The sequence below is a fragment of the Bactrocera neohumeralis genome, unplaced genomic scaffold (genome assembly GCF_024586455.1).
Source record: "Bactrocera neohumeralis isolate Rockhampton unplaced genomic scaffold, APGP_CSIRO_Bneo_wtdbg2-racon-allhic-juicebox.fasta_v2 cluster10, whole genome shotgun sequence".
Classification (NCBI taxonomy): Eukaryota; Metazoa; Arthropoda; class Insecta; order Diptera; family Tephritidae; genus Bactrocera; species Bactrocera neohumeralis.
In genome coordinates this window covers 28,004,983-28,077,071 of record NW_026089623.1, presented here as the reverse complement: position 1 = coordinate 28,077,071, position 72,089 = coordinate 28,004,983, and the positions used below count along the sequence as shown (strand labels likewise).

Sequence of the window (72,089 nt, the reverse complement as noted above, 5' to 3'; positions counted from 1 at the left end):
AATGTGGGAACTTACAACTTTATCGTAAAGTTTGACTTCTTTGATGGATTACATACATGCTTAGAACATTTTGACATACGAGGGCTATTTGTGTTGGTTAGAGTAACTTCAAATATTCATATTTTTTACAATATTCGACGTGGATTAACTGAGCAGCAGCGCATTGATGGACTTAATTAAATTTTTGGCGATGAAGATCAATCACGGACCAGTATTCAATAGAAGTCGAAGATTACTCTAAGATCAATTTCGTCAAGGCCATCCAAAATCAATTGTTGTTCCTGAAGCTATTGATGGTATGCGCAAACTGATATTGCAAGATCGTCTTGTGACCCATAGTAAGATTTAGGCAACTAAATGCATTAGTAGGAGCATTCAATATTGCATGAACATTTGACTGTAAAAATATTTGTTCACGTTGGATCCCACATAATTGCTCAACCGATAGAAGTCGATAGAAATGTTAACAACATACAATAGCGGTGCTTCAAAACACGTCTATGACATCGTAACAGCTAATGAATCGTGGATTTGCGCAAAAGTAAACAGCAGTCAACTGAATGGGTGTTTCAAAATATTTGCCTGCTTTTTTGGAAAGTCTGAACATGTCACAATCATACCACTAGAACAACGCAGAACAGTAAATTCTTAGTGATATACAACCATTCGTTTACCAGTTGTCTAGAAATCTTGACCCCGACAATGTTAGCTTTCACACAACGACTAAACATCTGTGCCAAATGTTACATCAAAATAATCATTAATGTTTAGTATACGTTTGTCTTTCTGAAGAAAATAAAGTGCATTTGGCGATATTTATGATGAGCGAAATTATTCAACATAGACGTTCCATTTTTTTGGGTGCGGAATCAAATTTCTGATGCCGAAACGTTCAGAATATTGGAAAAGGCCTTCGGTGATAATTGTTTGTGCGCGAGCAAGTGGTTTGATTAGAACTAATTATTCAAAGGGGGTCACGAAAGCGTTGACGACGAACCACGTCCAGGACGGGCATCAACATCAATCGATGATCAAGAAGTCAATTAAATAAAGGAATTGGTGCTTGAGAATCGATGATCTACTGGCATCGTTGGAATATCGGAAGGATCAGTGGAAACTATTGTGAATGATCATTTGGGTCTAAGGAAAGTCGTATTATTACTGGCGATGAGTCTTTGATCTCGCAAAGGCGAGCCAAACCAAAGAAAAAACCACGTAAAACAGGTCAAGAATCAAGGCTACATATGTTAACAGTTTTCATCGATTATCGAGGTGTGATGCACTCCGAACTCCTTCCGAGTGTTATGCGTGGTGTACGCGAAGCTATTCGTACGAAGTGATCGGAATTATGAGCCGTTAACTCTTGATTTTTGCACCACGATAATGCACCGTCGCATACTGCATTGATTCGTCGTTAGTTTTTCGCCAACTGTTCCACCGTATTCACCCGATTTAGCTCCGTGTGACTTCTGGCTATTCAGCAAAATCAAGTTGTCAAGTTAATGCGTCCAGAACGCACGTTTTATATGTAGATACCTCACTCCCAGTGGCAAAAAATGCTTCTATAATTGGTTCAAGTTCATTCAACAGTGTATAAATCTCAATTGGAAATATTTTAAAAAAACTAAAGGCGGTTTTCGGTAATAATAATTTGTTTTATTCTCTAACAGCGAAGTATAAAAATTAATCTTTACGTAGGATAGTTGAAGTTTAATTATAACATTACAACACACTTTTTCAAAGCGTACAAATATCGTTGAAAATGTACAGAAACTTTTGTTCAATTGGAGTATTTTTAAAACTATAAAAATTTAATACAATAATCGAATTTTATTTTAGCTTAGTCATCATATACTATAGTGAAAATATTCAATTTTTTTAATTTTAAATTCTATTCCCTAGGACGGTCCCGTTGTTCGCATTTTTTAAGTATTTGCTTCCTCGCCAGTGCTATGTTCAAACATAAAAAATTTGTTGGCGTTTCCTGCCCAAATGGCTGTAAAGAAGGGTCTCAACATATTCCGGTTAGTGCGAAAAATCCTTTTGGAGTTGTTACACAAACGAAAGAATATAATATTGGCAATGATGCCCCTGACGAGTATGAATTGAATGAATTTTTACTTTTAATACACATTTAAACATGTTAATTATCTTTCAAACACAGCGCGAGAGGTTGCTACTGCATCGACATGCCGTTTGTAAAACATTGCCCATTCAATGACTAGGATTCGATACAATCATCGATGTGTGCATGTATATAATATTATACTTATTTAAGATAATTGTACGAAATTAAGACTTTAATAACGTTATTTATTTAATAATTTACGTTAATTACTGTAAAATAAGGATAGTAATTTTGCAGGAATGTGGCTATAAGAAATACATAAATATAACCAATTCTAAGTACAAAAGGAATTTCCGTATAACAATTGTAAATGATTGATTTTACCCAAAATTCTTTTATTAATATTATATTACAGCTTTTATCTATTTACTTATATACACCACGCAAACCTTACCACTACACTTTCTTAATTTTTTTTTCAGTCATTTAATTTCATTTACACTATAATTGAAATTAATATTTTATTTTATTGCTTTTGTATAAGCACAGAAAAGCTAATTTGTGTTTTACTCATTACACGTTATAAATTAAAAACTATAATTATAATTAGATAATATAATTTAGTTTACATAAAAAAAGCCAAATTGAAAAAATTCCGAACGAACGAAGAAGACGGAAAAAAAATTGAAGAAAATATAGTGGTAAGGTTTGCGTGACCACGAGTACAGTGGTGGTCTTATAATTAGAAACGACTTTGCTGCATATAGTTTTCTTAATTTATTTTAAAAATTTAGATTGCCACATTAAAAATATAAATCGGAATTAACAAAGTAACACATTTTATTTGAGTTTTACATAAAAAAAAACAACAACATTAATTATATTTTTAAGAAAATGAGAAAATGAGGTAAACACAAAGAACACCAAATTCAGTTTGGTCATATAATTAGAAACGACAGCAACAACTGAAAAATATTTATATAAAATTGAAAAAACTGATAAAAGTTTTTAGTATTTTGTTGGATACACCTTATTTTTAACAACATTGTCTAGCCTTCGCGGGAAATTTTGAATTAATTGTTGGCATATTTGCACTGATATGCTGTTGCCAACTTTGTTGAACCATTTAAAACAATTCGTCAATATTTCGCGGTTTTTTCACAATTGCCCATAAGTTTTCAATTGGATTGAGATCAGGTTTTTGCGGAGGCCAATTCAAAACATCAATATTTTTATCCGAAAGCCAGCTTTTCGCTAACCTTGAAGTGTGTTTTGGGTCATTATCGTATATACCAAATTTCGTGAATATATCTTGCTAATGTGAAAGTTGTCCATACAAGAACTTGATACCGATCGTTCAGTTTGTATGGCAGCTATATGTTATAGTGATCCGATATCGACCGTTCCGACAAATGAGCAGCTTCTTGAAGAGAACATGACGTTTGCAAAATTTCAAAACGATATCTTAAAAACTGAGGGACTAGTTCGTATATATACAGACAGACAGACGGACGGACAGACAGACGGACATGGCTAAATCGACTCAGCTCGACATACTGATCATTTATATATATACTTTATAGGGTCTCCGACGATTCCTTCTGGGGTTTTGGGGTGTTAAAAATAATATAATAAAAGTAATTGAATATATATATAATAGTAGACATATATATATCATTCTACATAGTCATTTGAAAAATTGTAATTTGTTGTTTTCAAAGCAATCTTTCTGCCGACGATGTATGAATATGTAAAATAAATGAATACATTAGTCACTAACAGCGTTGCCGTTTTGATACAATTGTATCTTTTTTGATACTTTTTTTTCTAAATTTTGTGATTTGATACTTTTTTGTTCACAAACGGCCTATTTTGACACTTTTCTGCTGATATAATTTAATTTTTTGAAAATATGAAAATGTTAAACTAAAAACAAACTTATTGTATCTGGATAGTATTAAAAAGTTGTGGGAATGTAGGCCAATTAAAAAACCCAGAAAAATATAAACTGGACAGAGACATTTTTTTAATTTGCTTCAAAGTAATGAGTTATGAGTAATGAGATGATGCCTTATAACTCTGTGGCTGCTGAACTGGATTTTTTTTTTATTTAAGAGGAATTGTGAGTCGAAAATGGACTTCTTTTAAAAATTAGTACTGAACTGAAAAGTCACCAATAAGGTTTCTATTATTTTTTTTAGAGTTTATTGTTAATCATAATACAGGAAAAATAAAAACTCATTTATTATGACTTTCAGTTTTCGTTCCATGAGCAAACTGTTGTGAAATAAATTTAAATTAAAAAAAAATTATGCTATTTGCAAAAAAATACTTGAGTGTCTTAACTAAAATGTCTATATTTTTAATAAAAACAACCAGAAAAAACTGGTCTGAATTAGATACACAACTTTACTTATTATTTGTTTTTCAAATGAAAATTTTTAAAACAACGCTTGTGTTTTTGATACTTTTTGATACTTTTTTTGCTTGGCAACATATACTTAATTTTTCTAGCTCGCGGCAACACTTGTCACTAATGATTAGAGCGTGAATGAGAATAGAACAAATGAATTATGTGCGTACGTGCGTACTTAAGCCAATTTTTGCATTATCAAAACACATAAGCCTATGTTTGCAGCAAATAGACTGTGTTTTGAGCAGCTGCGTTGCTTATGCAAATAATTTGTATGCTGAAATTAGTGAAATGCGTAAGGATTCTGAACAATCGTTTAAACTAATTTTTGAATCAGTTAAAACAATAGCCGTAGAATTAGATTTAGAAATCAAAATTCCGCGTTTGGTGAAACGGCAAACTAATCGCGAAAATTATGAAGGCGAACCGGAAGAATATTACCGCAGATCAATTTATATACTGTTTTTAGATAATTTTTTGGACCAAATCAATGAACGATTTTTAAAACATCGAGAGCTGCTTTCCAAAATTGAAAACATTTTGCCAAATAAATGCATAAATCTTGACGTTATTGAGATGCAGGAGACTGTTCGTGTTTTAGAAAAGCAATGGTCCGCTGATGTAGAAGATCGCGCTGAATTTAGAATGTGGAAAAGGTTAAAAATCTTTTCTTAAGATTATATTTTCTAACTAAAATTTTGAATATATTTTCAGGAACTGGTTAAATCAAACAAAGAGATCCAAAACTTTTTAAGACGCGTTGAATTGTTGCGATGCAAAAATTTTCAAAACGGTGCATCGTTTTTTAAAGATTGGAGCAACAATCCCTATATCTGTCGCTTCAAGTGAACGCTGAAAATAAAAGAAGATTAGACTTCAATTTGTGAATAAAATAATGAAACCTTGTCTTTTTACCTAAAACCATTCTGAAATCGATGGTGGCCCCTTGATATTGGAAGCTCATGTAACTTCATTCAAAATACATCCACTTTCTCGTTATTTTCTTTTTAAAAGTATTTACTTTATCAGGATTTTTGACATCACTGCTGACCAAAAACGTCAACTGTATTTTGATAAATGGACCTTACTTCATGCAAAAAAGTTTTTAAACCCAATTAAATAGTGAATAAAGGTTGCTAAAATTTTATTGATATTTGTCCCCAACTAACAATTTTATAAATAAATTTCGTGTGAAAAAGAAATATATTTCCGATCAGAGGAAATTTTCGAATAAAGGTAATTTTTACAATGAGAATTTCACTATAAGAAAAACACAAATTTGTGACTTTTACAAGGGGAGTGGCGTTCAGGCGAAGTTTACGAAAAGGTTAAATGCTGTTCATTGCACACTGAATGCAATCGGCCTATGCGGATTACAAAATTGATCTCAAGAACTTTATTGAACAAATTTACAAAAATTCGCTTATCTATTATAAACTTACATATCTACATATGTACGAGTTCTTAATTGCTATTACTTGTTTCTATATATTCAAAAATGATAACGTAAACAATAATTGGAGTGAACTTCGGGTTGATTGAAAAACAGTCTACATTGTGATGGCACTATGGTTTAGTGCCGACGAAATGTGTTGTTGCTGTTACAGTCGACGCTAACAAATTAGGATTTTCAGTAATTAGAATTTCCAGAAATTAGTGATGTCTGAAAGCAAACCTCACAATGAAAAATCGGTAGTATTTGTTTTGTTAATTTCAACACTTTTAAAGAAATTTGCAATTATTTTATTAAAATAGAAAGAAGGAACTTTTATTTCAAACGCGTTATCTGTTACAAATAAAAGTATTTGTCTATTGCAATAAATATAGTTACATATTATATATAAACGGTCTTTGTACATTTTATTTCCTTCTAAGTATGAATACAAGTTAGCACCCCATACATTCAAAAAGTATCATATGATGCTTTAATATCATATGATACAAAGTAATATAATATGACACCACTAAATCGCTGAGAGTGCGACACGTGTAGTGGCAACCTGTGGGAAGCGCAGCGTCAGCAAACTCCGTACCCGTTGCAGCGGCAAACATAGGTCTAGAGTTAAGTAATAGGTTGTCAAAAAAGTCTTGCGGTATTTTCGCTAGTTGGCGCTGAAAGCGCGTAGTTCTAGTTTTTGGAAAGCTCATTTCACGCGCTAACACGTGTTTGATTGATTGTCGTTTCTTTTAAATCGTTCGTGAGTTATAGCGTCGCAAACATGGAGCAAAATAAAGAGAAAATACGGCATATTTTACAGTACTACTACGATAAAGGCAAAAATGCATCTCAAACCGCCAAAAAAATTTGTGTAGTTTATGGACCCGATACAGTTTCCATTTCCACCGCACAACGATGGTTTCAACGTTTTCGTTCTTGTGTAGAGGTGGTCGAAGATGCACCACGCTCCGGAAGGCCTGTCGTCGAAAATTGCGATAAAATCGCTGAATTGGTCGACAGAGACCGGCATAGTAGCAGCCGTAGCATCGGTCAAGAGCTGGCCATGAGTCATCAAAAATTCATTTCAATTTCAATCAAAAAAAAAATCAATAAAAATACCGCGAGACTTTTTTGACAACCCATTATAATTAATTGTAAATTTTAGTTCTTAAGCGGAATTCAATAAAGGAGCATAGCATTTTTTTAATTAAAACTAACTAAACGTTTTTTGACTGGCGCCCGAACAGGGACCAGCGCGCGTAAGTAGTAATTGCCTGAAAACCAAAAAGTAAGGCTACGCGAGTGGCGAACGGTAGTGATTGTGAATAAAAAGGAAAAAAGCCTGAAAATAAAAAGTAAGGCTACGTGAAAAGTGAAAAACTAAAATACTGTGCTAACGAGCGGCTACAACGCACAACGTGGGATTTGGAAACGCCGAGGGACCTCAGTACTGGTAGAGAAAAGGGACAACCCTAGAAACACCTAGTGTAAGCTCTATAAAATATTTTTAAAACTATTATAAGGAATATTATTATTATAAAGAATACGGAATTTGTATTGAAAGAAATTAATTATCGGACACATAAAAGGAACAAAAAGCCTTAAATTAACGTAAGCTTTACAAAAAGATTCCAATATTGTCAAAGAAAGTACTATTACAAAGGATTTTTTTTTTAACTAATTAACTTAAAAGAAAAGATTATTATAATGCCAGACACAGCTGAAGAACTAATTGAACAACTAAACCAAATGAGGATAGATTATGGGCAATCCACCCATCCTACAAATCCTTCCAACCATCCTTTAAACCCTCCCACCCCTAACCCAACTTTCATAACGACAATAGTTCGAGAAGTACTCGAACGAATGAGTTCTCAAACTATAACTGACTTTACCGAAACCGACCACAGCGTGACGCTGAACGCGAACAACACAAACGAACTAGATAAAATTCCGGACATGGTTAAATGTCTTAGAGAATTTTCAGGACGACCAGGAGAATTTAACTCCTGGAGGAAGAGCGTAGACAGAATTTTTAAAGCTTATGAGGGAGTCAAGAATACCGCTAAATACTTCGCGATACTCCATACGATCAGGCATAAAATAATTGGCGATGCCGACACCGCATTAGAATCGTACAATACTCCACTCGATTGGAGTCCAATTCGAAAATGCCTTATGATGCATTATTCGGATAAAAGGGACATAGGTACCCTCGAATACCAGATGACCACTCTGGTCCAACGCCACGACGTTATTCCGACCTTCTACCAAAAAGTTTACCAACACCTTTCCCTTATATATTATCAAAATTTCATGTCTCGAGTTAAGCGACGAGTCTATACGGACTATGACAAATTCATATAGGGACAATGCCCTTGACACATTTTTAGAGGACTAAATGGCGATTTACCTCGTCTTCACAGCATGAGAGAACCGACAACCCTGCCCCAAGCATTACATTTATGCAGTGTTACCAACTCTCAAAAATATTTATCCCTAAATTTGTGTCAAAACCTCTAAAATCGCCTTAATTATTGAGTTGTCCCCCTAAAAAATATTTACAGTAGACGCTCTATAAAGTTACGCTTTCGGGAGTAGCGTAACTTTCAAAAACGGACTTTTACAGGTTTGGTTAAGAGATTTGTAACCAATAGCCAATGATAATGTGCATTTCCTCTCAATTCCTTCGAGTGTATGAAATAGAGTGGCGAACTAATTTGAGGGGAAGGAAACTTTTAAAAACGTAACTTTATAGAGCGTCTACTGTAAATATAAATACATAATGATGTAGAAGTAATATGTTTCAAAAGTCTTTTTATTGTTAATTATTTAATATATGAAATATTTCTTCTTCATCTGAAGATTCACATTTTTTGAAATCGTACATATTGACATTAAACAATTTTAACATTTTATTGGATGGATTAAATGTTGTACACGATCCACCATTTCGATTTAATGTAAATCGGACCATCAAGATGCTTTGCAACATTTAAAGGGATAGTCTATTCCGCAACTTATTTTTTATGACATTACATATAGACGGAGAATGCACGTTCTACACTAGCTTTTGAAAATGGAACAGTGGCAAATGCTAATCCGAATTTTGAGATATTTTCAAAACGTTTATACACTTCAAAATAAAAACCAGCTGAAGAAGAGGTATTTGTCCATATTTTATTGCTTAATTGGTGCCACTCAGACTCGATGTCATTTTTTTACCATATACATGTATATATATATATATATATGGTATATGAGTTCGCTGAATGTAATTTAATATTGGTTTTATATCGGGTTTGACTTGAGATGTAGCAACTCTTGGGTGCAAATAAGCAACAGTTTTCAACAATGATAAATTATCCGGAAGCCTTTTCTGAATCTGCTTGGCCAGAGAACATAAAAGGTCTTGCATCGTTCCCTGACATCCAACAGATCCTTTTCCTCAAGTTCTTGAGATATGGTATGAAAATCAAAACCAAAATACATTGAAGCTGTATGCATCAGATGTTCCTGGAAATTATATTCTACCAGTTCAGAGTCCACTAATTTTTCCAATTGTGAAGGAACAACAATTCGTTTAAGCAAATTTAAACAAAAACAAATCCTCAAACAATTTGACAGGTTCAGCATGGTTACTTTGAAAAAGTAAGTTTAATTGCGTCACATGTTTTTAATTAAAGAGTCAAAAAATCCCTGAAAATACCTCTAAAAATTTTAAACACCTAAAAAAATTCCATCTCACTTATTTTCCCCCTAAATCTGGGGGGAAAACCCCTAAGTTGGGAACACTGCATTTATGTCAAAAACTTGACAACATGACGTATAGAATTAATCATGCAAATAATACGCACAAAGCTAATATCCAACCATCACCACGACCTCCCCGAAATAATAATTTTAATAATAATAGAGCTTTTTACCCCGAATTAACATATTCCCACTCCCCCCGACGAAATTTCGACCAACATACATTCGGTCGCCAACCAAATCGATATCCTCAACACTCTCCCAACTATATGCAAAATAACCAAGGATTCATGCCGAGGTCCAGCAATTACCCGAACAACCCCCATATTGCTAGAGAAAATACCTCCTTTAATAACAGACCGAATCTACCACCCAAACCACCGACCCCAATGGAAGTAGACCAATCCATACGGTCAAGACAAATTAATTATCAAAATAGGCCCAATATATTCCAGAACAATCGACCACCAAAACGTCCTAAAATTAGACCCGAACGGGATATACGATGACAATTCCCATAGCAATTATGATAATGCAGGTAAAAATGAGCCTGATACTATTATTTTTTTAGAGTAGCGCCGTCTTCGCTGCCTTATTACGAATTTAGAACAAGGCGCGGAGACACAATAGATTTTCTTATTGATACCGGATCCAATAAGAATTACATCCAGTCAACTAGAATTAGGAATCCAATTCTGAACGAAAAGCCCTTTACAGTAAAATCTGTTGCCGGGACAATCGAAATTACCCACCACACCTTTGTCGACATTTTTGGACCAACAGTAGGGAAAATAAAATTTTTCATATTACCAACTTTAAGGTTGTTCCACGGCATAGTAGGCAACGACACACTTAAAGAATTAAAAGCAATTATTCATACCGATAAAAATTTAATGACAAAACAAAGTTAATAATATTATTGATAAATGCCCAAACTTTTTTTCTGATTCTGATGAAAAACTCACATACACTACTCTCGTAAAAGGGGAAATCCGGACAACAACCGAAACCCCTGTTTACTCCAAGCCATACCCGTATCCGATGGCATTAAAATACGAAATCGAACGCCAAATTGAAGAACTCCTAGATAACGGAATAATAAGGAGATCGAAATCTCCGTATAACTCCCCAATATGGATAGTTAACAAAAAGTCAGATGCCTCTGGCGAAAAAAAGTATAGAATGGTTGTTGATTATCATAAACTTAATTCAGTTACGATCCCCGATAAATATCCTATACCAGAAATTAACGAAGTTCTTGCAAATCTGGGAAACAATAAACTATTTACTGTTATTGACTTAAAAAGTAGGTTCCATCAGATTCCACTTCGCGAGTCAGACATTGAAAAAACCGCATTTTCCGTAAACAACGAAAAATATGAATTCCTCCGCTTACCCTTCGGTCTAAAAAATGCTCCAGCCACATTCCAAAGAGTACTAGACGATATCCTACGACAACATATAGGAGTAAGATGCTACGTTTACATTGATGATGTAATTATATTTGGAAAAAATGAAGAAGAGCATTTTAAAAATATAGAGTTAGTATTCCAAACATTAGAAAATGCAAATATGAAAATCCAATTAGACAAATGCACATTTGCTAAAGAGGAAGTAGAATTTTTAGGATATGTAATCAGTTCAAATGGGATAAAAACCAACCCCGAAAAAGTAGAAGCGGTAGCTAAATTTGCAGTTCCACAAACTCTCAAAGAATTAAGATCCTTCCTAGGTATGTCAGGTTATTACCGATGATTTATCCAGGATTACGTAAAAATAGCTAAACCATTAACAGCACTATTAAGAGGAGAAGCCGGTCATGTCTCCAAACGGAACTCGAAAAAAATAGAAATGGAATTAGACAACGAGGCCTTAGAAGCATTTAATAAAATAAAAAATACTTTAGTATCCAAGGATATAGTTTTAGCTCACCCAAATTTCGATAAAGATTTTGAACTAACGACCGACGCCTCAGATTTCGCATTAGGTGCCGTGCTATCGTAAGACGGTCGACCAATTACTTTCATATCGAGAACTTTATGCAAAGCCGAAGAGCATTATGCTACCAATGAGAAAGAAATGCTTGGTATAATATGGTCACTTAATTCACTTAGAAATTACCTCTACGGTTCAAAAAAAGTTAAAATTATCACCGATCATCAACGTCTTACCTATGCCTTAAGCCATAAGAATACTAATAGTAAAATGAAGCGATGGAAAGCCATTTAAGAAGAATATAACTACGAACTAACTTATAAACCTGGTAAAACAAATGTAGTTGCAGACGCCCTTTCAAGGATACCAATGCAAATAAATTCACTCACACCTACGATTCGTAGCGATGAAAGCTCAAGTCACAATTTAATCCCTTGTACAGAAGTTCCAATTAATGTTTTCAAAAACCAAATTTTTTTCAAGATCGATGAAATATCTTCATATCAATTTAAAATAATTGTTCCAACAGTTCATAGACATATGTATAATTACAGAACCAGAGTACAACGAACAGCTATTGATTTCTTACATGAAACGATACCTTAACCCATCTGTTATAAATGGGATTCATACAGAAGAAAGGATAATGGGTATGATGCAAAATATCAATCCTTTTCATTTTAGTAACATTAAAAGCCGATATACCCAAAAATTAGTTGAAGATATTAGTAACGAACAAGAACAGGAGAACGTTATATTAAAAGAACATTTAAGAGCACATAGGAATGCCACTGAAAATAAAACACAAATTCTCGAAACAAAAGATTTTCCAGGTATGTTAAATAAAATAAAACGAATAATAGCCAACTGCACCGTTTGTAAAGAAAACCAGAAAAAACGTTAACTTCGGCTGCACCGAAGCTAATATACCCTTCACAGATTACATGGGTGCCTTAGAAAATAATTTATAGCAAATTTCGTAAATATATCTTGTCAAATGCAAAAGTATTCCATACAAGAACTTGATTCCGATCGTTCAGTTTGTATGGTAGCTATATGCTATAGTTAACCGATCAGACCAATTTCTTCGGAGATTACATTGCTGTCTTAGAAAATAATCTATGTACCAAATTTGGTGAAGATACATTGTCAAATGTGAAAGTTTTCCATACAAGAACTTGATTCCGATCGTTCAGTTTGTATGGTAGCTATATGCTATAGTTAACCGATCTGACCCATTTCTTCGGAGATTACATTGTTTCTATGGAAAATAATCTATGCCAAATTTGGTGAAGATACATTATCAAATGTGAAAGTTTTCCATACAAGAACTTGATTCCGATCGTTCAGTTTGTATGGTAGCTATATGCTATAGTTAACCGATCTGACCAATTTCTTCGGAGATTACATTGTTACCTTAGAAAATAATCTGTACCAAATTTGGTGAAGATACATTGTCAAATGTTAAAGTTTTCCATACAAGAACTTGATTCCGATCGTTCAGTTTATATGGAAGCTATATGTTATAGTGGTCCGATATCGGCCGTTCCGACAAATGAGCAGCTTCTTGAAAAGAAAATTACGTTTGCAAAATTTCAAAAGGATATCTTAAAAACTGAGGGACTAGTTCGTATATGTATATACAGACAGACGGACAGACGGACAGACAGACAGACGGACATGGCTAAATCGACTCAGCTCAACATACTGATCATTTATATATATACTTTATAGGGTCTCCGACGCTTCCTTCTGGGTGTTACAAACTTCATGACAAACTTAATATACCCTGTTCAGGGTATAATCAGTACGAGAAACATCCCAATCAACCGAAAATTGCATAAACTCCATTACCAACATATCCAGGACACACAGTCCATATCGATATATTTTTAACAGAGGGAAAAATAGTCATGACACCTTTAGATAAATTTACAAAATACGCAATAACAAAAAACTTAAATAGCAGAGCAATAGAAGACGTCAGAAAACCTTTAAGAGATATTATATTTTTCTTCGGAGTACCAAAATTAATAGTTATCGACAATGAGCCATCTGTAAACTCAGCCTCTTTAAAACTTATGATGAAAGACGAATTAGGAATAGAAGTTTACACTACTCCTCCATGCAAAAGCCAAGCTAACGGACAAATGGAAAGGTTCCACTCTACATTAATCGAAATAATGCGTTGCATAAAAGAAACACAGAAATTTTGAAGAACTTTTAGAAAGAGCAGTATCTGAGTATAATCATTCAGTTCATTCCACAACACTTGAAATACCAGTAGACCTATTTTTTCATAGAAATGTTACATTTACCCCCGAGGACACAGAAAGAACTAGACAAAGCAATTTAGAACAAGTAAAGAAGCGCTAAGTTCGGGTGTCACCGAACATTTTATACTCTCGCATGACAAAGTGATAATCGAGATTTCATTATACGTCATTTACATATTTTTCAAATACCGTATTTGTGTAAAGTTTTATTCCGCTATCATCATTGGTTCCTAATGTATATATTATACAGAGAAGGCATCAGATGGAATTCAAAATAGCGTTATATTGGATGAAGGCGTGGTTGTGAACCGATTTCACCCAAACTACATGTCATCAGGGTGTTTAGAAAATATTATATACCGAATTTTATTGAAATCGGTGGAGTAGTTCCTGAGATATGGTTTTTGGTCCATAAGTGGGTGAGGCCACGCCCATTTTCAATTTTTAAAAAAAGCCTGGGTGCAGCTTCCTTCTGCCATTTCTTCAGTAAAATTTAGTGTTTCTGACGTTTTTTGTTAGTCGATTAACGCACTTTTAGTGATTTTCAACATAACCCACCTCCCATGGGCGTGGTTATTACCCGATTTCTTCCATTTTAGCTATAGTAGTTTCCGAGATATGTACAAAAAACTTAGTAGGGGGCAGGGCCACGCCCACTTTTCCAAAAAAAATACTTCCAAATATGTCCCTCCCTAATGCGATCCTTTGTGCCAAATTTCACTTTAATATCTTTATTTATGGCTTAGTTATGACACTTTATAGGTTTTCGGTTTTCGCCATTTTGTGGGCGTGGAAGTGGGCCGATTTTGCCCATCTTCGAACTTAACCTTCTTATGGAGGATTTCAACTCTACTCGTCACCCTGATCTTTGGTATATATAACCCTATATCTGACTCTTTTAGTTTTAGGACTTACAAACAACCGTTATGTGAACAAAACTATAATACTCTCCTTAGCAACTTTGTTGCGAGAGTATAAAAATTAGCTGAGAAACAAGGAAAGGATATCGAATACCATAATAAAAATAAGAAGCAAATAAAATCATATCTACCAGGACAAATAATATTTGTTAAGGAAAATAGAAGATTAGGAACTAAGTTAAGTAAACCCTACAGTAAGGAAATAGTTAAGGAAGATAGAAATAGTACCGTGTTAACCGAAAAAGGACAAATAATTCACAAAGGTAGAATACGTAACTAAATATGTATGATATTTTTTTCAGAATATTACTACCGCTATGCCTGGCGGAAGTACAGATCCTCGACTACTCAAACTCCGAATTAATAACAATAGAAAAGGGAACGGCTAGACTACAAACAGGAACATTTAGAATAATACATGAAATTGACATAGAAAAATATACGGACACACTTGACCACGTAGAAGCAACTATCAAAACTGAAACTATCCGCAAAAACCCTAATTATCCCTTCATATCCCACTTGATAACACAGATAAGAGCCCAACTTAACAATCTCAAAGTAGAACAAAAAATAAAAAGATCAATAAATTTCCTGGGTAGCGCATGGAAATGGATTGCAGGAAGTCCTGACCATGAAGACTACGAAATAATTTCAAATAAAATAAATAATGTCTTACAAAATAACAATAATCAGGTATTAATTAACAAACTTACAATTGGCAAAATTAGCGAGATAAAAAAATATTAAAAATGATTTAATTAAAACCATGCAAAATGAAAAAAGTTTAGAAATTGAAGCATTTTTACAGCCAAAATATAAATTAGAAATAATTAAAGAAGAAATTTTAAATATTGCATACGCAATACATTGGGCAAAAGCCAACATAATGAATTTTTTTATTCTATCAAATGAAGAAATAAATATTGTGAAAGAAGTAATAGACAATGACAATTTTCCATATGTAAATTTAGATGAAGCACTCGAATTTTCCGAAATAAAACTTGCAACTAATGGCAAAATTATAATTTATATTGTTAGCCTCTCAACCGTAGATAACCAAAATTGTAAAACATTAGATATTAGGGCAGTGAAAAATAACGGGAGGATCAATAAGATAAAATTTAATACAATTAATTAAGAAATACAATTCCCTACAAATATGCTTAAGCAATAATGTAGTAGATTTAAGTAATGATACTTGTATAATTAATCTTTTAAAAAGTCGTTTGCCAAACTGCACGGAGGTCAACAACCAGCATATCCCAACTAAGGAGGAAATGGGACTTGGAATTTTACTTTTAAATAAATACAACGGAGAAATTTTAATAAACAACGAATCAACATTTCTTAACGGGACCTTCCTCATTTTGTATACCAACGTAACCAGTGCTATCAAGGGGAAAAAGTTCTATATCGAAGAAAGAACAGCAAGTAAACCACTACCAGCCATCCTACAACCGTCATCCGCACCACTCAAGATAGAAGAATTCCTCTCGCTGGAGATGCTAAAACAGCTTAACTTCAACAATACAAAGGAGGTAAGTCGTTAGAAGCAGCAAACAGAGTCAAATACGGAACCAGCATCACTCTAATCGTCATTTTAATCATCATTGCCTTAATTTTCGGTAATAATCTTCTGATGAAACCAAAAGAAGATGAACCCAATAAACTGTCACAACCGGCAATAGAAGGACTCAACCAAATTTTCAATACACCTAAAGATTCAAACGAGGACGTTTGAATTTCAAGGGGGGACTAGTTAGCACCCCATACATTCAAAAAGTATCATATGATGCATTAATGTCATGTATGATACAAAGTAATATAATATGACACCACTAAACCGCTGACAGTGCGACACGTGTAGTGGCAACCTGTGGGAAACGCAGCGTCAGCAAACTCCGTACCCGTTGCAGCGGCAAACATAGGTCTAGAGTCTAGAGCATACATGGGCGTTTTGACTCACATGAGCAGTTACTCTCAGCACACGTATTCTTACGCTCTTATTTCAGTCGCTATTGAGAGCGAAAAAACCAGTTTTGCACTGTGGGATAATGAATTGATTTTCCTGCCAGTTGCGCTGCAGACAGCAACGAGGTAACATAGGTAGTCGGTATGTTGATGTTTTTTTATGCCCTAGTATATTTTTGCCCCATTTGAAATGTATAACATAAATAAAATGTTATAATTTCAGATACCTTTGGTGGGGTAAATTGGGAGTTGACTACTTTTACTAGCAAACTAGTTAGCGGAAATTTTAAGATAAAGTTGAAATTGTGAAGTTCTCGAGATATCATGCTTAAAAATAAGGCTTGCCTCGGCATCGGAAATCATAAAGCAATATTTGTCATTCATTTTGAACAAACACATATAGGTACGCGCATAAATTGTATCATAAAACAATCAAGCGGCGCACGATGTTGCTTCGCTGTTGTTTGTTAATCAACTGACTGCAAATGTTCTTTGTCCCATGGTAGCCACTTTACGCTCGCGGTTACCAATACATCTATACATTTCATTTGCCCATCTCTGGTCTAGAGTTAAGTATAATTAATCGTAAATTTTAGTTCTTAAGCGGAATTCAATAAAGGAACATAGCTCCCGGAAAACATTATTTTATTTAAACTAACTAAACGTTTTTTAACTTCCATACATACATATTTATGTATGGAAGTATATATTTTATATACGTATGAATAAAAAGATACTAATGTTTAAACAATATGCCGTAATGCTGCAGCTGCTCCTGTGTTGTGCTTTTCTGGATGTCCATTTCTTTATTATGTCATGTTTGTTTTTGTAAAACAGCTAGTTCACAGCAAAGTGCTTTTCCTCTCAAGTGGTGTGTTTTTTGTGCTTTTTATACTCTCGCAACAAAGTTGCTAAGGAGAGTATTATAGTTTTGTTCACATAACGGTTGTTTGTAATTCCTAAAACTAAAAGAGTCAGATATAGGGTTATATATACCAAAGTGATCAGGGTGACGAGTAGAGCTGAAATCCGGATGTCTGTCTGTCCGTCCGTCCGTCTGTCCTTCCGTCTGTCCGTCCGTGCATGCTGTAACTTAAGTAAACATTGAGGTATCGTGATGAAACTTGGTACACGTATTTATTGGCTCCATAAAAAGTTAAGTTCGAAGATGGGCAAAATCGGCCCACTGCCACGCCCACAAAATGGCGAAAACCGAAAACCTATAAAGTGTCAGAACTAAGCCATAAATAAAGATATTAAAGTGAAATTTGGCACAAAGGATCGCATTAGGGAGGGGCATATTTGGACGTAATTTTTTTGGAAAAGTGGGCGTGGCCCCGCCCCCTACTAAGTTTTTTGTACATATCTCGGAAACTACTATAGCTATGTCAACCAAACTCTATAGAGTCGTTTCCTTTAGGCATTCCCATATACAGTTCAAAAATGGAAGAAATCGGATAATAACCACGCCCACCTCCCATACAAAGGTTATGTTGAAAATCACTAAAAGTGCGTTAACCGACTAACAAAAAACGTCAGAAACACTAAATTTTACTGAAGAAGAAATGGCAGAAGGAAGCTGCACCCAGGCTTTTTTTAAACATTGAAAATGGGCGTGGCGTCGCCCACTTATGGACCAAAAACCATATCTCAACTACTCAACCGATTTCAATGAAATTCGGTATATAATATTTCTTTAACATCCTGATGACATGTACGAAATATGGGTGAAATCGGTTCACAACCACGCCTTCTTCCAATATAACGCTATTTTGAATTCCATCTAATGCCTTCTCTGTATAATACATACATTAGGAACCAATGATGATAGCGGAATAAAACTTTACACAAATACGGTATTTGAAAAATATGTAAATGACGGATAATGAAATCTCGATTATCACTTAATCATGCGAGAGTATAAAATGTTCGGTGACACCCGAACTTAGCCCTTCCTTACTTGTTTCTTGTGAGGTTTGAGCAAGAATAACATCAAAAAATTTTCCTTACAAATCAGTTGTGAGGTTTTCTCAGAATAGGGAAGAAAGTTTGCAATACAATAAACCTTCTGATATTAGAATCGAAAATTCTAGTGTTCCTTATGCCCGGTTTCACAGTCCATACCTAAGTTGTGCCCAAATAAAATCTTAGCTAAGCATTGTTGCAGACTGAGTAGTCGTTTGCGTTTCACAGTCAATGTTTAATTTCTATAAAATTTTATTATGACATATGTTTTACAAATGTCATCCATAAAAATAAGTTTGAAATATTTAAACAATAACAGACAATACATAAATTTGCGAGGAAAGTTATGTCGAAAATGGATGAAAACAACAAAAGAACCCCGAATTTCATTATGGTGGAAATCCCAACCCGATTTCATATTTTTTCACAAAACATGTTTTTTCTTCTTTTCACAAAACACTATTTTCCTGTTTTATCTTAACCACAAATTAAGTATGGACTGTGAAACCGGGCATTAGTGTATTTCGTTTGAAAGAGTAAATAGTGAATTGTTCTGTACTAAGCACGTAAGCAATCTTCTGGCTCCCCGATATTCTTGTTTCAGATAAAAAAAAACTGAAAACCCATAATTTATTACTGACTATATGACAAGTAAATATTAGTGGTAAAAGTGGTGATTGAGAAAAGAATTTTGATAAATAAAATCTTAGCTTTGAAAGTTATCGCAATTATCTTTAGTTTTTATTGAGATCGATATGTTGATTTGTTTTACTGTTAACAGGAAAAATACATATGTACTCGTATAATTAGACTATGTTTTTTGTGTTGCATATGTTTTTGATTTAATCTATACAGGCATACATACAAATATGTATGTATATGTAAGTTATCACCAATTAACTTATTCAAAGCTAAACATAATAATTTCTCGAATTCAATATAAATGGCCACATTACTTTTCACCTATAGGTAAAAGTGCTGACCAATTGTTTTGTATTCCTGTGGAGCGATTTGTTAAATGTTTCTTATAAAAAATAGAGTCAGCGCTGATTTTAGAAATTAAGCTTAACATTAAGAAAACAGATTTAACAGTTAGTTGTAAATTGGAACTCAATAAATGAGCTATGCTCCCGTAAAAAAACCATAGTTTTTTATAATATTAAAAAACCTAATAGGCGCCCGAGCAAAAATTGGTTAAAATAGAGACAATATATTCCAAAAAAATCCACGAAATAAAAAGTAAAAACTACCACAAAATTAGTATAATACTTGAAAGTTAAAAAAATAATAAATAATTAAAAACAATTTAACAAAAAAAAGTGGTACAACCCACAAAATCGTATTCCCACAAAGTAGCAATATGAAGTGAGCAAGTCAGCAAACGTGCTTACGGGACTGCTGAAATAAATGTAACACAAAAGGAACACAAAACCCAGAGTAACAGTTACATCTGCTACCATTAATGTAGTGCATAAGCTTTACATCGAGCTACACTTGTACATATATATGTTTGTTTGTTTGTAACTTTTTTAAGTGGTACTGAAACCTAGATTATTTGAGCAACACTGTAGGAAAGTGATAGTAAGTTTAAGCAGCTCACCAAAAAGATGCACTTAAAAGTATGCAATATCTATATAAAACTAGTTTTGGTGACATTTGAATAGCATATGTACATATATGTATATAATACTGAAATAGTATATGTATACAGTGGTACCTCGACATACGAGCACCCAACATATGAGTTTTTCGAGATATTGCTTTTAGTTACGAGCGTAATTCGAGATACGAGTCCGGTCGCGCCATCACGATCAGTTAGGAGCGTGCTTCCGCTGTGATAAGTTGTGCAGTGGAAACGATCTATGAAGAATTGGAACCCGGTGTTTCAGTAGAGGAGGAGATTGTATCTCTGGGGAAATCCATGGGTGTAGAGATGGAAGAGAGAGACGTGAACGAGCTCATCGAGGAGCACACCCAGGAACTGATGACTGACGAGATACAAGAGTTACAGTCACAGCAGCATACTGACGTTATACAAGAAATTGGTTTTGAGGAGTCAGAGGAAGAGGTTATTTCTACAAGTGAGATAAAGGAATGTGGGAGAGAGTTTCACAGTTCGTGGAAAAAAAACTCCCAGAAAAAGTTGCAACAGATCGTGCATCCGACCTTTTTAATGACACTTGCCTAACTCATTTCTGGAACATTATGAGAGGGAGGAAGAAACAAACCTCCTTGGACATGTTTTTTTCTAAACGGCCTACAGGTGAAAGCGAGAAAAATGTAGCGAAAAAGGCAAAGACCAGTGAGGATATCTAATTTATTTCTTTACATTCTCTTTTTTGTTTTTGTGTAATAAATATTTGATATTTATAAATATGTTTTTATTATTCAAAACCAGGCACGATTCCGATTACTTTGGCGGCGGGGTAAAAAAAACGAATTTCCATATAAATGGGGTATGTGCGGATAGGGTAGCTTCTCCAGAGGAGGAATATCCAAAAATAATGTAAAAATAACTAATATTTATTGAAATATTCACGTTTAAAAATTCAAAAATATGCACTAAGAAAACATGTTAATTCTCTATGTTTCTCTAAATTTTTTCACATTTTCCTCTTGTTATATTTAAATATACACTTTAAAGATTGAAATAAGTTCACATTTCACTTTTATTTTGTAATATTTTAACTATATTTATTAATTTAAAAATCACTTAGAACACTCATCGTTGCAAAGGCTAGATTGTTTACAATTATGAGGAAAACGAGCGTTGCCACATCTCAAACACCAAATTTGTAGGATTCTTAACGATTTTTCTTTGTTTGTTCTTTTGCGTGATTCTTTTTTCTATATTAATTATAATAAAAAATACTTTCCAACAGTTTTCAAGTTATAATATTGAGTTGTGTAAACTTGTTCCATATACACATGTATATATACATATGTATACATATATACTATACATATGTATGTATATGTATAATATGCGATTTATGTTTAATAAAAATAAAGAAGTAAAAATCTATAATAATATTGTAAAATTTATATCATATCGGGGTGACTGAAATACTTTCGCGTAGTACTCCTTTTGCGTTGGCGGCCTTCGGCCGCGCTTTAAAAAAATAACCCTGGTCGAGCGAATACCCGGGGTGACTGAAGTACTTTTGCGTAATACTCCTTTCTGCGTTGGCGGCCTTCGGCCGCGCTTTAAAAAAATATCCCTGGTCGAGCGAATACCCGGGGTGACTGAAGTACTTTCGCGTAGTACTCCTTTCTGCGTTGGCGGCCTTCGGCCGCGCTTTAAAAAAATAACCCTGGTCGAGCAAATACCCGGGGTGACTGAAATACTTTCGCGTAGTACTCCTTTCTGCGTTGGCGGCCTTCGGCCGCGCTTTAAAAAAATAACCCTGGTCGAGCGAATACCCGGGGTCACTGAAGTACTTTCGCATAGTACTCCTTTCTGCGTTAAAATAAAAAAAATATATTGAGTTTCGTTATAAAGTGGTTATATTTTTAGGTTATCTTGCACTAATATTATTGTAAAATTTATATCATATCGGGGTGACTGAAATACTTTTCGCGTACTCCTTTTGCGTAATACTCCTTTCTGCGTTGGCGGCCTTCGGCCGCGCTTTAAAAAAATAACCCTGGTCGAGCAAATACCCGGGGTGACTGAAATACTTTCGCGTAATACTCCTTTCTGCGTTGGCGGCCTTCGGCCGCGCTTTAAAAATAACCCTGATCGAACAAATACCCGGGGTGACTGAAATACTTTCGCGTAGTACTCCTTTCTGCGTTGGCGGCCTTCGGCCGCGCTTTAAAAAAATAACCCTGGTCGAGCAAATACCCGGGGTGACTGAAATACTTTCGCGTAGTACTCCTTTCTGCGTTGGCGGCCTTCGGCCGCGCTTTAAAAAAATAACCCTGGTCGAGCGAATACCCGGGGTCACTGAGGTACTTTCGCATAGTACTCCTTTCTGCGTTAAAATAAAAAAAATATATTGAGTTTCGTTATAAAGTGGTTATATTTTTTGGTTATCTTGCACTAATATTCAAACAAAGTTTAAGTTTTCATTATAAAATGGTTAAATATTATCATATAATATTATTATATAATATAGTATATAATATTACATATTTGTTTATTAAATTAAATAAAGAACATATCCATATGAATGGATAGAGGAATTTTTGGGAAAAAAGGCATTTCAGCGAATTTCCTTATTATCACATGGCAGCGCTCCATTTCGTCGTAATTTTAGCACACACATGATGTTCACTACGAGTGTAAAATGTAATTTTTAAAATAAAGATTTCTTCGGTAAAAAAAACTGTTAAAAGTGTAAAATGTGGATTTATTAAAAAGTTTATAGTTTAAATTAATTAATTTGAAGTGAAAAATGTGAGTAAAGTGTGTTTAATGCGGTAAAATAGCTTGTTGAAATGCTCGAATTTTGGGAATTTTTGAACTTTAAGGTCGAATATCTCGTAAACTAAGCGTTTGCGGTACCTATAACCCTATATATTTTTAATCAGGAGGACTTCCTCTTTCCAACGGTACCTTCAAATCGCGGCGCCAAAGAAATCGGAATTGTGCCCAAAACCACGTAACAAAAATAACTGGGGTTACATTTTGGAGGTTGGAACGGATTAATGGTAGTTGAATTGTTTTGTATGGGGAAATTTGCTTCGAGATACGAGTAATTCAAGATACGAGCAAGGTTGCGGAACGAATTAAACTCGTATGTCGAGGTACCACTGTATTCCTAAAGAAAGTATACTTTATATAGATATACATACATATGTATGTATATATAACTGCGCACCAGAAGAAATAATATCAAATAATGCTAAACATGTGACTTTTAGGTAATAAAAAAATTAAAACTTATAATAGAATTTTTTTAGGAAAAAAAAATTCAGATACTAGTTTTCAAACCGCCTCCGAAAAGCAACTGCAATAGAAAACTCCTTTTTTTAAACTTTGGCTGTCACGTTGATGTGAGCTTTTCAAAAATTGTCACCGAATCTAATGGCGGAGAATACGATTTACATAAGTTATAGTATTCGTTTATATTTCACAATATTGGTAAATCTCATAAAAGAAAAAATAGATTCTTTCAATATAAAATAGGAATTCGTAAAAATTTAAAATACACAAAGAAATATTTTACCTACCTAATATTAGAACGCCTCTACCTGAAAAAAAAAATGGAAAATGAGACAACACACCTACCAAATTTACCTACTTTCCGGGTCGATCACTTGCATTATAAGTGCTAGTCAAGAACAATAGAATAATAACCTACTGGCAAGGTTGTACAGTAGCTCATGCAGTAATTTATCTGGGCTCTCGACTGTTTGCTGCTGGACAAGCTTATGTAACACTTCGTCGTTGTAAATCTTTGGACGGTATTCGAATTGAAGAACTAGACTGTTCAAAGTTGATAGGTAAACCCCCATGTAACAGTAAAGCTTTAGAAGCAATGATTCGATTAAGAAGTAATAATTCGTAAAGTCGTCAATAGAACTTGGTAGCAAATAAAATAACAATTAGTCAATGAAAGGTTACGAGTAGATATTAAATGCTGCCTAATTATCGATTTACTTAACCGATACTACATGTCATAGTTCATATTTTAACAAATTTGGGGTTTCTCACATCAAAGAAAAAATTCCTGCATTATTATGAGAAAAGGAGGGGGTTGACATATTTTTCATATATCAAGCATTCCACGCTATTTTCACAGTAATGCAGGAATTTTTCCTTCATTATTATTGTTAGTTTATACAAAGAATTATTTTTCACTTTTAGGTTCTTCAGGATCTTCGTAAAGTGGTGTAATAGGACGAGAATTGAGACAGGCTTCTATTTTTACTGCCAGCGTCTGCAGCTGACTATACCACATGACCTGCGCACCTACGCAGCGTGTCAAATGGTGCTGAGCAGATTTCACTGCCGCCTCCCAGAGGCCTCCTTGATGCGGAGCACTGGGTGTTATGAAATGCCAATGCGTGCCCGAATTTGTTAACGATCGCTTATTATTCTCACCCTGCCATGCTGCAAGGTCTTCCTTCAAGAGTTGATTGGCACCAGCAAACGCTGTCCCATTGTCACTATATAAATCCCGCCAGGGACCGCGTCGGCTGACGAAACGAGTGAAGGCATCTAGAAAGGCTTGTGACGATAGGTCATCAACCACCTCAATGTGTACAGCCTTGGTGACCATACAAACGAAAAATGCGAGATAAGTTTTGATAGACGTTCGAGAGCGTTTCGTTCCGATTCGTAGTGTTAAAGGCCCACAGTAATCGGCACCAGATGAAATGAACGGTCTAGCGGCTCTAATCCTCTGCCCGGGTAAAGAAGCCATTTGCTGCTTCAGGACTTCCCCTCTGTGACGCCAACACACTACACAGTTATGGATGAAACCTTTGACTGCTTGCCTGGAACTTAAAATCCAGAAGCGGCGACGAAGAGTATGTAGCATGAGCTGCGCTCCTCCGTCCAGTGTAGCTTCATGTGCCTGGTGTAGTAAAAGCTAGACCAAGGGCGTTGATTTTGGTAAAATAATAGGGAATCGTTGATCATGTCCTAGTTCGGCCTTATGAATGCGTCCTCCAACACGTAGGATTCGGTTCTTATCTATAAAGGGATTTAAAGGCATTATTCGACTGGAAAATGCAAAACCTGAACTAGACTTCAATTTCATCTGCAAATTGTTCCTCTTGCTCTAAACGGATTATAGTGTATAGTGCGTCGTCCAATTCCTGAGCACTAATAACCGGTTGGCGAAGATGCCGATGGTTTCTTAACCAACGTAGGATAATGGCCACCGTTCCCACCAATCGAGCAATATTAATGAGCCGTTCAGTTAAGAGGATAGCGTGCCCGTTTGGACGACGAGAATATAACGGATGTGACACGAGTGCAATCAATTTGTTCGTATTTCGATTTTCGGCGAGTAAGACATCTGACTCATCCTTGCTGAGAGAAACATCCCTACTGTCCAAATAGATCATCTCTGCCTCCTTAGATCCATGCCACCAAAGAGGATGTACCAATAGCTCACCAGGTGTGATTCCTCTACTGGCACAATCAGTTGGGTTATGAGCAGAACGAATGTGATGCCATCGTGTGGGGGATGTCAGCTTTTGTATTCTACGAACCCGATTTGATATGAATGGTTTTAGTATTGCTGAATCCATCCTCAGCCAACACAGTACGATAGCTGAGTCCGACCATAGATAGTAGGGAACGTCAGCTAGTCCCAACTAGTCCCAAAGCTACATACGCTTGTGAGCTAGCATCGCAAAACCCGTGAAATGATGTTTCAACGCGTGGAATCAAGCCCATCCACCGCTCGATTCGAATTTGATTAAGCTCTGGAAGCTGTGCCTGATACAGCGTCAGGTAAAGGTGTCGCAGAGTCGCTGAATGAATATTATCCCAGTTACGATAACAGGCGATAACAATCCAGTAGGATCCAAGAGTCGTGCCACCTCGTTGAGTACACGGCGCTTCGTGGGTATCTCTCCTCTTTGACGTAGATCGACGCGAAAGAATAACTGATCCGACAGTGCGTCCCATCTTAAGCTCAAAACGGAAGCCTCCCCAGGATGGAAGATATAGCTAGAAAGAGACGACTCATTAGGTAAACGCATCATCACCTGACTATCGTTCGAGTTCCATTTTCGTAGGCTGAACTTTCCCGCAGATAAAATGGCATCCACGTTCGTAGCCAGCTCCACTGCATCAGTAACGCTTTCACAACTTGTCAAGAAGTCGTCAACATAAAACGAAATTAATATCGCAGTTCGAGCACGAGCCGCTTGCTGTAGGTCAGAAACCACAGCGGAATTGTCATAAGCACATTGTTGCAGGGTTCGTACTGCATTGTAAGGACTGCATGCCATACCATGTGTGATAGTCTTTAGGCGGTACACTCGGATATCATTTCCAGGAGACTCCATATAATCCGTTGATAGTTGCGAGGGTGCAACCAGCACTTGCCTGAACATCTCTATATCCGCAGTAATCGCCAATCGATAGCGACGAAAATGTAAAAGTATACTACTCAACGAATCCTGAAGTGTTGGACCTACCAGTTGAACATCGTTCAGTGAGATTCCAGTGCTGGTAGGTGCCGAAGCGTTGAACACTACGCGGAACTTTGCTGTGACCGCATGATGAGGAATGTAGTAGCAATTTGTGTGATTGTAAGGTGGTTGTACTATCTCCATGTGATCAAGTGCTGCATACTCTCTCATAAATGAAGTGTAGTTTTCTCTAAGGACTGGATCCGCAACCGTACGACGCTCTAGTCTATGAAATTGCTGTAATGCCAGTGTGTACGAGTCACGCAGTTCCGTTGCCTTTCGCCGGAAGGGTAACTGTATCATATAACGGTCGTATGAGATACGGCTATGAGTGGTCTCGAAAATCTGCTCAAATTCGTTCTCTGGCAGATCATCAACCACCGTTATTTCCTCCATTAGCCAGAACTTTGACACCAGTTCCTCCAATTGGTGGTCCTCCCTGTCTAGCGAAGTGGTGAGTGTGAGCAATGATTCCTTTGCAGGAAAGGTTACTGCAGCTGGACCAAACCGCGCCAATAAGAACATCTATAACTCCAGGCGTACCAAACTGGTTGTCCGCCAAGTCTATGCCTCTCAAGTATGGCCATTGGTTCAAGTCAATCTTCACTGCTGGAGTCCGGAAAGTAATGGATGATAAAACCAAGGCGTCAATTCGCATTTTAAAATTAGATTAGATGTTGATCTCAGAGTGAACGTAACGCTGCCTTTCACTCGAGTATTGATGATCGCACCTACTCCTTCTACCATTAAGTCACATTTTCGTCTATATATGTAGCTGCAAACAGTTGGCTAGCCGATCCGTTATAAAGCTAACCTGTGATCCGGGATCACACAGAACTCGTGCCACTCGCTGCACCGATGCTTCTCCAAAGGCATATGCACGCGCTGTTGCTAAAAGAGTTATCGGCTTTGGATTGGCAGCGAGAGGCTTTAGTGGTGCGGCTAGTCATGCTGTTGCGAGGTACCTCACTGCATACGGCTGGTGTAGTTGTAGAAGCAAACGTTGCCGTGTTGTTCAACTTTTCTCGACATAGGATCGTGTTATGCTTGCGTCCACAATTTCGACAATTACAAGACGAACACTGACGATAGGAATGACTCGAACGTAAGCAGTTGTAACACAATTTCAATCTCTTAAGGGCTTCAAATCGTTGCTCGATGCTAAGAGCCAATATTGCAGGACACCTGGCAAGCCGATGCGCTAACCCGCAATGAGCACACAGGGTGGCATCCTTAGTAGCCAATTGCGCCCTCAGTGGTCGTTGATGACGGCAAACAATTAATGAGATCGATGGTTCAGGAGCTAGGCTATGAGCACGTCTTTCCAGAAATTTCAATAAATCTTCTAACTGTGGTATCTCTGTAGTGGAGCACCTCATACACCAGTCACGATTAGTTACCGCTGGAAGCTTAGCCACCACGATTGGTACAGCCAATGCGTCCAACTGATTTATAGGAATGTTCATAACACGCAATGCACGCAGCGACTCATGAACTGTATCCACAATAGTCAATAACGATTGTGATGACTCATGGGTAACTGTGTTGAGGTTAAGAAAACGGGATACGTGTATTTTCGCTAGCTGCGTTTTGTTGTCATAGCGGTCCTTGAGAGCCTTCCAAACCTCCTGATAGCCACCTGAATATATTCCACCAATTAAAGGAACAGTAGCCACATTTACCGCCTGCCGAAGCATTCCCAACTTAAACGCTTCTGGATATGTCGAATTATGTACCAATGTTTCAAAGGCATCTTTGAACGCTAACCATTTACACATGTCTCCATCAAACAACGGTATAGCTAACGGGTCTAATTTGAGATCAACCAAATGCCCATCCAGAGATGTCGTGGGGCAATTTTGCGTTCCGTCAGCGACATTAGACTCAACCCTTGACAATGCGATGAGACGATTAAGTCTGCTGCATGCCGCAGTATACAGCTCCTCTACTGATTCCAAAAGTGCATCATGTGGTCCCATCTCGGTAGACGTAGCTCCTCCAATCAAACGATTATGGTTCTCCATGAAGCGCTCAAAATGCGATTCAAGCGACTTAAGCTCTTGTTGGAGATGAAACACATCACGGCTTTCCATGGCCCCTTCCGAGACACGTGCATGTATGCGCTTTATTGCTTTCACCGCCGATGATCGCCAATGCCAAAAAGTTAAATAATTAATTTTATCAGCGGGTAGAGTTCTCAATGCTTTATTGAGATGAGTACCATCAGCACTGAGTTACAACCAGAGAAGAGGGTTGTACATACATGTCCTCCGGCATTTATAGGAGTACAAAAAAAATTAAAATACCGTAACTTCGAAATATGAATAAACAAAGATAATATCAAACAGAAATGTATGATAAAAGAGAGATGAGAAATAGAAAACTTAGATAAAACAGTATTGGCAGATCAGACTTAACATTATTAGAAAATAAACTTAAAACCATCATAAATACTCCTAAACAACTGTGAAACGCAAACGACTACTCAGTCTGCAACAATGCTTGGCTAAGATTTTATTTGTGCACAACTTAGGTATGGACTGTGAAACCGGGCATAAGGAACACTAGAATTTTCGATTCTAATTTCAGAAGGTTTATTGTATTGCAAACTTTCTTCCCTATTCTGAGAAAACCTCACAACTAATTTGTAAGGAAAATTTTTTGATGTTAGTCTTGCTCAAACCTCACAAGAAAAAAGCACAAAAAACACACCACTTGAGAGGAAAAGCACTTTGCTGTGAACTTGCTGTTTTACAAAAACAAACATGACATAATAAAGAAATGGACAACCAGAAAAGTGAGTTATATTGCAAATCTATTTAATTTGGTGCATGTATAATAATTTCATTTATTTTTAGGATTTCAAAATGTGAAAGAACAACCCAGGAGCAGCTGCAGCATTACAGCGTATTGTTTAAATATTAGTATCTTTTTATTCGCACATACATACGTATATAAAATACATATTTCCAACTAAAATATTGAATCATGTTATTGAAACAGAAAATATGTATGTATGTATACATACATATGTCTTTCTATTCATACTTAGAAGGAAATAAAATGTCCAAAGACCGTAAACATATGTATATATAATATGTAACTATATTTATTGCAATAGACAAAGACTTTTATTTGTAACAGATAACGCGTTTGAAATAAAAGTTCCTCCTTTCTATTTTAATAAAATAATTGCAAATTTCTTTAAAAGTGTTGAAATTAACAAAACAAATACTACCGATTTTTCATTGTGAGGTTTGCTTTCAGACATCACTAATTTCTGGAAATTGTAATTACTGAAAATCCTAATTTGTTAGCGTCGACTGTAACAGCAACAACACATTTCGTCGGCACTAAACCATAGTGCCATCACAATGTAGACTGTTCTTCGATCAACCCGAAGTTTGCTCCAATTATTGTTTACGTTATCATTTTTGAATATATAGAAACAAGTAATAGCAAGTAAGAACTCGTACATAGATATGTAGGTTTATAATAGATAAGCGAATTTTTGTAAATTTGTTCAATAAAGTTCTTGAGATCAATTTTGTAATCCGCAGGTCGATTGTATTCAGTGTGCAATGAACAGCATTTAGCCTTATCGTAAATTTCGCCTGAACGCCATTCCCCTTGTAAAAGTCACAAATTTGTGTTTTTCTTATAGTGAAATTAACATTGTAAAAATTAAAAATTACCTTTATTCGAAAATTTCCTCTGATCGGAAATGTATTTCTTTTTCACGCGAAATTTATTTATAAAATTGTTAGTTGGGAACAAATATCAATAACATTTTAGCAACCTTTATTCACTATTTAATTGGGTTTAAAAACTTTTTTGCATGAAGTAAGGTCCATTTATCAAAATACAGTTGACGTTTTTGGTCAGCAGTGATGTCGAAAATCCTGATAAAGTAAATACTTTTAAAAAGAAAATAACGAGAAAGTGGATGTATTTTGAATGAAGCTACATGAGCTTCCAATATCAAGGGGCCACCATCGATTTCAGAATGAAACCAGTAAGGAAGAGCTAAGCTGGGTGCAACCGAACATTTGATATTTTTGCAACTTGCAAGAATCAAAGCCAGGGGAATCCCGTAAGGTCCTGTCAACCAGAGGATCAGAATCCAAGCAATTTTATATACAGTTGAGATTCCCCAATTTTACCAAAATTACTGAGATATGTGATTTTACCTAAAAGTGGGCGGTGCCACGCCCAATGTCCACTTTTTACACCGGCTCTTCCATCTCGAGGTAAAATTTCATGTCTTTGGCGTATTTAGTTATTAATTTATGGCGCTTTTAGTAGTTTGTAACAGTACCTTTATATGGGGAGGGGCGGAGTTAAGACCCGATTTCATCTATTTTCACACTGTTGGTAATAGTTGTTAAAAGAATTGTCCTAACCGAAATTTGCTATTGTAGCTGTAGTGGTTTATAAAGTATGTACATTAAAATTTTCAGCCCATTTGTGGCCCTTGCTTATGCAATCCTCTGTGCCAAATTACAGTTTTATATCTTATTTTAGTTCTTAATTATGGCACTTTATAGGTTTTATTTTAATATACGCCCATAGCATGTGTACCAAGTTTTACCAGATATACATATTAATTTTTATTCAAGTTAGAGCTTGCAAGGACTGACGGACGGCCAGACCGACCGTCACCCGGACTTCAACTTTGCTTACCATCCTGATCATTTATATACTTACGTATATTGGGGTGTTTTTTTTTGAACTATTAATTTTTTTCAGTCTCATCATGAAATTTGCTTGGAAATTCCCTGAAAATTTTAGCCTGTAAAAATTCTCCATTGAAAATACACGACAATCTTTAAATTTCTATAGCTTTTATGCCATCGCTTTGACTTTAGACACATATTCCTCAGAATTGAACACTCTATAATAGTGCACATTGCGATAAAGTCGAAACTCACACCGGCGAGGTAGTACGTGGCTCTAAACCTGATTTGTCCACGAAATTCGAATATTTTTGTATATATCTCGTAAATGACAAGAGCTATAGAAAAAATGTACATGACAAACGTATATAAAATTTCATTTTCTGCAAAAAAGGTTCGAGGTCAAAATCGCTATCATTAATACTTTTCGAGATATTCGGCTTTTTAAGTAAGACTTTATATAGCATATAGCTGCTATACAAACTGAACGACTGGAATCTAGTGCTGGTATGGAAAACTTTTGCATTTGCCGTGGTATCTTCACGAAATTTCACATGGATTACTGCTTAAGGTAATAATATAATCTCCGAAAAAAATGTTCAGATCGGTTAAATATAGTATATAGCTTTCATACAAACTGTACACTTAAATGATTGGATCGGCAAGGATTATTTAATTTTCTATGTTTAGAGGGAGAGGAATCATTTTAATCACGTGTCAAACACTTCTTGATAGTAAATATTAATTTATTCATCATAATAATTATACTTTTTTCAAGATACAATAATATTAGTATAAATATGATGAATTAAATCTCAATCAGCTTCACCTTCATTCTCTGGTAGACTCTTCATGAACGAAATGATAGGTTTGTGGTAACGAAAATAGGTAATGAAGACTCTTGACTCCAAATTTTCAATGCAACGTGAGAAAACTGCATCGATCGTGGTACCATGGCGTGTAGTCGATTCAATTGGTGAATTGTTCATTTCCAATGACAATTTCTGTTGCAAGAACTGAATTAATGGCTTGGAATCCTCTGAAGCAAAATTAACATTAAAATCTCCACCTAGAATCATAGGTATTTTGTCCAGCTCTACTCCAACTTCTGCAGCCCCCACTGGAGTATACGGCAGCAAGTGAAGGTGAATAAACTCTATTATTTTCGCCATCTTCTGATTTGGTGAAATATAGAGTGCTAAGCATAATCCGCTGTCCGCTTTCTGTGCGACATTCAGCTGCACATATTTTTCCAACAGATGACAACCCAATTGAAAGCGATTCTAGTTGTTTCAAGTTCAGGTCCATATTGGGTGTCATGATGTTCGTTGCATGAGCAGTATTGCAAAGTATTGCGACACCCCCTGCTCTCACATTATGTCTTTTGAACTGTACGACACAATTAAAATTGGGAACATCAATTTCTTGATCGTTTTCCTTCCACGTCTCTGAAAGTATCAATATATTAGACCGTAGAATCACCGGATCATTCAAATCTCCGCTATGAGCTCCTAAGCTTTGGCAATTGAGGGTTGTTATTGATAAGCCTGGTCTGCTGATGAACTCTCGGAGAATGTCAGTCAAAGTTATCAATGGATTTGTTGATAATCTTCTAAATTCTGGTAGCTTGTCCATTGATTGAGCTTTTTTCCGTCCATGATAAAATTTGTTCTTTCCATCCTTCGCAACGCTGTACAATCCCTGTATACTTGTGACACGGGACAAGGCTACGTAAAGGAGTTGTTGTGAATGTGTCTTTTCGTATTCATAGACGATTTGATAAAACGTACCACCTTGAGACTTGTGGATAGTAATAGCACACGCTGATACCAATGGCAGATGATTTCTTTTGACGAAAATCGTTTTATTATTGTTCAAATATATCGTAGAAGTTCTTCGTGCAATGGGAACTGCCGTGTGGCTGATGTTGTTTGCTTGGATGAACGCAGCAGCTTTTCTCCGGATCTTCTGCCCCGTCTTTGGTGAATCTGGAAATTCCAGCCACACACGAGTTACTGCCCCTGCCTCATCAGTTTCGATATGAACTAGTTTACCAACTGCGCCGTTTGCTAAACCATCCGAGACATCCAGATTGGTTGTTATTATATACCATTTATCTAACACCAGTATTATCTCGTAGGGCAGACCTCCAGTGTCTATTACCGTGTTTTTATGCAATTTTTGTCGTACAAATGATTGTTGCTCAGCATTATGGCAGCCGGTGAATACATCAGTAGCTATTGAGACTGTTTTATTCTCTGCAGAATTAAGAATTGTCAAATTGTATTCGTTTACAGCATTATTTGTCAAATATAGCCGAATTCCATGTGGACAAAGACGATCTGCTTCCTCTCTTGTATAAAAACGAGATTCGATTAGGTGTATCTGTTCTTGATCCAATTCTTCGCCATTTCCAATTTTAGTTAATAAAGAGGAGAAATCAGCATTCGCTTGTCTCATGACTTTATCCAATTCATAGAACTTCAAGTCACGCCAAAGTGTTGGTGCTGCTATGCGTCGTTTTGTTGCTTGATAGATAGGTGTAGCACACACTGGAGGTAACTGATGCAAATCACAAATCACCTATGAAAATGATATCCATTCCTCCAAAATTATCTCGAAAATTTCCTGTTATTTGTTTTAACCGTGCGTCAATTTGAGACAGCAATTCCGCTCCTACCATACTGACCTCATCGATGAGTATAACTTGGACGTATTTGAAGAGCATTCTGTACTGTTGAGCCACTTCAATTGATAATGGTAATAGTTTGGAAAGGGATATTTTCAATGCAGTGTGGATTGTCGTACCATCAATTGCTAATGCAGCCTTTCCTGTTGATGCACATGCGATGTAAGCATTGCAAAAACCATCATTATCTCTGAAGCGGTTGTAAATTTCCATGAGGAGTCTAATGAGGAATGTCTTCCCACATCCTGCTGGCCCAGTGAAGAAAACTTGGAGTGGTGATCGGTTTGATGAGAGGAGATTAGCAATCACATGCATCAGGAGTGCTTTCTGCCTCTGATTGGCCATTCTCATTAGTTCATAAAATTGTTCATTAGACATTAAATTATCCCTCTTCTTTGCGATAGCACCCAGTTTGTTAAGTGTTGCTAACCGCAGATCGTCGTTCATTATGTGGTCAGCGTTATACAATTCTTGAAAAGGATTTGCTTCAGGAAAAAGGCGACCAACGTTGTCTCCTTCAGCATCATCATCTTGATTTAATTCATCTTCACGACACAACTCTCGGCATATCTCGATGGTTTTCTGGATATCTAAATTCGATGAGAATTCTTTATGTCGCTCCAAAATCAACATTTCGTTGTCGTCGTAAATCTGTATGAATTTAGTTTCTGCAAGAATTTCATTTTCTTCGTCTCGGAATGGAGTATACAAAGTCACCATTTCCCGTTTGTATTCATTGAAATCATCAGCCATGTCGTAGTTTCTGTACCGAATAATCCGAGGTCCTTTCCTTCGTGTCCAATTCCCCTGATTATTCAGTGTATAATGAGCAACAAACTGGGCCAAATTGACATCTTCTAGCTCTTCAGGTCTCTTTTCGTACTTGTCAAACCAATTTTCTTTCCATATGTTTGTTGCATCATCATCAGCATCCATTTCATTGAGTTCTTTCTGAGTTTTTCGAATTCTTTGTCTTTCGATCGGCCATATTGTTGAAATATAGGTAACAACTGAAGAAGACTTTGACATCGGTTCACGCAGAAGGTACCATGCAGCTTCCTGACTGGTAATTTCGACAGTATTTAGCATGTCAACGCTCATTTTCCTAGTAATTTCGACAATATCGAACTCTGGATGTTCATCCATTATTTCAGTGATGTTACGTTGGAGATTGCTAATTCCACGGTTCGTTTTATTGACGTATTCCACTACGTATGCAGCACATGAGTATTCTTCGGTGATAAATTGCACATCCATGTTTGATTTCAAAATATTGAAAATGAATGGGTTGAATGGATTATGCCACTTTTCCATGGGTTGACGTTTAAGAAATACTCTGGGACGATTGATGCCAGCTCGAAGCACATTCATGTAGTAATCATCTGATAGTATTCCATTTCCCTGATAGAAACTATCAATATCAGCATAGTCATTGTTCTCTAAGTTTGTTCTTATCGTGTTGTAATGTTGTTTATACGTGTGGAATCCTGGTTCTTTTTTCTGCATTGGTGTCAGTATAGTTGTGTATCTGCATGGCATGAATGGAGCTTCAAATCTGCATTTTTGATGAGCGTTCGCAGCTATTTTTTTGTAACATGTGAACGTGTGCTTATGTGTCTGTAGTTTGATGTTCCCCGACGATTCTGAAGTGGCCACTGATATCAATGTATCAACTAGTTCAATAGCTTTTAGTCGGTCAGCACCTACTGGATCCGCTGGAGCATTCTCAAGCCATAGCAGAATGTGTGCATGGGGCTCCCACGATGCTGGAATTCAATTCTTTTAAAATAATGAACAACACGATATTTCCCGAAGGGAGAAGACTTTTTGGACTGAAGTATGTTCATTATAACATTGATGAGCTTATTAAAATAGATGGCACATGTTACAGCATCTTCATTGATGAGTGTGCTCTTTTCAATATAATAGAGTTCCTGAACATCTTGTTCTGTAATTTCTGCTCCATTATTCTTCAATTTATATAATAATTGTAATAATGAGGGCCAACCAACTTCATTAGCACTCATAGTTAGGAATAACGTGGGTTTTCCGAGTTGTCTGATCATTGCGAATAAGTCTCTCTTTCTTTCAGCCCAATACCAAGTCGAGTTAGGGATACAACGTAGAAAAGCCAAGTTGCTTTCTATACAATGATTTATATACTCCTCTGATTGAATTTGTTCACGTGTAATTTTTGTGTCTTTACCTACGTGTTTAAAAGCAATGGATAGACTGTCACGAACTCTAAACCTCATAATTTTCATTGGCATATAGAGTAAATGATGAGGTGTAACCCCACGTCGATCAGATCTCCTTAGCTCACTGGTAGCCATCATGAATGGAGTCACGTTGAGATCTTCACTAAAGCGCCGGAATTGTCCGAGATAGATAGTAGGGAAAGATAACTCTTCTGCATGCTCATCAAATAATAGACTGTGAGGGACATTCATTTCTCCAGGAGCAATCCTCAAATATTTATCGTCATTCCAGAGTAATGTGTATTGCTGAGCGAACAGGCTCTCCTCCATGGGGATGTCTTCACTCAGTTCATCTATAGGTATCTGATGAACGACACAATCCTCATTAAAGAAAGATTCATCAACTTTGATGTCGTACAGTTGATACAATGGACTCGGTACTAAGCATCTTAGCCATATTTTAATATTTCTCTTGTTTATTAAACCTGTCAAGTAGCTTGATCGATGAATTTTTTTTCTCTTGATATGAACGTAAACACAGTGATCGTCGTCAATGTTCCTGGGCAAGTGATTGACCATTGTATTGACATCCACTGGAACATTGATCACCTGCCCCAAAATTCCAAATTGTCCATGCACATGACGCAATCTGCGAATTTGCATAAATGGAATTCTAGGAGAAATGAGTCTCTCGGACACTAAATCTAACTTCGGAAGATGTGCAGGGATCGGGGGATATACAAAGCCATTCAATTTCGACAATGTTGGAATTTTGTCTCTCCTCAAAGCCTGGCGACAGCTGGTGCATGCCAGCTCATTATTACTTCTGAATTCTGGAAATTTTTGTTGAATACGAATTTCATTTTCAACGGATAGAGTCTTCAAGTCATTTTTAAACCATAATATATCACATACACAACACGTAAAACCGAATGGATTATTTATAAAATCACGGTGAAAGTTCTTATGTGCAGTTTTAAACTTATTAAAGTCTGAATATTGTAATCGATCACCACTATGTACATCACAATCAGGAGGAGGATGAGTCGAAGTCGTTGCTAATAGTTCATTCTCTGGATTATTTACACTATCGTCCACACTGTCACGTAAGAGGTTAGCACGTGTTTGCCTCCGTTCCCTGCTATCTCGTTCAATTTCAGTTCTACTTTTTTTCCGTTTTCTATTCTGATCAATTCCTTCACTCGCCCGTTTTTTCTCCCGTCACGTTTTTGTCCTTTCTGCACCCGACTTCGGCATATTTGCACAAAACTCTCGATTTAAGTAATGAGAGTTCTCTGGTGTAACGAATCTAAGTTCAATTTATTCCAGTCCGACGGAAAATCGTATGTAAGAAATGAACCCCAGGCACACTGCAAAACAGTAAAACACGGTGGTGGATCTGTTATTGTTTGGGGAGCCTTTTCCTCTCGTGATGTTGGCCCAATTGTGGGTGTTCAGGGGATGGACAAAAATCAATATAAAAGCATTCTGGAGAATTTAATGGAACCATTTTCCTTAGAGAATATGCCAATCCATTACATTTTCCAGCACGATAATGACCCAAAACACACTTCAAGGTCAAGGTTCAAATATTGATGTTTTGAATTGGCCTCCGCAAAAACCTGATCTCAATCCAATTGAAAACTTATGGGCAATTGTGAAACGAGATCTTAAGCACAAAAAAACCGCGAAATAATGACGAATTGTAAAATATGCCAACAATTAATTCAAAATTTACCGCGAAGGCTAGACAGTGTTGTTAAAAATAAGGTGTATCCAACAAAATACTAAAAACTTTTACAGTTTTTTCAATTTTATATAAATATTTTTCAGTTGTTACTGTCGTTTCTAATTATATGACCAAACTGAATTTGGTGTTCTTTGTGTTTACCTCATTTTCTTAAAAATATAATTAATGTTGTTGTTTTTTTATGTAAAATTCAAATAAAATGTGTTACTTTGTTAATTCCGATTTACATTTTTAATGTGGCAATCTAAATTTTTAAAATAAATTAAGAAAACTATATGCAGCAAAGTCGTTTCTAATTATAAGACCACCCCTGTACTCGTGGCCACGCAAACCTTGCCACTATATTTTCTTCTATTTTTTTCCGTCTTCTTCGTTCGTTCGGATTTTTTTCAGTTTGGCTTTTTTAATGTTTTTAGTAAACAGAAGTAAACTAAATTATATTATCTAATTATAATTATAGTTTTTAATTTATAACGTGTAATAAGTAAAATACAAATTAGCTTTTCTGTGCTTACACAAAAGCAATAAAATAAAATATTAATTTCAATTATAGTGTAAATGAAATTAAATGACTGAAAAAAAAATTAAGAAGGTGTAGTGGTAAGGTTTGCGTGGTGTATATAAGTAAATAGATAAAAGCTGTAATATAATATTAATAAAAGAATTTTGGGTAAAATCAATCATTTACAATTGTTATATGGAAATTCCTTTTGTACTTAGAATTGGTTATATTTATGTACTACTTATAGCCACATTCCTGCAAAATTACTATCCTTATTTTACATTAACGTAAATTATTAAATAAATAACGTTATTAAAGTCTTACTTTCGCACAATTATCTTAAATAAGTATAATATTATGTAGTACATGCTCACATCGATGATTGTATCGAATCCTAGTCATTGAATGGGCAATGTTTTACAAACGGCATGTCGATGCAGTAGCAACCTCGCGCTGTGTTTGAAAAATAATTAACATGTTTAAATGTGTATTAAAAGTAAAAATTCATTCAATTCATACTCGTCAGGGGCATCATTGCCAATATTATATTCTTTCGTTTGTGTAACAACTCCAAAAGGATTTTTAGCACTAACCGGAATATGTTGAGACCCTTCTTTACAGCCATTTGGGCAGGAAACGCCAACAAATTTTTTATGTTTGAACATAGCACTGGCGAGGAAGCAAATACTTAAAAAATGCGAACAACGGGACCGTCCTAGGGAATAGAATTTAAAATTAAAAAAATTGAATATTTTCACTATAGTATATGATGACTAAGCTAAAATAAAATTCGATTATTGTATTAAATTTTTCTACAGTTTTAAAAATACTCCAATTGAACAAAAGTTTCTGCACATTTTCAACGATATTTGTACGCTTTGAAAAAGTGTGTTGTAATGTTATAATTAACTTTCAACTATCCTACGTAAAGATTAATTTTTATACTTCGCTGTTAGAGAATAAAACAAATTATTATTACCGAAAATCGCCTTCAGTGTTTTTTTTAATATTTCCAATTGAGATTTATACACTGTTGAATGAACTTGAACCAATTATAGAAGCATTTTTTGCCACTGGGATTAAGGCATCTACATACATATAAAGCGTGCGTTCTGGACGCATTGACCACGGTTTCAGGTGTCGAAAAACGTCGACCTTTTATTTTACTTTACAATAATAAAAGTCATTCGGAGGCAAGTCAGGACTACCACTATGAGCAAAAAATAATAAAACTTTGTTCATAATTTTAAAATTCTTAATTTATTCTTCAAAATCTATGTCGTCCACATCAAAGTAGTCTCCATTGGCCGCAATACAATTCTGCCAACATTTTTTCCAATCCTCGACTTGATTTTGCTGAATAGCCAGAAGTCACACGGAGCTAAATCAGGTGAATACGGTGGAACAGTTGGCGAAAAACTAACGAAGAATCAATGCAGTATGCGACGGTGCATTATCGTGGTGCAAAAATCAAGAGTTAACGGCTCATAATTCCGATCACTTCGTACGAATATCTTCGCGCACACTACGCATAACACTCATATAGTATTGCCGATCAGAAGGAATTCGGAGTGCATCACACCTCGGTAATCGATGAAAACTGTTAACATAGCCTTGATTCTCATATAGTATTGCCGATCGGAAGGAATTCGGTGTGCATCACACCTCGATAATCGATGAAAACTGTTAACATATGTAGCCTTGATTCTTGACCTGTTTTACGTGTTTTTTTCCAAGACTCATCGCCAGTAATAATACGACTTTTCTTAGACCCAAATGATCATTCACAATAGTTTCCACTGATCCTTCCGATATTCCAACGATGCCAGTTGATCGTCGATTCTCAAGCACCAATTCCTTTATTTTATTGACTTCTTGATCATCGGTTGATGTTGATGCCCGTCCTGGACGTGGTTCGTCGTCAACGCTTTCGTGACCCCCTTTTGAATAATTAGTTCTAATCAAACCACTTGCTCGCGCACAAACAATTATCACCGAAAACTTTTCCAATATTCTGAACGTTTCGGCATCAGAAATTTGATTCCGCACCCAAAAAAATGGAACGTCTTTGTTGAATAATTTCGCTCATCATAAAAATCGTCGAATTTAGCTTCTTCAGAAAGACAGGCGTATACTAAACACTAATGATTAATTATGCCTTTTTTTTCAATGAAGGGCTTGGGCTTGGCGCAGTTGATTCTTTTTTCGATCCAGTGTTTATCCCGGTAGGAATGGACTCTAAAATAATTCAAATATATTTGTTATTTACTGTTTTGATTAATAAACTAGTTATGTTCTTACCAATAAAGGTAAGTTATAGTTTGCACGGCCGGACAGACAGATGGTTACCCGGATTTCAACTTGTCTCGTCCTCCTGATCATTTGTATACATATGTACATACATATATACATATACAGCCGTGGTCACGCAATTAGAACACTTAGTCATAGGAAGCAATAAGAGCTAATACAATTGACAAACATCTTTAAAAGAGTAAAAAGAGCTTAAAATATGATTACTTGTTTATTAATTTATCCATTTAAGTAGAAATAGCAAAGAGAAATTCACGAATAATTGGTATTTATTGAAAAACTTGAACTCCCTCTAAAATGCTTGGTCACTCAAATAGCACATTTTACCAAACCTGCAAAATTCATGTGAAATTAGTGAAATTGAATCAACGATTTGGTGCCTTAATATGCTTACGTGTCTAACACTTGGTTCTATATTCCAGATTTTCAATTATAGCATCACATCCGCATACCATATTTTCTACAAGCTTCTCGCAGCTCTTCTTTGGGATGGAGTACCAAGCTTCCTTAATACCTTCCCATAAATCCTCAAAATTTGTAAAATTTTTAGGAGCAATTTTAAGGTTAACATCGCTACATAAGTTTTCTATTGGATTAAGGTCAGGGCTTAACGCTGGCTAATCCAAAACATTTATTTTTTCTTTTTTAAGCCAGTCCTTTGTGATTTTGGCTGTGTGCTCTCAACAAATAGGATGGGCAACGGGAAAACAGACAAACTTCGTTTTACACATCCGTGCCTATATTTTCGTTTCGTCTGCGCGCCTAAGCGCCACATCGTCATCAAGTTTACACCCTTTTTACGATACAGTGTTCAAACGCTTTTACGTTATATTGGATCAGACGTGATCCTTAAATTTCGACAACAATTCGTTCCGACAACCGTCGCGCGCTGCAATCAACCTTCACTTCCACAGCTAATACGACTCGCTACGACACACATGGGAGCATTTGGTCTCAAAAACCGGACAAAATTTATTAAAGTGATTTTATGAATGAAAATTAATAAAAATGCATGATTTAATATAATAATGCAATATATTATAATAAAACAAGTAAGAAAAGACTAAGTTCGGGTGCAACCGAACATTTTATATTGAATATATTTGAGAAGGGTGCCGACCAGATTTTATCTATTTTTGCTCATCCCACTTACTACTAATATGCCAACATACTCAAAAAAATGTTACCTCGGTTTCATTTAGGTATCTTACATACAATCAGCAATCATATGGAGCAAGGTCAAGTGGATGCCCGAAAATCTTGGTAATAGTTGTATAGGTGGGGGTTGTGTTGGAGGCGTAAGTTTTCGCACAATTGTTTCTATTTTAGGCGCAAAGATACCCTGTTATGAATAAAATATGTCCTGCAATTTTCATTGAGACTTGACTCAAATATTGGCGGATATATCCAACATAAAGTGACCTAAAAGTTCTAAAATCTTTATATTAGGTATATGGGAGCTCAGGAAAGTATTGACTCGATTCAACCCATTTTTGACACAATGAAATACTATTGTCAGAAAAGGATTTTGTGTGAATTTCAATTTTATATCTCACACATTGAACGATATTTTCGGTCAAACTAAGTTAACTATTGGTATCGGGCCCACATATTCGGTACCTAAAGGCTTGAACAGTTTTTGTTGGATTTAGACAATTATTGGTCAAAAGGTGGCTTACTTTAAGGGAATTATCACCGCAAAATTTTATTTCGTTATACTAATTAGTTCTTTATTTGTATACTTGAAAATGAAAGAATCAAATGGAATTTTAAATTGTGTTATATGAGACGTAGGCGTGGTTGTAGTCCGATTGCGTTCATTTTCATAGAGTTACGCTTCAAATTTTGTCGAAATCGGTCAGTCGGGTCCCGAGATATGGGATTTCACCAGAAAGTGATCGGTGCCACGCCCATTGTCCAATTTTCACACCGGCTCCGATAGAGCCCCTTATACTATCTATATACGTAGAATAATTTAGCAGGATTTCAGTATTTAATTAAAAAAAAATAAAGCAGTACTCATTTTATGCAACTGACCAACTTTTTTTAACGCACTTTTTTATATGTTAAGTAGAAACCATGTAGTTTACTAAGAAAAATAATTCATAGGTCGACCTCGCCCGACACTATAACAAAAAAACTAATTTCTAAAGAATTTAAAAAAAAATAGTTTTTTGATGATTTATTGTTTTTCCCAAAAAAAAAAAAACAACATAATACTTTATCTAAATTAATCTTTATATTATTATTATTAAATACATACCATGTTGTTCAGAATCCATAAAAAATATTTTCCAGAATTCACTTCACGCAACACAAAAAACCACTTGCAATTTCGAGAACAATAGAGAGTTTCCCGAATAAGCACGTGCGTTCTGAACGAAGTCTAGGTTCTGACTACTTGTGTGGCAATATAGCGAGCTGAAGGTCATTCATTTACTCGGTTCATTGTAGAACGGTTACTTAGGTTTGATTAGCATCGCTGAAGTTTGTAATTTTCATTTTTGTCCGGTTTTTGAAGGAAAATGCTTCTATGTGCGACACCTCGTTCAACGGACCCGTTTATCAACAATAAGGGTGTAAGTAAGTTTATTAATCAAAACAGTAAATAACAAATATATTTGAATTATTTTAGAGTCCATTCCTACCGGGATAAACGCTGGATCGCCAAAGGATCAACTGCGCCAACCCCAAGCCCTTCAGTGTAAAAAAATCCATAATAAAAAAATATTTAGCAAATAAGGAAAATAAATAATTAGTAAATAAGAATAATAAATGTAAGATAACTTCTAAGGACGAAGATAGTATATAAGAAAAGTAGGAAATAAGGAAATAAATTAAACAAGCAAGGAAGGCTAAGTTAGGGTGTCACCGAACATTTTATACTCTCGCATGATAAAGTGATAATCGAGATTTCATTATTCGTCATTTACATATTTTTCAAATACTGTATTTGTGTAAAGTTTTATTCCGCTATCACCATTGGTACCTAATGTATATATTATACAGAGAAGGCATCAGATGGAATTCAAAATAGCGTTATATTGGAAGAAGGCGTGGTTGTGAACCGATTTCACCCATATTTCGTACATGTCATCAGGGTGTTAAGAAAATATTATATATTCATTGAAATCGGTCTAGTAGTTCCTGAGATATGGTTTTTGGTCCATAAGTGGGCGACGCCACGCCCATTTTCAATTTTTAAAAAAAGCCCGGCTGCACCTTCCTTCTGTCATTTCTTTCGTAAAATTTAGTGTTTCTGACGTTTTTTGTTAGTCGGTTAACGCACTTTTAGTGATTTTCAACATAACCTTTGTATGGGAGGTGGGCGTGGTTATTATCCGATTTCTTCCATTTTTGAACTGGCTATGGAAATGCTTGAAAGAAACGACTCTATAGAGTGTGGTTGACATAGCTATAGTAGTTTCCGAGATATATACAAAAAACTTAGTAGGGGGCAGGGTCACGCCCACTTTTCCAAAAGAATTATGTCCAAATATGCCACTCTCTAATGCGATCCTTTGTGCCAAATTTCACTTTAATATCTTTATTTATGGCTTAGTTATGACACTTTATAGGTTTTCGGTTTTCGCCATTTTGTGGGCGTGGCAGTGGGCCGATTTTGCCCATCTTCGAACTTAATCTTCTTATGGAGCCAAGGAATACGTGTACCAAGTTTCATCATGATATCTCAACTTTTACTCAAGTTACAGCTTGCACGGACGGACGGACAGACGGACGGACGGACAGACAGACATCCGGATTTCAACTCTACTCGTCACCCTGATCACTTTGGTATATATAACCCTATATCTGACTCTTTTAGTTTTAGGACTTACAAACAACCGTTATGTGAACAAAACTATAATACTCTCCTTGGCAACTTTGTTGCGAGAGTATAAAAATGTTGTATATGTCGGAGCGCGTATGCTTGTATTTTGTGTGTCACTGTAACTGCGTATGGCAGAGTTTTTGAAGGCAACTGCGTGTGCCAGAGTGTTATTTGAAATTGGCGACGCATAGCCGGCATATATTGCGGTACTTTGGACTGTAAATGCGCAAAAAAGCATAGTAGAAGGAATGGCGAAACTGTTCGTCTGATCGTATTCTGCGAATAGAGAGGCAGATCCGTTAGGTACTTTTAGAGTAATGAAGGAGTGCGCAACAATTAGGCGCTGTGTCCTCGCAGAATCAGTTCGAAAAGTCTAAAAGTGACATCGATAGGAACAGAACTTACTAGGGGTATTCGCTTGCTCTTGCAAGATTGCAGATTGCAAAAGTACTTAACCGAAATATACAAGGGCACGAGAGCACCCATTGCAGAATCTAGTGATATATGAACGGCTGATTCGGTCAATTTATTGTGAATGACTATTATGCATGGCTATTGTGAATTGGCGCACCTTCTGCATACATTTTTAACAAAAAAACTGTAACAAATCTTTATAATTTAAATAGAAATTATAAAATCTATTTAAAACTTACCTTCCTGAACTATTTAACGACGTAATATGTCTTTATGTAAAATGACAGCTAAAACAGGGTTGCAATTATATTTTTGCGTGACATTGCACGCAAATATTGTACATGGGTTTTGGTCTGACATATTTTACAGCCATTGCAAATAATTTTCTGCGTGTGTTTGTTGTTGTGCCGGTTCACCAAGAGGAAATATATGCAATTCTTGCACCGTGCAAAGGGTTTTGCAAGAGCAAGAGAATACACCTACTGTGCTTTAGTAATAAAAAGTATAAAGTGAAGTTTTTGTTCTATAGTAGAATAAAAGTGTAAAGTGCTAAATAATTGGATCGTCTACGAACAAAATCCCCCAAGTACATGAATTTAATAAATAAGTATATTGCTTTATATTTAATAAACATTGTTTTTATTTTTTGTAGTTTTAGAATTAATGAAACCGCTAACGATTTTGAATTAGTCAAATCAGTGGCCATTTTGAATTAATGAAAACGCTAGCGATTTCTGTATGATTGGTCATGCATAGGGATGCAAACATCGTGAAATGAAACATCGATGGTTCGATGTATCGATGTTTCTTCAAACAACATCGAAATCAAAAACATCGGCTGAAACATCGATGTATCGAAACATCGATGGATTTTTGAACTTTTTTAACGTATTTTATTAGTGAGCATAAAAAGCTACGCCTTTATTTGATACATATTTTAGCTACCCATTAAAACCTTTTCCCAATGAATAAAAGATATAAATAGTTTTTGAACAAACAACAAATTATTTATTTAAAACAGAATTTAAAAATAACAATTTGGAAAGTCTTTTCCCTGTCAAGCGATTTCTTTGTTGTGTGATCGTTGCTCCAGCTTTAGAAAACAGTCGTTCACTAGGGACTGAAGTGGCCACAATGGATAAATATTAGGAAGCTTGTTTATACAATTCAGGAAATACATTTTTCATATCATCCCACATTTCTGTTGGATTCTGATTGATAGAAGCAACAGCTAATCCAAGATACATTTGCACTTCAACTTCCGTTGTTGTAATAGCAGATAAATTGGAAAACTTACATTTCATATTTTGGTGGGCCAACTGTTTATGATGGCTCCAAATATCAAACGTGTTTTCCGTTGCACACTCATCCGAAGATTCCGACGTACTAACGCCATTATTTGCATCCTTTATGAAATTATTTAAATACAAAATTGTTTTTAGCCAGTTCATCTTTAAAGTGCAGAAATTTTAATCCCGGATCCAATACAGTAGCCAACGCCAGAACTGAATTAAATTCAAGTTTGCCAAATCTCTTATTCATGTTCTTTTGCAGTTCACTTTTTAGCTCCCTACAATAGCGTCTTGAGCTGAAATTTTTGTCAGAGCTTCAGTTAAAGAGCTTACTAAAGGTATAACCTTGCTAATGGTAACGTAGGTATCAGCCGAAATCTCCCTGGTCACAGTTTCAAAACCATTTAATAATTCAATCACCTCCTTAATTTTATTCAGCTCGTAGGCATTAACCATAGAGGGTACTTCTGGGCGAGTGGGCAGTACTTCACTTAAAATAGGGGCTAACTGGACAAATCTTTCTAACATATAAAAACATGAATTCCATCGCGTTCTTACGTCAAGAATCATTTTCTTGGTATTACTTGTATCGGGTGATTTTTTAAGAGCTTGATAACTTTTTAAAAAAAAAAACGCATAAAATTTGCAAAATCTCATCGGTTCTTTATTTGAAACGTTAGATTGGTTCATGACATTTACTTTTTGAAGATAATTTCATTTAAATGTTGACCGCGGCTGCGTCTTAGGTGGTCCATTCGGAAAGTCCAATTTTGGGCAACTTTTTCGAGCATTTCGGCCGGAATAGCCCGAATTTCTTCGGAAATGTTGTCTTCCAAAGCTGGAATAGTTGCTGGCTTATTTCTGTAGACTTTAGACTTGACGTAGCCCCACAAAAAATAGTCTAAAGGCGTTAAATCGCATGATCTTGGTGGCCAACTGCCCATGCATCCCGAAAAATGCACTGTTTGGTGTGGTTTGTACGGTGGTGGAATCATTGGACCGTATTTTTTCAAAGATGCTGTTGGACGCAACGTTACGGTGAATGGCGATCGCTATCGTTCGATGCTAACAAACTTTTTGTTGCCAAAAATGGAAGAACTGAACTTGGTTGACATGTGGTTTCAACAAGATGGCGCTACATGCCACACAGCTCGCGATTCTATGGCCATTTTGAGGGAAAACTTCGGAGAACAATTCATCTCAAGAAATGGACCCGTAAGTTGGCCACCAAGATCATGCGATTTAACGCCTTTAGACTATTTTTTGTGGGGCTACGTCAAGTCTAAAGTCTACAGAAATAAGCCAGCAACTATTCCAGCTTTGGAAGACAACATTTCCGAAAAATTCGGGCTATTCCGGCCGAAATGCTCGAAAAAGTTGCCCAAAATTGGACTTTCCGAATGGACCACCTAAGGCGCAGCCGCGGTCAACATTTAAATGAAATTATCTTCAAAAAGTAAATGTCATGAACCAATCTAACGTTTCAAATAAAGAACCGATGAGATTTTGCAAATTTTATGCGTTTTTTTTTTAAAAAAAAGTTATCAAGCTCTTAAAAAATCACCCGATAGAAGCCCCACTGTCTATTTGTTTCTTTCGCAATTTATCACTGGCATTAACACTTCTTTTAAAAACTTAACAATGTCGCGCACCTTAGTTATCAAAGCCGATACTTCCGTAGACTTTTTTATTGCGTTATAACCAAATTAAGCGTGTGTGCGAAGCAGGGTATTATTTTTTTTCGCCAAACAAGCTTCTATTTAATTTCATCATGGTTGAATCATTATCAGTTACACAAGCAGAAACTTTATTTATGGAAACGTTCCACTCGTTGAAAAGTTTAAACATAGTTTCTTCTAAATAAGCTGCTGTATGACTTTCGTGTAGTTCGATTACTCCTAACGTCCCACTCAACAAACGTAAATTGTTCAAAAAATGAATTGTTACCCCAAGGAACGACTGATTATTCATTATCTCCGTCCATATATCATACGTTAGGCAATAACTGTCGCACTTACGAATATACTCTTTGAAAATTGAAGACAGCGCTTCATATTTTTCATTCACTCGTAATTTTATTGTTTTTCTACTTGGAACTTTAAAAAGCGGAACCAGTTCTTTCATCATCTGCAGAAAACCTTTTCCTTCTACGTTGGAAAATGGCTTGTTGTCTATTATGATGGACAACAAGCCATTTTCCAACGTAGAAGGAAAAGGTATTTCACAATTGCTTCAGTAATTTTCCTTGATTTAGGGCCATCTTGATAAGAAATACTTTTGACCTGCTCAAAAAAGTCTTTCACATTTGCAGTACTTACGGAGTACATGTACTAGGAGACGATTCAATACATTCAGTCTTCTTATTACTATTGTCGGATAACTCACTTGACGCTGTCGTCCCAGCGGTTGGTGATATGTTAATTATTTCAGAAATTTTTCGCTGTTTTGGTTCCGAGTGCGGCGTAGTTTTGGAGGATCATTCTGCATTATCAACTTGATCGAGTAATACCTTTTTATGTACATTCTCAACGTGACAGCGAAGATTCGACGTGTTACCTGTTGTTTTTAATTTCTTGTTGCAGAGTTTGCATGTGGCGGAAGCATCTGAATTTCTTATAAAGAAGCTCCAGACCTTGCTTTTTAATTTTGAAGGCAGCATTTTGAAAATCTGAAATATTATGTACCTATTTAAACGTCTAACGCAATTATTTACATATATTTTATATTCACTACACCTGTAACAAATTTGTGATTGACAACAGATGAATTCGCAACAAAACTTATATTAAACGCTCAAAAACAACTTCTAACACACATAACACGAAATAGACTGTCACACAAAATGTATTTTCGATTTTTTGTAAAACTTATTTCGCATTAATTCATAAGCGAATTCTCAGTATTATTCAAGTGCACATTCAACCAACGAATTCTCCGTATTTTACAACAAAACACATGACAGTTTGCTAAAGCGTTTCGAAGCTGATGTTTTCGCATTAATACCGAGAAAAAGTGCTGCAAAGATGTGGAGTAAAATTTGAAAAACCATCGACATAAAACATCGATCCAGGCAACATCGATGTATCGATGGTTTTAGAATCACAACATCGATGTTTCAGAAACATCGATCCATCGTTTGCATCCCTAGTCATGCAGCGTACCGCTCAATTACTCTCGTAGGACATTTCGTTAGTGACATCCTTACATATATAACTTTACGATTAATTGTGCTCTTCTTTCTCTCAAATTTAGCTATTTGGCAAATTAAACTTATTTATATAGTACATAGGAAATTACCTTGAATTTTATAATTTAGGATAAAAGTATTTATTTTACAATTCAACAAAAATTTCGTACGTTTACTTCTATGATTATTACGGATATGCTCATTTTTAATGCTTGTTATTATCACATTTAATTCTTATCAGTAAATCATTTAACTTAATATTTGATTTGTTTAGTTTAAGATTGCTATTTTCAAAAAAATTTACATATAATAAATATTGGAATTTTACAGAGTACATTACTATCACAAAAATTACATACAAGTATGTATATTCTGGATCAGGGGTCGAATCGTTACATCCGTGCACGGATCGGCAAACATACGAAAGAAAATTACGTGATACGTCAATCGTATGTGACGATTGGCATTATGACATACGATAGCAAACGGATCGTAATATGTTTTCAATTCACAATAGTTTTTAAATTCCACATTGCTTTGGATCTATTTTAGGTCACAATAGATATGGAACTGTCAAAACTGTTGCAAAATATTCTGTTAGTTTAAATATCAAGTGGTTGAATATCAGGATGGATCCGACTTTGTTTTTTTATTTGAGCTCTAGTGAGAGTGATGGGGATGAAAAAATAGTGCGGAGGCAACTAAGAAATCGGAGCAATCCTTTGGCACTGCCGAATACAGCGTAGGTATATAAAAAATAAATCATGAAACCTCATTAACGAAGTTTTCTTTGCAGATTTTTAAAACGATTTCGTCTAACTAAAGAGGCTTTTGAATATGTCCTAAATAATATATGTTTAACGCAATCTGACGTCAGAGCAGTGCCTCCAGTGCTACAATTAGCAACCACGCTCTCACATTTGGCTAGCGGTGGATACCAGCACAGTGTAGGCAGTGACTATTTCATTGGGATTTGTCAAAGCACTATTTCGAAGCTGGCATCCCATGTGCTTAAAGAAATGGAAACGAAGTTGTGTCCACAGTTTATACGGTTTACACCAGAGGATTCCCTTACGTGTAAAGAGTGGTTTGTGCACAAATATAAAATTCCTGGAGGTAAATATACACTGAAAATAGTAATATTACTAAATATAAAGAATTTTTATTTATTGGGTGTGTTGATGGTACCCACACCGGCTTACAAAAACCCACAGTAAACGAGCACATGTACTTCTATAGAAAAGGCTACCACAGTATCAACGCTATGATAGTAAGTTGCTATTATAATATATTTCTTGAATATTTTGAATAAATTTTGTATTGTCAGATATCACTTACAAAATTATGGCTATTAACTGTCAATACGGTGGTGCAGCCTACGACTCATTTGATTGGAAACACTCGGACCAGAGAAGGGGGAATGTTTAGTTTAGTATCTCATTTTGAAGAGGTTTTTCGCAAAGGGGGAGGGGGCTGGGGGCTTGCTAAACCGCCCCCCCCCCCTTTGAAAGGTAATGAATGGAGCTTTTGAATAATAGCACCCTTTCCCCCCTAGGACCACGGGGGGCTCTAGGGTAGCCTCCTGAAAATGGTGTAAAATCGTAGTTTTTCCATACAATTTATGTATTTTTACGCATAGAGTGACTCCATGTTTAGTATTTTTAATATTTCAATGAATTAAAGTGGAAATCCACTTTATTTAAATAATAAAAACACTAAAAATTAAAAATTGTATATATATCGGTAATAATGCATAAGTACCAAGATAACCCAACCAACCATTTATACAAGACCCCCTAAATAATAAAATTGGGTTTTCATTTGTATGTTTTAGGTTTTTTATTTTGTGTTATACACATATTTAATAACACCCAGTAAAGAAATAAATGGGTCTGTATTTTTTCTTTGGATTTCCCGCCTCCATAAAAACTCTACTATAACATCAGCAAAGTTTGCCGGATTATTATAGTTGTCTTCATAAAAAAATCTCTTCACTACACGCCAATGGGACTCGATTCTTTGGGTGTTTGTGCCATCCTCGGCGATGAATGGATTCCCAGGGTCGCTATGGTTAACCTTTCTATGGATGTAACCATATTCAGGGAGGCATTCATATGCGCGCCAAAAATCTGTCCTTATGGTTGTTCCTTCTAGTACATTTTTACGAATAAGAGGGATGAGGACCTCAGCGGAACGTACATTGTCGAGGCATACCTCCAGTCTGAGGTCCTCACTGCCATCCTCTATCATACCCAGCACCCAATGCCCTTCTACGCGTCTTCCTGAAAAAAAGAAAAGTATTTGAATAAACATAATTGCATTATATATAAATTATTATTATTACCTTTGTTATATTTCCGTTTCCCGAATTTACTTTCGTCAATCTGCACTACCTTACCTGGACCACCAATCTTCCCTTTGAATTCTTGTTGGTCTAACTGAAATATAACTACCGCTTCCCTGCAGTAGCTATACCAGTCGGAGATAGTGGCAGATGACAATTTCTTTCCCACGCTCGCATAATTCTCCCTATAAATATCTTCCCACGTAAAGCGGTGTTCGAAGCAATACATTAGGTAAAACACGTGGGGAAAGCTTAATTTGACGCCTTCAAACCACGTGCCCGCTGCCCTTGAAATAAGGGACTTCGTCCTACAATTGCCCCTAGAGCATTTAAAGTATCCTACTGGGTGGCGTTTGTGGAATGCCATTTTGGTTTTGTGAATGGTACAAAGCCGGCTTTTTGGCAACAGACCGTATACCTCGGCAAATGCTACACACAATTCATGTGAGCCCAAGTATTTGACCATTTTCACTATATTCCACTGCTGTATTGTGGTAGCATCAGGACACATTACTGCTGCAGCGCTCGTGGATGCAATATCATCATCTTTGAAAAAATTAGATATTATTTTATATAATACTGTTTTCAAAGAAAATTTCAAACCTCCCTGAAAAGCGCCGCAGGCGAAAATTTTTAATAAATAATCGCGCGATTTTTTATTCCAAATTTTCATTATGTGTTCAGTATAATATATTACATTGAAACAAGCGCGCAGGCGAAAATTTGTAATAAAAAATCGCGCGATTTTTTATTACTAATTTTCGTTATATGGACGTAATATATTGCCCACTTTTCAGAGAGCTAAATAACGTATTATATTTACCTGATTGGTTATTTGACATCATTATAAAGTTATTTTATTTAATTAGATTAAAAATTTCCAATTGCGAAAACACGTTTTAAATAAGGCACGCGAATATAGTATAATAAAAATTTGAATTCCATTGAAATCAAAATACCGTTAATACAGAAGTAACCCAACCAACATTTTTTCCATAATACTAACGTATTACTCCATTATTAAAATATATAGCATAACCTTAATTGAGCGTGACCCTAAGGATCCACCCCACCCCACCCCTTTTCACATGTGTTAATACTTACAACCATCGATCCGAAACGAGTCCTATGTAAAGTAACCCAAATGTATATAAGACCTACCATTTTGATTCGTTGGGTTATTACTGTCTTCCTTTTGTGCTTATTTTCTTCGTCGTTTGACAGTTCATATTCAGTAATTTTGCTTACATTTCAAGGAACAGTATAACACGTAATTGAAAGCTGTTTTATTTAATAAATTGTACATAAAATTGCAACTTAAAATTCATAATTTATCATTAATTCAATTAAATATATTTCAAAGAATGTATGTGTGTTAAATTGGTTAAATTGTTTGCAAGCAGTGCAACAAAAACTTCAAAAGAAGTGAGCCATTGTTTGAGCAAATGTGAAAATATGCGTTTTTTGCTTACTTATATCTAAAAAACAAATTAACATTTAACAATAAATTTACATTTAATCCAAAGTTTAATTCATTGGCTATCCGTGCTATATAAATTTAAAAAAATCCGCGCACGCATTTACGAGGAATAAGCAATGAAAATGAGTAAAGTAAACCCAACCCCAGAGAAGAGTTTTGGAAGAACGATTTCAGCACAACAGGAATGAAAATTCATGGCTTTTAGGTATACATATTTTCACTTTGTTCTTTTTACGATATTGATTTTATTTATATTTTAACAGGAGATTCTGGCTACCAATTGGAACCATGGTGCATAACTCCTTACAGAAACGCTTCGGATGGTTCAAATGAAGCTATGTTCAATGAAATTCATTCAAAGGCAAGATATATCGTCGAAAGAACTATCGGAATTTTAAAAGGACGCTGGAGAATTTGAGGAAATGGCATGAGAGTAAGATACCATCCGACAAAAGTGGCAAGATTTGCTAACGTTTGTGCAGCATTACACAACATCTGCATAAAATTTAAAATAAATTATGATCAACGGATATCGACACCGGGGTAGCGAACCGCCTCACCGCAATCGGCCAAACAATAAGAGATCAAATGAAGTACTCTTTAATAAATTGAAGTTGAAAATGTCTATGTCTTTACACTTGTAAATATTTTTTTCCTTCTAAACTGAAATACAAAAATTTTGTTCACATAAATAATTTTTTTTTTTAATTTTTAATGAGATATTCCATTCATTGGTTTTTATTTATGTTATTTATTACTTAAAATTATAAAAAAAATAAAATTTAAAAAAATTTGCTCAAATTTCCATAAATTTGTATATTACGATTTGTAATTTGCGTTCGAATAACGGTTCGAACGAACGGATACGTTTATATATGTACTCGCTCACGCATGTCATCATGCCAGATTACGATATAAACGTTTCGATCACGTATATAAGCGCTACGATCACGTATGTCACATAATACAAAATACAAACTTTTACGTGACGAGTGATACGTTCACGGATGTAACGATTCGACCCCAGAATTTTGATCCTCTGTTATGTTTGACACTTTTTATTAACGATTTTTAAATAATAGTATATTAGTCCTGTATATTCATATGAAATTGAACAACACGCCATTGTGGTTTTTCGTTTTTACCAGTTTGGGTACAACCCATAATGGCGAATTATAGCGACTATTACTACAGGATATGTATGTATATATAAAGTCGACTGTGAATTGGTGTATCACTTTTTGTTGTTATTATATGTATGTTTAATTTAATTAATCTAATCGATATACATATGTATGTAGATATAGGGTTGTACATATATAAGTTAAAATTAGTTAACACCACAACTAATATAAGATGAATTGGTCAGCTAACATAGCATTAACTGCTACCAATGCTACGCAAGATCATGCTGGGCTCATCATGCTGAAATGCTTGCTACCTTTATTGGCATATCCATACTGTTTATCCTTATTAACACCAACAAAAGCGGACAGTAGCAACGTAACTCTTTGACGGGTGACATTTAAAAGGTGATGCAAAAAACACTGAAGTGTTACGGTACCTTTAGAAGTTGTAGTTACAATCATAAAGATGTTCCTAGCAAGATCGCCTGAAGATCGCATAGCAAAAGCGATATTTTACCTCTTGTAAAGGGAGCCATAAATAAGTAAAATATATGTACATACATATACATATATGATTATGTTTTGCCTTAGTTAAGGCAGATGTAATGTAGATGTCAAGTAATTAACATGAGAAATAAATAAGTGAAAAATAAATAATTACGTTTTTAACGTAAATATTAATATTATTGATTCTTTCACATTCGGTAAACAATTAATATAACGGCACAAAACTATGCGAGAATAACGCCTTTGAAGTGTGCCATCTTATGAACAATGTACCAAGTATGTGGATCCCTGTGCCTATTGTTGGTTGGTTGGTTGGTATTAAAAAAATAGCTAAAATCGACTGAAGATGGTTGAGTATAAATTTAGCTTTGATTGTAATCTATTCACGTTTTCGTTGGCTGTAATCCTTGCAAGTTGGAAGAGTATAACTTAGCCTTTCCTTTCTTGTTTGTTATAAAAAATCATGCGGAAACTTTTAATGAACGTATTTCTTGGTTTTACTGCATGTTGATGTCTACATAACTTCGGTTTTATTACACTTAGTTCCGCTCCAGTATCTACATATTCTAAATGATTCTTAGTTTCCTAATAAGCGTATTTACAATTATACTATAAGGTACATAGTTTTCTTCGGCTGCTAATTGAAATGATTAATGATGTACTAGAATTTTCATTATTCGGAGAAACATTACTATTTGAAGCAAAAAGCTATTGATTTTGTGGACGAGGTTTTCGGCCATTAATACGAATATTATTATAGATGAAAACCTGAACTGTACCAAAGCGTTTCGGTATAAGTTATTACTATTGTTGGTATAATAGCGTCCTCTGGTAAAGTTATTTTTGTATGGTCCACTACAGTTTTTATACTTTTACAGCCGGTTGCAACAGAGTATTTTTGTTCACCTAAAACTAATCGAGATGGATATACTTGTATGTATGTTTTTATTAATGATTAGGAAGAGTCGGGACAAGTTGAATTCTGAGTGACAGTCTGTCTGTCCATACGTCGGTCTCCCCGTCCGTGCAACTGCTAACTTGAATAAAAATTGCGATCTTAATGAAACTTGGTACACGTGTTCCTTGGAAAAAAGGCTTTATCGGAGCCGGTATCAAATTTGGACGATAGGCATGACACCGCCTTTTTTATAGGAACCCCTATATCTCATGAACTCAAAGACCAATTTCAACCAAATTCGGTACATATGATATTCTTGTGTTGCAGTGTCAAAATGAGCTAATGCCAAGTATATGAAATGTTATTATACTACATACGAGAATAATGAATATATGTATATATAATTATAATAGGTCAGTTTGTGAGTTATATACATATGTATGTATGTATGTTTCTGTACAATTGCTTGAAAACAAGTTTGTGAGTACATATCAGAAAACTGCAACGAGTAATAAATTTTTGTTCATAATCGGGTATTGATCCAGTGAATATGTATAAAAACATGTTTTAAGTTCTTTGGTCTGTGTGTTTGCATTATGACCTTTTTTGTCTGTTTGTGTCTTCTATGTCTTCTGTCATTTTCTGAGCTAAAACGATCGGGATATTTGGAAACGTTGAAATTATGTAATTTTCTATGTGGTTTGTTCATCTATTTTTATAGCATTTGTTACCTTTGGGTTTATTATTCTTTTTGTCTATCAATTAATTCTTCTTTGGTCGAATAAAAAAGTGTGCGTCGTGAATACGAAAAATTATTTTGCGAAAAGATTTCCACTAAATTGGTTGCACTGTAGTTTATAACTATTTGATTTCTAAATGCATTTAATGGTTGTTTTAGGCGTTTAAATTTTTTTGTTGGTGAACTTTGAGCTGAATGTTGTGGGCAACTTGAGGTGTTGTTTATCTGTTGGCGAGACAATGCATTAGCAACAACGTTTTGATGACCTGGCTTACATACTATATACTAATTTAGCGAAGTATTCTTCTATGAAGTTTTTCCATCGTTTTAGTTCAGTGTTCGAATTTTTATCCGAAATTGAAAAATTTTCTTAATTTTTAAAGTTACCAAACCATAACAAGTAGTTCTAAGAGTTATAGATATAAAGGAAAAAGGTTTCTTGTTCTGAGAGAGTACAGATCCTATTGCAAAATTACTTGCGTCCGGCGTTAGTTGAAAAGGGTTGCTGAAGTCTGGTTGAAATAATTCAATTTGTGCTTGTAGTGCCTCTTTTATTTTTATCAAAGCCTCAAGTGCTGTTTCGTCTAGATTAATTGAGACCTTTGCGCTTTAATTTTTATTTACATCACCATTGTCTCCGCTTAGAAATGTAGTTAGAAATTTCGTTATTGCAGCGAAATTCTGTATAAATTTCTTGTAATAACTCGCCAGACCAAGGAATGATCGTAATTCTTTTAAATTTTTTTGATTGGGATAATTTATTTTAGTTTGATTTTTATTTGGATCTACAGTTATTTTATTACATATATTTCCGAGATATTCGACTGAATCCTGGAAAAAATGCGATTTCTCTTTTGAAATCTTCATAATAGCATTGTGAAGTGCGTTTACCATTGTACGATATGTTCCATGTGTTCCTCTGGTGATGAGGAATGTATGAGTACATTGTCAATGTAAAAATATGCGAACTTGCTAATATATGGACGTAGGATATCGTCTACGCATCGCTGAAATATAGAAGGCGCGTTCTTTAAACCGAACGGCATCCTAAGGAACTCATACTTTGCTCCATTCACACTGAATGCGTTTTTTCTCTATCTGATTTTTTTTTATCAAGATTTGGTGAAAGCCTGACTCTAAGTCTATCGTTGTGAAAACCTTTGCTTTATCTAGATTATGAATTGTCATAGCAACATCTGGGATAGGATATCTATCAGTGATAGTCTGAGTGTGAAGCTTCTGAAAATCTACTACCACTCGTCTTTTAGGTTTCCTTTCGGTATCGGTACCTTTCTGATTCTGTCCTAATTGTAGCTTGTATTGTAGTCGTAAACGGAAGGATTTCGTTAGTTTCGGCATTTATTCCCATGATATTTTCAATTTCAGTTTTATATGTCTCGTCATCACATGTCATCAGTATGTGGGGCGAGTATTGTAGGTCTTCGTCTCTAATAGGGTTTACTCGTTGTACTTTGTTGGTGTTGTAATTCCTTGAAGAAGGAATTCTTCCGCGTTTTGCTGTTTGTTGATCTTCTCTGAACGGCTTATAAAATCGTTGAGATTGCTGAAAGTTTTTCCTTGGAAGGTGTTGATTGTTGTATTGTGTTGATCACACGTGTTGACGAGTGGCATCTACTTCCATTGGTTCTTGGTGTGGTTGTTGGTTATATTGTACCTGAACATTGGGGTTCTATCTCCTTCTATCATCATATCTGTGTTGTGGAGGTTATTTCTTTGTGGTGTAATTTGTGCGTCGAACTGCATGTTCGCATGTTCGATTGCATATGCGGTTTCCAAGTCCTTTGGGTGATGACCGTATAATGTGCCGCTTGAATATCTGCTCTTCAGGCCTGTGATGAAAGCACGGACTGCTTCTTGGTTTGCATATTCCAACATGAATGCAGGTTGTTGTCTAATTCTACATGATGATCTGTCGTAGTGACTGTTTGTGAGGATTGTTGTGCTTCTAGTATATTTACCTTTAATTTTGGGTTATTTAGGGCCTGTTATAACTTATGTTATGACGTAACCACTTCCTATATAACACAATTTTTAATTCCATTTGAGCCTTTCACTTTCCAATACACAAATCAAGAAGTAATTAATTCAACGGGATAAAATTTCGCACTAACAATTCCTTTAAAGTATGCAACCTTATCATCAAAATTGCCCTATTCCAACCGAAACTCGTGGCGTTTCAAAAATGGGTTGAATCGGGTCAATACTTACCGAAGTCCCATATACCTAATATAAAAATTTTCGAAGAAGACTTTATGCTGGATATATCTGCCAATATTTGAATTACTCAATGAAAATTACAGAACCTGTTTTACTCATAATATCCGCATGTAACTATTAAAAAAATTTTTCCTCGAAAATCCGGTTGATTTTTCTTCATATTATTGGTGATTGTATGTGAGGTGCCTTAATGAACCCCAGTGAACATATTTTAGTATATAGCATGATAATACTTAATATAGTAGATAAAATCAGGTCGGTACTACCCCATCTCCCATATACTTCATACACCCTGTCAAGAAAGTATGTTCATTTCCCCCTTTCATCTCCCGCTTATATGAAAGACAGGTAAATTTTTTTTTCTAGGTTGATACAATTGTCCTTAATTATGATGCCAAAACTTAACGCGATCTGTCAACCAGTGTGTTTACAGCAGCTGTTTATGTCAGTCGACCTCAGTAGTGTTTGCCGAATTTTAAAATTTAAATCAGCTTATTTATGTAAAATTTTGGCCAAACACTCAACAAATATCATTGAGCAAGCACCGTATTCACCTGATACTTTTACCATTCTCCACACTGAAATATCCACTTCGAGGAACACGCTTTGACTCAATTCAAGACATTAAAACAAATTTGACGCGAGAGCTGAAGGCCATCCCGGAAAGTGCCTATAAAAATGTTTGTTTATAATTGGAAGAAGCGTTGGCACATGTACATCGTTTCAAATGGATGTTACTTTGAAGGCGATAAAATAAATTTGGATGACTATTAAAAATTTTGCGTTTTAATTTATATTCCCGATACTTTCTTGACAGGGTGTATAATGATTTTCATTTTTCACTACGTAGTCTATGGGAGTTGGGGCAATTTTTGATAAGGTGGAATACTTTAAAGTTAAGTTATAAGTGCAAAATTGTATACCGTTATATTAATTACTTCTTGATTTGTGTACTGGAAAGTGAAAACCCGAAATGGAATTTAAAATTGTGCTACATATGAAGTAGCCATACTTATAGTCAAAAAACTTGTTTTTTCAAAATTATTTTATTTATTGGATCTGCTTTTTCTTAAAGCCTAACAATAAGTTATAAAATCTTGAATCTATTTAAAAACTTGACAGGCTCAAGCAAGTGATTGAGCTTCTTTTAAGTCGTGTTTGATCGCAGGAATGTACTGAAACATTAGCCAAAGGGTTTTGGTGATCTCGGAGTTTAGATATATATATTTAATTCTGCTATCTTCTATTTCTTTCTTTACCATAGGAATACCAAGGTCTTTATGAATACTTTAATTACGCATGTACCATGGTGAGCACGTGATTGTTCTAAGCATTTTTGGTTGGAACCTTTGTATTATATCAATATTAGTTGCACAGGTCGTACCCCACCGTTGAATGTCATACATCCAAATCGGCTTTATGCCCGCATTATATAAAAGCACTTTGTTGTCTAGGCTAAGTTTAGAGTTTTTCTTTCAAAGCCAGTTTAAATTTGCAGCTCTAATCTTCATGCAAGTTATTTTACTAGATTGTATATGTTTTCTCCACGTAAGTCTTCTATCTAGGTAAATACCAAGATAAGTTACTTCATTCGCTTGGGGTACTAAAATATTGTTCATTTTTACTGCCGAACACATTTTTGGTCTTAGCAAAAATTTAACATGCTTAAGGGGTATTCTGGTCTAGAAGCATTAATTTCAGCTAATTTTTAAAGTGTCGTAAAAAAAGGCAATTTATATTTTTACCATCAATTTTTTATTAGTTATTTGTTAATTTTAGAAGAGTACAGAAAAAAGTTAAAAACTAAAAAGAGTAAAAAATTTCAAAAATTATGAGCTGACGAAGTGGGGGGTCTCTAAAAATTTCCAAGTGACCATACCCATGATTTCAACCCTCCTAGTTATCTGAATCCAAAAAAAAAGATTATTAATCTAGAATAATGTCGCAATGGCCGGAACTACGGAAAAGTGGGAAGCAATTTTTTTCACAAAATGGCGACTGCCTGAAAAAACAGGTTTTTTTGGATCACTTTTTCTGACTATTTCGAATTTTTTAAAAATAATAAAAATAAAAATTTGGGGATGGAGCTAGTTCCAACCATAGACAAGCCTATAAAGAAGACTCTATAAAAATTTCAAGTAAATCGGTCTGGTAGAACCTGAGGAATCGTGGGTATCGTTCCGAAAAAGTCAGTTTTGAGAAAAACGCGTTTAAAGTTTCGCGTAATGTCTTTTGTTCGATTAGTTCCGGCCGAACCAGTTTGGATGTCGGGTCAGAAAAATGCCTATATATCTCCGAAAATAATTTGATTTTTGAAAAATCCTCTTGTACACATATTCTTGAATAGCTAAACTTTGAAAATATAAGAAAAAAATGTCGATTTTTTTAAATAAAGACCAGAATACCCCCTTAAACTTTTGTTCATTTAGATTCATACGACAGTTGGCTAGCCATTCTTCGATAGACCTTAAGTGTTCGGCTAATATTCTTGATGCTATTATGTGGCATTTGTTACGGCTCACTAATGCTGTGTCGTCTGCAAAATTTGATGTTAATACATTACTAGCTGTTGGAAAATCTGCTGTATATATGATATATAGGGATGGGCCTGAAACACCAGCCTTTATCTGTCATTCATCAGATATGAAATCTCCAACTTTTACCATAATTGCCTATTTTTTAAATAAGACTCAAATATTTTATATTATACAATTGTAAAGGCAGAATGTTTTTAATCTTATATAAAAGACCTTCGTGCCACACCTTATCAAACGCCTGAGCAACATCTAGAAATAATGCTGAACATTACTCCCTGTGCTCAAATGCTTTCCTTATCACGTTAGTAATTCTATTTACTTGCTCTATTATGCCATGTTTCGCACGAAATCCGAATTGATGCATTGGTATTGTATTATTTTCGTGGAGGAAAGGAGACATCTATGATAGTAATACTTTTTCAAATACCTTTGAAAGACAGGGTAGAAGACTGATTGATTGGTCTGTATGAAGACGGCTGTGTTAAGTCTTTCCCAGGTTTATCTATCAAGATAATCTGCGACTTTTTCCATGAAATTGTATAGTATCCGAAACTAAGAATTGCATTGAAGAGCAAAGAGAGCACCTCTACAGCAATAATTGGTAACTCAATTCGCATTTTTGGGGAAATTTTATCATGTCCCGGCGACTTTTTTTGGATTAAGTTCTTTGATGATACCAATAATTTCAGAAGGTGAAGTTTTAAAAAACTCAAGCGACTCTTTAGCTGTGTTGGGTAAGATTGACAATTTAAAGTTGTTCCTTGGCAAATTGGGTTGGAATACCTTTTCTAGATGATTTGCAAAGCAATTAGCCTTTTCCTCATCACTTCGAGCCCAATTTCCACCTATAGTGGATATCTCGTATAGGCATGTTGGAGTCAGTTGGTGGCTTCATGGACTTTTCGGCTTTCCAAGGGGAATTTTGCTTGTTTGAATTTGGACACAGCTTCTTTATATACATACATTTCGGTGTTTAATTCTTCCTCACGTTTTTTTAATTTACGTACAGCAGATTTTAATTGAAGCTGAGTGGAAGGGGAGCGATTTATCTGCCATTCACGTCTTGTACGCCTTTTTTCATTTACAAGCATTTATATTTCTCTATTAGAGATTTTTCTGAAACCAAGCGGCTTATAGCTTTTGTTTGGTGTTGCTAAGACAGCTGCGCTGGTTTTTATATCATTGACTTCTGTTACGCTTTCGTCAATATCTTTTCCTGTATTTATTTTGTACTCAATATTAATGTGGCTACCGACGTATTTTTTATATTTTAGCCAATTCGTTTTATAAGAAGTTAGACCCACTTTTGGATTAACGAATATGGGTTGTTCACACAACTTTATTAGTACAGGAGAGTGATCAGAAGATAGGTCAGTACATGTATCAGATGTTATATGCGATTTATCTATATTTTTGATTACATCAAATTAATTAAATCTGGTATTTTCTTACGATCACTAGGCCAATATGTCGGTTTACCAGGAGATATTATTTCAAGGTTATTGTGCCCATTTATAACAATTTCATACAGCTGTCGTCCTTTCGGATTAATAAGACGTGTGTTTTGCGTTGTAATCTTCACCTGCTAGAAATCTTTGACCTAGTGTTCCAAAAAAGTCTTTAAATTCGATTTCTGTAATTTTAAAACGAGGTGGACAGTAAATAGCCGTAAGGTTTAAGTCACAACCCCGATTTTTTAGTGATATTGTTGTGGCTTGTAACTGTGGTGTAGTATGAGATTCTAGAGCATAGTGGTTTAAACGATTTCTAATCAACACTACCGTGCCACCATACGCTTTTCCATCCGGATGATTTGTAACATATAATCTAAATCCCGGATTATTGAAATTATTTTTATTCGTTAGGTGAGTTTCTGAAATAAGCATTACATCTATATTCTTTTCAGACAGAAATCTGATAATCTCTAATTTATGTTGGTTAACACCGTTAGAATTCCATATACAGATTTATATTTAGTAAGCTCATTTTTTACCTAATAAATTTTGCAGCATTTGATTTTATTAAATCTTGGATCATGTTTTGCATTGTAGACATAAATTGTGTCATACACAGTGTAAGATTTATAATCATAGTTTCATTACCTCCATTTGGAGAATTTTGCGGCAGTTGCATTTGCACAGTGTTGCCTTTCACCACATTTGCATAGCTTCCTTGCATATTATTATTGTCAGAAGTAATAGGATATGAACTTTTTTCTGAGGTTGCTATAATTTCATTAAGGGGTGTTTGTAACATTTGGTTACGACGTGCTTGAATGCCCTGTGACAACTTCCATTTCCTCCGCAATTGCTGCATTTTTTATTTAATTCTTCTTTCTTAAGGGTTCATTTAGAAGTGGGATGTAAATCACCACATACCACACAAACACTGCGTAGAGTGCAATATGATTTAGTATGCCCATATTCTTTTTTTTTTTTTTTTTGCAATATCTTATTATTTATTGAATCTGCTATTTATTTTAAAAGCCTAACAATAAGTTATAAAATCTTAAATCTATTTAAAAACTAGACAAGCTCAAGCAAGTGTTTGAGCTGTTTTGGTGATACGTTGCGTCTTATATTACCTGCGTAATATCTCTTCTTTTAAGGCGTGTTTGATCGCAGGAATGTACCAAAGCATTAGCCAAAGGGTTTGGGTGATCTCGGAGTTTAGATATATATTTAATTCTGCTGTCTTCTATTTCTTTCTTTACCATAGAAATACCTAGGTCTTTATGGATATTTTCATTACGCATGTACCATGGTGAACACGTGATTGTTCTAAGCACTTTAGATTGGAACCTTTGTATTATATCAATATTAGTTGCACAGGTCGTACCCCACAGTTGAATGTCATACATCCAAATCGGCTTTATGACCGCGTTATATAAAAGCACTTTGTTGTCTAGGCTAAGTTTGGAGTTTTTATTTAAAAGCCAATTTAAATTTGCAGCTCTTATCTTCATGCAAGTTATTTTACTAGATATGTGTTTTCTCCATGTAAGTCTTCTATCTAGATGAATTCCAAGATAAGTTACTTCGTTGGCTTGGGGTACTAAAATATTGTTCATTTTTACTGCCGGACACATTTTAGGTCTTAGTGAAAACGTAACATGCTTGCATTTTTGTTCATTCACATTTATACGCCAGTTGGCTAGCCATTCTTCGACAGACCTTAAGTGCTCGGCTAATATTCTTGATGCTATTATGTGGCATTTATCACGGCTCACTAAAGCTGTGTCATCCGCAAAAGTTGAGGTCAATATATTATTAGCTGTAGGAAGATCTGCAGTATATATGATGTATAGAGTTGGGCCTAAAACACTGCCCTGAGGTACACCAGCCCTTATCTGTCGTTCGTCAGATATGAAATCTCCCACTTTTACCATAAATTGTCTATTTTTTAAATAAGACTCCAATGTTTTATACAATTCTAAAGGTAGAATGTTTTTAATTTTATACAAAAGGCCTTCATGCCACACCTTATCAAATGCCTGAGCCACGTCTAGAAATAAAGCTGAACAGTACTCTCTGTGCTCAAATGCTTTTCTTATTTCGTTAGTAATTCTATTTACATGCTCTATCGTGCTATGTTTTTCATGAAACCCGAATTGGTGCGTTGGTATTATATTATTTTCGTGGAGGAAAGGAGACATCTTTGATAATAACACTTTTTCAAATATTTTAGAAAGGCAGGGTAGAAGACTGATTGGTCTGTATGAAGACGGCTGTGTTAAGTCTTTCCCAGGTTTATCTATCAGGATAATCTGCGACTTTTTCCATGATTTAGGATAGTATCCAAGATTAAGAATTGCACTGAGGAGCAAAGAGAGCACTTCTACAGCAATACTTGGTAACTCAATTAGCATTTTTGGGGTAATATTATCGTGTCCTGGTGACTTTTTTGGTTTAAGTTCTTTTATTATTCTAATAATTTCAGTAGGTGAAGTCTTAAAAGACTCGAGTGACTCGTTACAAAAACAATTAGCCTTTTCCTCGTCACTTCGAGCCCAATTTCCGCCCATGTCTCGTATAGGCATGTTGGAGTTAGTTGGTGGCTTCAGGAACTTTTGGGCTTTCCAAAGAGAATTTTGCTTGCTTGAATTTGGACACAGCTTCTTTATATACATTTCGGTATAGGATTCTTCCTCACGTTTAAGCGCTTTTTTTAATTTACGTACAGCTGATTTCAATTGAAGCTGAGTGGAAGGGGAGCGATTTATCTGCCATTCACGCCTTGCACGCCTTTTTTCGTTTACAAGCTTTTCTATTTCTCTGTTAGTAATTTTTCTGGCACCAAGCGGCTTATAGTTTTTGTTTGGTGTTGCTAAGACAGCTGCTTTAGTTATTATTTCATTGATCTTCTATGCTTTCGTCAATATCTCTTCTTGTATTTATTTTGTACTCAACATTAATGTGGCTACTCACGTATTTTTTATATATATTATATGTATTAGCCAATTCGTTTTATAAGAAGTTAATCCCACTTTTGGATTAACGAATATGGGTTGTTCACATAACTTTATTAGTACAGGAGAGTGATCAGAAGATAGATCAGTACATGTATCAACTGTTATAAGCGATTTATCTATATTTTTGATTACAGCAAAATCAATTAAATCTGGTATTTTTTTACGATCACTAGGCCAATATGTCGGCTTACCAGGAGATATTACGTCAAGGTTATTGTGCCTATTTATAATAGTGTGATACAGCTGTCGTCCTTTCGGATTAATTAGCCGTGAGCCCCAATACGTGTGCTTTGCATTGTAATCTCCACCTGCTATAAATCTATGGCCTAGTGTTCCAAAAAAGTCTTTGATTTGGATGTCAGTAATTTTAAACCGAGGTGGACAGTATATGGCTGTCAGATTTAAGTCCCCGCAGCGATTTTTTATAGTTATTGTTGTAGCTTGTAATTGCGCTGTGGCATAAGTTTCTGATGTGTGGTGATTTAACCGTTTTCTAACCAACACTGCTGTTCCTCCATGTGCCTTTCCATCTGGGTGGTTTGTAACATAGAGTCTAAATCCCGGTATAAAGAAATTGTTTTTGTTCGTAAGATGAGTTTCTGACAATAGCATTACATCGATACTATTTTCATCCAGAAATCTAATAAGTTCCAATTTATGTTGGTTAACACCGTTAGCATTCCATAAACAAATGTTCAATACACTCATTTTTTACTTAAAAAAGTTTGCAACATTTGGTTTTGTGATTTGATTATCTCTTGAATCATATTTTGCATTGAAGCCATAAATTGTGTCATACATTGGGTAAGGTTGAAAATCATAGTTTCAACGCTTCCATTTGGTTGGTCTTGGGGCAATTGCATTTGTGCAGTATTGCCTTTCACCTCGTTTGCATAGCTTCCTTGTGTAGCATTGTCTTTAGGATTAACTGGTTTTGAAATGTGGACGGGGATTTCAATATTTTCAATAGATGGAATATTCATCATTTGGTTACGACGTGCTTGGATGCCCTGTGACAACTTCGATTTTTAATCTTTGTATACAGGGCAACCCCTGTAGTTAGCAGTGTGGTTTCCTCCACAATTGCTGCATTTTTTATTTAAATCCTCTTTTTTAAGAGTACATTTTGAAGTTGGATGTAGATCACCACATACTACACAGACACTTCGTAGAGTGCAATATGCTTTCGTGTGTCCATACTCTTGGCAGTTTGTACATTGTACTGGAGCATTTCTCTTGTGTGGTTCCTCAACGGTGATTCTGCGATGGAGAAGATATTTTAAATTGTAAATCGGGTGTATTTCATTTTTCTTTAATTTGTTAGAATCTGGCATCAATTCTATTTTGAACATTGGTTGTGGGACTTTGTTCCTGTTAAAAATATTTACTACTGATTTAATGCTAAAACCACCTTCTTCTAGTGCTTCTCTAACGTCGTTAGAGTCTACCGAAGACTCTATACCTTTTATGACAACAACTAGGTCTTTTGAGCTCTTCAGTTGGTAAGAGTAGTAATTCTTGTTATTATTTGATAGGAATTTTACAATTTCCATGAAACTTTTTTCAGTGTATGTTTGAATTTTTGTTTCATCTATGTTACCTTTTTTCAAGGGCACAATGTGGAAATTGTTTGTGCCTATTATATTGCTCATTTTTGAAACAAGCGCATTTGAGCTACGCTCACGCAAATAGATTGGAGGGGGTTTGGCATTCACGACCGTGGTGGTACCATTTGCTTCGTCGTTAAGCTCTTTGCTTAGTAAGGCAAATCTGTTGCCATTAAGAATTTCTGGCTTTTTGGTGTTTGGCGTGTTTGCTTAAAATTTTTTGGTATTGACCGCTGTTTTAATAGGACTCAATTTCCTTTTTACATTAGTACCAGTCTGAACTGATGGCCCTTTTTTGCTTGGTACATTCTCACCTTGCATTTTATTTTCCTTCGCTGTCCGGGTGCTTGCTGGTACCTGCATAGTGGCTGCTGTCAGTGGATTTGTTGTTGCCCGATTGCTGTTCACTGCTGCTTCTGCTGACTGCGCTTGCTTAGTCTCTCTTACATCTGATCGCTGCGATGACTCATCATCGCCGTTACATTTGTTTTTGCTAGGAGTTACTTTTGTTGGCTCGACAAAACTGAAGTAGGCATTTAAGGAATGCCTACGGTTTTGCGGTTGAGGCTGCGAAGCACTCATTATTGTTTGTTTTTTGTTTTTATATATTTGTTTTGTGCACTATTTGTTAATGTTTATTATTAGAAGTTTGTGTGCACTGTTTTTTATTTGTTTGTTTGTTTTTATTTATTATTATTGCTTGCTTACGAATCACGGAGCGACTTAAAAAAAAACACGTCCGTACACTTTGAACACTGACAGAGTTATTGATTGCCCATATTCTTGGCAGTTAGTACATTGTACCGGACCGTTTCTTTTATGTGGTTCTTCAACAGTTACTCTACGATGCAGCAAATATTTCAAATTATACATTGGATGTGTTTAATTTTTTTTAAGATGATTTGAGCTCAGCAAGAATTAAATTTTAAACATTGGCTGTGGTACTTTGTTTCTATTAAATATATTTACAACTGTTTTAATTCCAAAACCGCATTCTTCCAATGCTTCTTTTACTTCACTACCGATTACAACAACTAAGCCCTAAGAGCTCTTCAGTTGATACGAATAATAATTCTTGTTTTTATTTGACAAAAATTTAACTATATCCATACAACTTTTTTCAGTGTAGGACTGAATTTTTGTTTCATCTATATTGCCTTTTTTTAAAGGCACTATATGAAAATTGTTAGTACCTACAATTTTACTTAATTCAGCAACGAGAACATTACTGCTATGCTCGCGCAAATACATATATTGGAGATGGTTTGGCATTAACGACTGTGGTGGTACCCTTCGCATCGTCGTCTGATCCATTGCTTAGTAAGGCAAATCTATTGCCATTTAAAACTTCCGGTTTATTCTTAATTGGTGTACCGCCTGGAAGTTTTTTAGGATTGACCGCTGACTTTGAAGGACTTAATTTCCTTTTTATGTTAATGTAGACTGGCCTTTTTTTATTGGTACATTCTCACCTTGATTTATGTTGTTCTTCGCTGCCTGCGTACTCGCTGGTACCTGCTTAGTTGTTGGTGTGATCACGTTTGCTGCTGGCCGTTGTTGACTGCCGTTCTCTTCTGCTTTTGTTTTTTGTAAGATCTGCTTATGGTGCTGCTCAATTGGTCGCTGCGATGACTTATCCTTCTCACCGCTGCCTTGTTTGTTGGTAGGAGCTGAATTCGCAGGCTCGACAAAGCTGAAGTAGGCATTCAGAGAATGCCTAAGGCATTGTTGGTGGGGCTGCGCTGCGCTCATGATTTTGTATTTTTTTATTTTATTTCTCACTTATTATTTGTTATTTTATTATGTTTATTGTTTGTAAACAGTTTGATTATTTTGTGATTTTTTATTTTTTGATTTGCACTTTTGGCGTTATTGCCTTACACTTAATGCACTTTTTTGAATTTTTGTTTACCTGTTTTGTTTTTGTTGTTTTATTTCTGATGCCATCTCAGAGGTAAAATTTAATGTCCCTGGCGTTTTTATACTCTCGCAACAATGTTGCTAACGAAGTATTATAGTTTTGTTCACATTTTCAGAGTTATATATACCAAAGTGATCAGGGCGACGAGTAGAGTCGAAATCCGGATGTCTGTCTGTCCGTCCGTCTGTCCGTCCGTCTGTCCGTCCGTCCGTCCGTCTGTCCGTCCGTCCGTGCAAGCTGTAATTTAAAAATTGAGATATCATGATTTACACGTATTCCTTGGCTCCATAAGAAGGTTAAGTTCGAAGATGGGCAAAATCGGCCAAGTGTCATAACTAAGCCATAAATAAAGATATTAAAGTGAAATTTGGCACAAAGGATCGCATTAGGGAGGGCATATTGGACGTTTTGGAAAAGTGGGCGTGGCCCCGCCCCTACTAAGTTTTTTGTACGTATCTCCGGAAACTACTATAGCTATGTTAACCAAACTCTACAAAGTCGTTTCCTTCAGGCATTTCCATGTACAGTTCAAAAATGGAAGAAATCGGATAATAACCACGCCCACCTCCCATACAAAGGTTATGTTCAAAATCACTAAAAGTGCCATAACCGACTAACAAAAAACGTCAGAAACTTAAATTTTTGAGCTGCACCCAGGCTTTTTTTAAAAATTGAAAATAGGCGTGGCGCCGCCCCTTATGGACCAAGAACCATATCTCAGGAATTTACTAGACCGATTTCAATGAAATTCGGTATATAATATTTTCTTAACACCCTGATGACATGTACGAAATATGGGTGAAATGTTCGCAACCACGCCTTTTCCAATATAAAGCTATTTTGAATTCCATCTGATGCCTTCTCTGTATAATACGAGTATAAACATTAGGAACCATTGATGATAGCGGAATAAAACTTTACAAAAATACGGTATTTGAAAAATATGTAAATGACGTATTATGAAATCTCGATTATCACTTTACCATGCGAGAGTATAAAATGTTCGGTGACACCCGAACTTAGCCCTTCCTTACTTGTTAGTTATTAATTTATGGCGCTTTTAGTAGTTTTAAACAGTACCGTAACATGAGGAGTGACCGGTTTATCTTCTGATTTCAACTATTTTCAGACTGTCGGTGGAAGTTCTTATAATATTTGTGCTAAGGAAACTTGGTTGTTATAACTTTAGTCTTTGAGGAGATAAGTACATACATATGTACACTAAACTTATTAGATAGCGGGTCCACTCTCACTTTTTCAAAATTGTCTGCCTCTTGCTACTACGATCTTCTGTGCCAAATTATAGTTTTATATCTTAATATAGTGCTTAGTTATGACTTTTTATAGGTTTTCGGTGTATTGAGTTTTGTGGGCGCGACAGTGGTCCGATTACGCCCTTCTACAAACTCGGAATTTGGTTTTACTAAGGAACATACCAAGTTTCATCAAGATATCGCAATTTTTACACAAGTTACAGCTTGCACGGACAAACAAACACCGTTAGGTGAACAAACCTATTATACTCTTTAGCAACATCTTAGTTAGGCTAGATATGATATGTAGTCCTTTGTTATGCTATAGAAAAGAAGAACTCGTGTGTTCGAACTATAAGTTGCCAAAACAAATTTGCAAAGACGTTTAATTTCCATTCCCGCCAGCTCGTATGTCTAAAGGTATGCGTACCCAAGTGCTTAAGTCTTGACCTCCCAAATGCGGGACAGTCAAGAAGAAAGTGTTGAGTTGACTGCACCTCATATTCTTTCATACAGCTTCTGCAGATGGCGTCTGTCCCAGTCGTACTGCGTGGACGCCAATAGGCTAGCCTTACGACAAAGGCTAGCGCGGGCCAAGCTTCCGCGAAGCCCAACAATTTCATAGTAGAACACAAGAGGATACGGGATATCGATAGCGGTTCTAGGATGCCATTCCTTGCTAACTCATCAGCTTCACAGTTTCCGGCGATTGGGCTGTAACCAGTCTTATCACAAAGACACTCGATACTATTGATAGCAATGTTAGGAACTCTTCGACCAGCCCTAAACGCACTGTTAATGAGTTCAAAGCTAATATCGTCACTCTGCTATGTGAGTGCATGGTCACTTCTCTGAAGGAGACTGCACTCTGGAGTAGAAAATCGCCTGCTACCTTCATGGTTGCAACCTCGGTCTGGAAGACACTGCAGTAGTCAGGAATTCTGAAACTGGAGTTGATAGAGAGCTCCCGACACCTCCACCAACCCTTCCCCCAATCTTTGACCCATCCGTGAAGAAGCTCTTCCCCACAACTCCGCCAGAGTTCGGTTTGAATACTCCATGATTCAAGTGATCCAGTATGAAGTCAAAGTGAATGAGGATTTCCGAGAGTTCACACCCGTGTTCTTTTAAGAGCAGAGAGTCTGAGTCTGATGGCTACTTTCGTAGCCATACACCTTCCGCAGATGTCCCCGGCAATATGAGCAGGAAGAGCCATGAGTGGACCATATTGCACCCCACATGCTGATGAACACCGGCCGTTGAATGCTCTCT

The 72,089-nt window shown here is 35.6% G+C and overlaps 4 protein-coding genes and 1 long non-coding RNA gene across 6 annotated transcripts in view; 2 read left to right on the top strand and 3 right to left on the bottom strand.

The window, feature by feature from the left end:
• LOC126765281 (lipase member H-A) overlaps positions 1-3,626 on the top strand; it is a 39,262-nt gene extending 35,636 nt beyond the window's left edge. For both annotated transcript variants that reach the window (XM_050482996.1, XM_050482995.1), the window contains exons 7-8: positions 1,903-2,098; positions 2,165-3,626. In XM_050482996.1, the coding sequence (XP_050338953.1) occupies positions 1,903-2,098; positions 2,165-2,225 (257 nt within the window). In that variant the 3' untranslated portion in view covers positions 2,226-3,626. The remainder of the gene's footprint in view (positions 1-1,902; positions 2,099-2,164) is intronic.
• A 22,526-nt stretch (positions 3,627-26,152) lies between these two features.
• Positions 26,153-27,367, bottom strand: LOC126765601 (uncharacterized). Its single transcript, XM_050483211.1, has one exon. The coding sequence runs from the start codon at positions 27,365-27,367 to the stop codon at positions 26,153-26,155; it is 1,215 nt and encodes a 404-aa protein (XP_050339168.1).
• Positions 27,368-38,643: 11,276 nt separating this feature from the next.
• Positions 38,644-43,333, bottom strand: LOC126765506 (uncharacterized). The gene is made up of 3 exons (XR_007668475.1): positions 43,234-43,333; positions 39,177-39,372; positions 38,644-39,110 (listed from the first exon to the last, which is right to left on the bottom strand). It is a non-coding gene; the product is annotated as an uncharacterized LOC126765506 (long non-coding RNA).
• A 6,696-nt stretch (positions 43,334-50,029) lies between these two features.
• LOC126765335 (uncharacterized) lies at positions 50,030-51,324 on the top strand. Its single transcript, XM_050483060.1, has 5 exons — positions 50,030-50,056; positions 50,248-50,437; positions 50,492-50,811; positions 50,910-50,965; positions 51,023-51,324. Exons 2-5 carry the CDS (start codon positions 50,325-50,327, stop codon positions 51,224-51,226), a joined length of 693 nt encoding a protein of 230 aa, XP_050339017.1. The 5' UTR covers positions 50,030-50,056; positions 50,248-50,324; the 3' UTR covers positions 51,227-51,324.
• A 234-nt stretch (positions 51,325-51,558) lies between these two features.
• LOC126765600 (uncharacterized) lies at positions 51,559-69,395 on the bottom strand (the record flags this gene model as incomplete). The annotated part of the gene is made up of 3 exons (XM_050483210.1): positions 69,116-69,395; positions 52,040-52,585; positions 51,559-51,977 (listed from the first exon to the last, which is right to left on the bottom strand). Coding segments are annotated over exons 1-3 (1,245 nt in total), but the record flags the coding sequence as incomplete, so codon positions are not given.
• Positions 69,396-72,089: the final 2,694 nt, after the last annotated feature.

Excerpts from the sequence above, each read along its gene's own strand:
- LOC126765335 (XM_050483060.1), top strand. The coding sequence starts at position 50,325 with ATGGATCCGACTTTGTTTTTTTATTTGAGCTCTAGTGAGAGTGATGGG. Across the intron at positions 50,438-50,491 it reads TTGGCACTGCCGAATACAGC|ATTTTTAAAACGATTTCGTC; the intron begins GTAGGTATATAA and ends TTTTCTTTGCAG. Across the intron at positions 50,812-50,909 it reads CAAATATAAAATTCCTGGAG|TAAACGAGCACATGTACTTC; the intron begins GTAAATATACAC and ends AAAAACCCACAG.
- LOC126765601 (XM_050483211.1), bottom strand. The coding sequence starts at position 27,367 with ATGTTCTTATTGGCGCGGTTTGGTCCAGCTGCAGTAACCTTTCCTGCA.